The sequence below is a fragment of the Cucumis melo genome, chromosome 7, assembly GCF_025177605.1.
Source record: "Cucumis melo cultivar AY chromosome 7, USDA_Cmelo_AY_1.0, whole genome shotgun sequence".
Taxonomy (NCBI): domain Eukaryota; kingdom Viridiplantae; phylum Streptophyta; class Magnoliopsida; order Cucurbitales; family Cucurbitaceae; genus Cucumis; species Cucumis melo.
In genome coordinates, this window is record NC_066863.1 from 6297231 (window position 1) to 6369319 (window position 72089).

General features: G+C 34.7%; 4 protein-coding genes across 5 annotated transcripts in view; 1 reads left to right on the plus strand and 3 right to left on the minus strand.

Annotated features, from left to right (window-relative positions):
• LOC103503047 (serine/arginine-rich splicing factor SR45) overlaps positions 1-1604 on the minus strand; it is a 6486-nt gene extending 4882 nt beyond the window's left edge. The window contains exons 1-3 of one of the 2 annotated variants that reach the window (XM_008467213.2): positions 1204-1604; positions 947-1015; positions 43-131 (exon numbers count right to left, since the gene is read on the minus strand). In XM_008467213.2, the coding sequence (XP_008465435.2) occupies positions 43-131; positions 947-1015; positions 1204-1427 (382 nt within the window). In that variant the 5' untranslated portion in view covers positions 1428-1604. The remainder of the gene's footprint in view (positions 1-42; positions 132-946; positions 1016-1203) is intronic. The other variant, XM_051088167.1, reaches the window with a different exon arrangement.
• Positions 1605-4937: 3333 nt separating this feature from the next.
• On the minus strand, positions 4938-10612 carry LOC103503046 (protein NARROW LEAF 1). The gene is made up of 6 exons (XM_008467212.3): positions 10248-10612; positions 8704-9210; positions 8431-8574; positions 7542-7782; positions 6774-7274; positions 4938-5608 (listed from the first exon to the last, which is right to left on the minus strand). Exons 2-6 carry the CDS (start codon positions 9196-9198, stop codon positions 5181-5183), a joined length of 1809 nt encoding a protein of 602 aa, XP_008465434.1. The 5' UTR covers positions 9199-9210; positions 10248-10612; the 3' UTR covers positions 4938-5180.
• Positions 10613-17086: 6474 nt separating this feature from the next.
• Positions 17087-23738, minus strand: LOC127150310 (uncharacterized). Its single transcript, XM_051087725.1, has 5 exons — positions 23576-23738; positions 22802-22948; positions 22106-22251; positions 17536-17665; positions 17087-17394 (listed from the first exon to the last, which is right to left on the minus strand). The coding sequence occupies exons 1-5, from the start codon at positions 23736-23738 to the stop codon at positions 17087-17089; spliced, it is 894 nt and encodes a 297-aa protein (XP_050943682.1).
• Positions 23739-44237: 20499 nt separating this feature from the next.
• On the plus strand, positions 44238-44871 carry LOC127150311 (uncharacterized). Its single transcript, XM_051087726.1, has 2 exons — positions 44238-44573; positions 44653-44871. The coding sequence occupies exons 1-2, from the start codon at positions 44238-44240 to the stop codon at positions 44869-44871; spliced, it is 555 nt and encodes a 184-aa protein (XP_050943683.1).
• The last annotated feature ends 27218 nt before the right edge of the window (positions 44872-72089 follow it).

Genomic DNA, 72089 nt, shown 5'->3' on the forward strand with positions numbered 1-72089 from the left:
ATAATTGTTTGAAGGCTAAAGAGAGCAAGCGAAAAACCATACTGAAAATTTCTCTTAAATGACCCTCATGGACATTCCTACTCAGTGCGTCAATGTGAAGAACAAGTGATTCGCGTACAGGAGATGGTTTCCTGAAACCAAAAGAAACGGTGTGAAAAACAAATTATATAAATATGACTTACAGAAAAGGAAAATATCACAAAAAGAAAGCAGAGGATGTAAATCATTGATATACAAATGCACAACAAAAGGAAAAATTAATATAAACAAAATGCATATGTCGGTTTTTTAATAGTCAAGGACATAAAAATTGCAAGTGGTTATAGATTACAAAAGATCAAATTTACGTTTGCAAGAGCAATAAAGCTAATAGAACAATTGTTTATCACATTCAAGTTCAACCAGGGAAAACAACTTCTTTTTTTTTGGAACGGAGACAAACTTCTTTATTAATTTGAAATTTGAAATAATGCAATACTCACACCACAATTCTGAAGAATTACTAAATCCAAAGATTTTCTTCTGTTTCATAAATTTTAATAAATTGAACCCTGTTTTGACTGAATGTTAATAAGGGAGAATGAGCTCTCTTTAAAGAAAAAAACTAACAAATTACATACGAAACCATATTTAAGCTCAAGGCAAATGGTGTTAATCCATTGACCGCATGTCCAAAACGAAGCATCATAGTTGAACAAAGATAAACGAAATACTATAAATTGTTCCCTAGCCATCCCTAACTTGTAAATTATACGAAACAAACAGCTGAAATACAATCGTTGAAGAGGCTCGATAGTTTTTAACAAAAGACGGGCATCAAAAACCGCGGCAGAGCATAAATGTTAGACTTGTCGGAAAATGCATGCCATGAACAGATAATGAAGAGACTATAAATGCTAGTGAGAAGTTGGATTTGACTGAAGAATGTAGAAGGAGACGTTGTAACCTGGGTGGCGGAGAACTTCGTTTAGCTGGTGGAGGTGAAGCACGAGACCTCCGAGCAGTTTCAGTCGGACTGAAAAACAAATGGAAATGTAACTTCTATGTCTAATAAAGGGACATCCAATCAACAGCGACAAAAAAGGAAATGCTGAATCGACCAGATTCCCAGGCATAACAAACCTAATTCTGATACTTCCTCTCACACAAGCACGAAATGTAAAACTCCAAAACGAAAAATGCAAGCTAAAGTGAAAGGCAAACCTCTTTCTCTGAGGAGGGGGTGTCCTGCTACGAGAACTACCGCTGCGAGAGAGAGACGAAGACGAAGAAATGGACCTGGAACGAGAGCGTGAGCGGGACACAGATGCAGACCTGGAGCGCGAGCGGGAACTGGAACGGGAATCAGAGCCGGAGAATGAGCGGGAACGTGAGGAGGAACCTGACCCCGACGGCGGCGAGCGACGGCCTCTGCTTGGTTTCGCCATGGCCGGCAATGGGGGCAGAGTGAAGATTGAAACCCTAACTAAAACCCGTCAGGGACAACGAAAAGGAGAAGCGACACAGAAAAATGGTCGAGATGTAAATCGGTGGGGGTGAAATGACCAAAAAGTTAAAGAGAGGAAACAAAAGAAATATCTTTTTCGTAAGGATAAATTATTTTAAACCAGAAAACTATTTTTACATGCAAATATACACAATACAATAGATAGATAATAGGCAATTATCGTTCCAATTGTATATTTTTAAATATTTTTATTCATTTTATTATATTTTAAAATAATTTTTTTAAGTTTAATTTTGTAGATGATTCAAATCCAATATATTTTATGGTACGACCTAAATTTATATTTATTTTGATAATAAACAAATTGATGACAAGTGGATTCGAACTACGGTTCTCATATTTATTAAGGTTTTTTCTTTTATATATTTATCTCTTTGGTGAGGATATTTATAATTGATAACTTCCCACTTAAAAATTTATAACATATAAGGAAGCGTTTAGGACGAGTAGCGAGTTATGATAGTCATGGTATTTTGATCATTATAGTCCTAGTATTCTGATAGTTATAGTATGTTATTTTAATCTATTTTGATAGTCCACGTTTGGGGTGCAAATTATGATAGTATGTGTTATGATAGTTTGCGCTAGGGGTACAAACTATCATAATATGTGTTATTATAAATTATGTTTGGGGTGCAGACTATTACAATCGCTATTTTTCATAACTTTCTTTTCTAAAATATATATCGTAGATCCAATACATAATTTTCATAAATTAATTTTATTAAATAATATTGATTATGATATTCGTTCAATAAATTTAACATCAATTGTGATGTTTCATGATTTTTTTTCGGCATATATTGTACATTGAATGAAGTAAGCTTCTAACTATAACATTCCTAACAATAATTTAAGTTTCGATCTTGCGTTTCCATAATCTTTATTTTTTTTCCTATATATATTTGTCATGAAATGCAATATTTTTCTTAAAAGTATCTTCCTTAATCTTTTTAATTATGATGTTCATTTCATAAATTAAAATTGTTATTATTAAATCGTTAATTTTCACCATTTTTCTTTGCATGCATATATGGTACATGAAATGAAAAGGGTTTTTTAATTACGACATTCATAGTTTCGATCTTCCTTTTGCACTAATCTTTTTTTCAATGAAATACAAAATTTTGCTTCAAATTAATTTCTTTAGTATTCTTAATTACGACGTTCATTTCATGAATTTAGCTTGAATCGTTAGTTTTCATTATTTTATTTTTTGGGTACACATATAATGGAAAACTCTAATATAGTTTAGGAAAAAATTAATTATGAAAAAGTTTGCCAAAATATTTTTTTCCTTTTCTTTTTCCTTGTGCATTCTATTTAATCTTCTTCATTGTAACTTTGTAATTCATTAGAAAATAATAGCAACAAAATATCGTGTTTTTTCTCTCGGTACTCGAGTTTCTACGTAAATCGGTGTGTGCTCTTTATCTCTACTTTCACAATTACAAACTGATATTATTAAAATTTTTGTATTAAAACAAATAAAAAAAATGTAAATAAAAGAGTTATTGAATATATGAGAGAACAAAGGAGAGAACAATTATAATACATATATAGAAAGTGAAAAAATCTACGATAAACTTTAAACATATATTTTAGAAAGATAAAAATGGGGAAAAAGAAGAATGAAAGAGACAATGAAGGGAAAAAAAGTAGGAATGAAAGGGAAGAAAGGAAAAAAAAAGAATAAAAGAGAAAATGAAAGGAAAAAAAAGAATGAAATATAAAAATAAATGGCGTTATAAAGAAATAAATTAAATAAGATTGAGGAAAAGGAAAGTGGGAAAAGTGAAAGAAGAATGTGAGATCCAAGTTAAAATTTAAAAAGGATTGGGGAAGGAGTATAGAACTTGGGGCCAAACGCCCCTTAACTCTTTGCTTATAACGTCATAGCTCATTGTCCAACTTGAACATGTTTACTAATACTCTTAAATGTCAGTTGAGCTAAATTTTTGTTGGCTATCTCGTTTGAATATGTTTTTTAGGTTGTTTATATTATTACTATTATTTTGCGTGGCTATTATTATAGACTAACTTATTGTGATTAAATTTTAAATTAGTACACCTATTACGTTTATAGAAAGTCTTGAAAACGATAAATCATTTTGTTGTGAGATGAAACATGTTTATATTAACAAGGGACAGTTGCAAATATATCAATTAGTTTCAAAATAATTAAATAACAAAACTTGTCAAAATCTATCAATGAGAGAAGTAGACCATATATCAAATATTAGTTTATTATGATAAATCACACGAATATATCAATTCCTACTCGTTATAATTAATTATCCTATTAATAACTAATGTATCAATTGGTTTTAATAGAATTCTTGTTTGACCGAATAGAAAAATTAATTAAAACATTTCAAGATTCAATCAAAGAAGTGTCAATTTGAACATATTGTATTTCTTGCCTTGAAGAATAGAAAGACTTGGAGGTAGGGATGGTATGAGGTAGAAATTACTATTATAGACCACACTAATGGCTTAACAATAAAAGGCAATGGAAGTTCAAATCTTCGTGCACCATATTTAGTGGAGAAAAACCAGTTTATCAAAAACAACTCACTAAAAACTTATAGGTTTATCACATCACGCTCACCATGGACAATGATTGTACTTAATCAACGTCGTCAAATCAAATCACAAAACTAAATATACATTACATTTCTCCTAAAAAAAACTATTTGTTTGTTTTTATTCTTGCAAATAGTTGTTGGAAACTAGTCGTTTATAGCCGTTGGAAACACTGGCGAATTTAGTATAGGCTCAAGGGTGAGCCCCTCAACTTTATCATCTTTATACAATATATATAAAAAACACTATTTAATTTTCAATACTCATAGTTAGCTTAATTGGTTACTCTGACTGTCAGCCCTCTTCTTATCTCCTCCTGTCAATATATTTTCCAGACCTGTCGTTATTTTGTTATTTCTCTTATGATGGTTTATTTATGTAAAAAGAACAACTTCATTCCATACAACTTGAGTTTTCAAGATTTCCAAATTTCCATTTGTTCTCTCTATTCTATTTATGAGCAAAAGTTCTGTCGATTTCATTTCTTTCCACAACGAGTGCACGATTGAGTTTTGGAAGTTGTAAACCTAGGAGAAAAACCGGTATCTGAAGTTTAGCATTGAGATCATGCTGAGTTTTTTGCCTTTAGGACAGTGAATTTTCTATGACACAACAACAATCTACATTTGGTAACTTTTGAGCATATATTTCCAACAATATTATCTCAAACTTAGAGACTCAAAGCACATCATATGATCCCATATGTTTCAACGACTAAAGAGTATATAGTTTGAATGCTTCCACATCTTATTGTGCCAAAAGACCATAGACATTCTGTGACCATTTATCATTAAAGCAAAATTTAAACCAATGCCAAAGCCAAGAAGAAAGCAGTATGAACAACTTCCAAAGCAAAGACTAGCAAAGATTGCTTCCAACTTTAAGCTCACTGGGAAATGCATACAGCTCAAAATACAGTTCTTTCAGTTTGGGCACCAGTTAGATATACTTTCTTTCCAGCGTTCATGTGAATTTACAATGAAACATAGTGAGAAAAAAAGAGAAAGAGACCCGAAAAATCTGAACATACAGCCATAGTGATGCAGAAAAATGTGCATTTCTCAATAGTCGTACTTACATGGATGATCTATTTCAGTTCTTCCATGGAAACAGAAGCATCTGACCGTCGTCTCTTGGCTTCATGGTCACCCAATTGCAAGGAAACACAAGGGTCTTCGCAGTCGCTTCGAAGCGAAGATAGGTTTTGGGAAACGGCACGATCCAAAGTGCTGTTTTGATGAGGGGGAGAGCAGCTGAAAAGGCTTGGAATGAACTGATGTTCGACACTGGGAGCCCTGTTCATTCCTGGTTCAAGATGAAACTCGGTCTCCAGGAGCGGCCGATCTTTAGCTGTAGAAGGTTCTACTTCTGTAGGCATATGCTGGATCTGAAAACCCAACGGCTCAGACTTCTCTTCACTCTTCTCCTTTGGCAGGGTTGTATCGGGAGGAGAGGAGTCTCCAACAATTGACCCGATTACGGTTGCAGATACAGTTATTTGCTCTTGCACTGCCGCTGCATATAGTAATAAATAAACAGAACAGAAATATTTATCAGAACCCAACCATAGGAGTGTAAACTAACCCATATAAAACCTAAAAGGATAAATGAAAAAAAAAAGTAGTTGACATACCTCAAAGGCAAAGAGACACGTTATTTTGACCATAAAGAATGAAACAAAAACCATATACATTCATTAATTTCCAGGTTCTTCAGACTTTCAGTTAATTTTTATCATTTTATTTTCCCTCTTCTCTTCACACCTCTAAAGTGGTTGTCAGTCAATGTCGTTTATCTAACAATATACGATCCATAATGGGGTTCTATCAAACACATGTTTTACTCAAACCTCTCTAGATATTGCTTTTGCAATAAGCATAATAAGCCGATTCATCCGCTCGCAGGGACCAGTTCACTTCGAAGTTACATATAGAATCATGATATATTTGAAGGAATCTCAAGGAAAAGGTGTGCCGTTTAAAAAGCACAACCATCTGATTGAAAGTTTTTCAAAAGACCTACTTCTGTCCTAGGACAACAAGGTTGTCATCACTAAAGCTAATAACTGAATTTTTTAGTACAACGAGGATGATGAGGGGATTTGAACCAAAGAACTTGTGGTTAATAACACTTGTATGCCATTTGAGATATGCTCACTTTGGCATAGCCCATAACTCAATTCAACCTGATAGGACAAAGTATATCAAAGTTGATAAGTACTCTATTATAAAAATGAAATCGTATGATATGTATTCTTTACTTTCCAAGTAGAGATCAAACTGTTGATGTGTTTGACTAAAAAACTACCAAAAGCAATAGAAGATATATTTAAATCAGCTTAAGGAGGAGTGTGGATTGTAAATATGTTAATAAAATGAAATTATTAACGACATTTGTATTTTGGTTATGTATCTTTCTTTTTATGTAATAAGTCGTTCTCCAATATAAACAAAAACTATGTATCTTACAATTGACTTCTTCGATTGGAGTCCAATAATTTATTCCATTCAAATTAGAAGGTAGATATAGACATTATTGAAAGGCTAATTAAAAATTTTATGCGCTACCTCAGAAGAGTGAGACATTTGGGAGAAGCAAATTATAAATACAAATGCTAAATAGATCAATGCAAATTTTCAGTTATTGAGAGAATGGATATTAGATGCTTTTGAAACCTAACCTTTGAGCCCTTCATCACTTGTGATTAGATCAAGTTCAAGCAGATTGAGAAGACGCCCAAGATCAACGCCACTCGTCCAATTCTCAGGAGGTTGGCCAACTTTTAACTTAAGCCGACCTCGGTTAGCAGTTCCACCCCATATAATCCCAATTGGTTGCAAAGTCTCTCGATTCTCGCCCTTTAAAATAATGAGGCTTCCACTATCTCCTTCGAGATCGAAAGTCTGTTGATTCTCACCTACAACGAGAAAATCAGTTAAGAAGCATATCCCTTTCTCATCATTGTACTCGAGAGCATAGGCCAAAACAGTTCCTGTAGTCAAGCCAGAACTTCTTCCAACTTTCACCACCTGCTTCCCTATGAGGGTACTGATAGATGATTGCAAGTCGATAAACTTCACGTCACCGACCTGTCCCACACCTTTTACAGACGTAGTGACAGTTGACATGTCAAAATCATCAGCAAAAGGAATAAATGCTCCATCTGCCCTGACAAACGTCTCTGCAATTTAACAAAATTAGAAGAAGTGCACCGGGCTTGGGCTTCCTAATGTTTGGAGCGATGAAGTAGAACATTAGAGTAGATTGGAATAAATGAGCTACATGTCCTTTTTTCTGTTTTTGAGCACGTGATCTCTATATTCATCACAGTTATTTTCACATTTCATTTTGATCGTAAAAGGTGACCTAATATCTAAGTTAACTTGCTTTTTTAGTCTGCCTTTGAACTACTTGGAGTTTATGCTTCTTTTGGCATAAACTATATTACCTGGGTTTATTCCAGCAAAAATTCCATACCAAAGCTCGTCAGTGATAAATGAAGTAGCTCTCTCCACAGCCCCAAGATACACCCCGGGCCCAAGTGTCGGTGGGAGAGGGTGAAACATCTTCTGATTAGGATAATCTAAATCAACTGCAACATGACGGTTTGTGAGAAAACCAACTTGTCGACCACCCGTTTGACTTCTTACTATAGCACCCAAGGTTCCATAGGTCTCTTGGCTGGCCACCTGATGAGGTAGAATTAGATTCAAGTTTACTGATACAAGTAGAATTTTTTATAACATGCCTAGAATTTAAGCCATGTCTCAGGATAAACTTAGGCAGCTAGGCAGGAAAACTTTCCTTTGAAATCAATTTTTTCCCCTAAAACATCCAGTCTACCAAAATGGACGTGGAAAATGAGCAAGTGCTACCAACTTTCGAGCTTATGAAAAGCCATTTGTGCCAACCATTTAGAAACTACTACAGCACAGAGATTGCTAAAATCAGCCATGATGTTATTATGCATCAGTGCAGGTCCAATACTCCCCAAAGTTGTAATCGGTTCAAACTGGTGCTAGGCATGTTAAGATGCACACGTCGGGTTTAGGACATATCCCTCAATTTCGAGTATATAAAACAACTTTATGTAATAACATTAGCAAAGATTATAATAGGAAAGGGCCAACATGTGAGCAGAAAACCTAATAATCATTTATATTCTCGTTTATTAATTCTTGGGCCAAGATAAAGTATCTTGGAACGGATTCATGTTGAAACAAGATGCTGATCATTCTCTTAAATCTTCCCTCTTGTTTTCTTATGCCATTTAAGCACTTCTTGTTTCGTATAATTGTGAGTTTTTAGGTCACTAGTTGCAAAGAAAAGGAAAGTACCTGAGAACCAGAGCCAATGCAGGGATCAGAGCCACGCAGATCATCAACAATTTCAGTGTACAACTGTTCTTTAGGAGCAGGGTTGGGTGCACCAAAATATGAGAATTCTACAACATCCACATCGCACCAGACACCACCTGGCCCCTGAATAGAACAAAGAATCTAGCATAATTATTAAAGATCAAAGTAGAATTTAAAATACTGCTACTTTACAATCACGAGAAAGATAAGAAAGGGATTTGGATATAAAGTAAAAGGGCTTCTTCTTTAGACCTCCAGAGCAGTGGGCAGGCATTGGATAGGACTAAGCCATTGCTTGTGAACTTTCCTGGAAACAAAAACAAGAATAGCAGGAATATCAGTGAGCACACCCTTTCGAATACGGAATCCAATTGCCGTTCCAAGACTGTAACAACGCAGGATCTTGCTATGGAAGGCTCTTATTGTCATGAGTTCGAGTAATGTGTTTGCCCGCTGCCCTTTCGGTAACGGATGAAGGATGTCTGGTAGCACCCCTTTCTGTAGATTTGCAAAATAATTTGCCCTTTCCTCCGTACCAACGCTTAACCGGATAGGGGTAGGCCATGAAAAGTAAGCAGTATTGAACCCAAAATGCTGTCCAGCAGATGCAAATGGCTGAAGTGTAGGTGAGCTGAAAGAAGGTAAGTCGGAGTGACTGCAGCAATTCCTTTCAAGATCCAGGGCTGATTCCTCGGATGGGATCGAACCAGAGCAGTTGATCCTCCTATTGTGTCTTGTTTGCTCCATTATATGGCTCACCTAGTAATACAAATAGTGAAAGTAAAATAAAATAATTCTGAAATAAATCAACCAGTAGATAGAATGACAAGGAAAAGAGCCAGCAGCACTATCATTAACTGAAAAAAAAACTAATCAAAACACAACTACGTAACTGATAAAACAACCAATAGACACCCCCCCCCCCCCCCCCCCAAAATAAAAAAGACGTATATAATATAGGAATTGATGTATATAGTTTTTAACAATACAGCCTGTGAAGTCATACGTTAATTTGATTCATGATGTTCAACATGTCAACTATTAATATGAATTAAGGGGGAAAGCTCATGCAGTTAGGTATTAAGTTAAGTCCCGCAACCCCAGTGTCTCGTCGAACCATTGAGGTTCGAACCCGAGCAGACTGTTGGTGATATGCCAGAGGATAAGTTACAAAATCAAGGCCTCCTACTCTAATATGATGTTGAACTACCAACCACGATACCTAAAAGTTTAAGCTACTTAAGCTGATAGATTAAGTAATGTTAATATTCTATACAGTAGCTCACTTTATGGGATAAGCAGGAATAACATACACATGGGGAAAATTAAGTTATTATGTCCAATTTCAATACTCAGAATTGAAAGAAACAAAACAAAATATAAACAAATTGCAGTGGTTTGCAAAAGACAAGCTGATAATGGTTAGTTTATTTCAAAAGACAATAATAAAACTAATAAATTGGAGCATAGCAATCAATGATAAAGCCAGCCAATACATAAAAGGACAAGATGGTATTATGTATTCCTAGTTCACTCCCTTTAGAAAAGACCATAAACATGTGTGAGAGAATAAAGGAAACTATAAACAAAAATAGCAGCAAACAAATTTTTATTTCAAAGAAAAAAAAGTAAAAGCAGAAAACACAAAACACAACAGTATTAGATAATCAAAGACCCAGCAATCATAACATCAAAAACAATCAAATCATCCCATAAACAAGTAAATAACAAAGAAACAAATCAAAGGGCAACCAAGAGATGACAAATCAAAAGGGAAAACGAGAACTAAAACTCACTCCAAATAATGAGGATTTTGATGAAGATAGCTCTGAGAGCAGAATTTAGAGTGAAATCCTTAGAAAAAAAAGGCTAACCCATTGAAGGTTTGAACAAAATTAGAGCATGGGTTTCGGTCAGAGAGGAAAAAACATAGAAAAGTAGAGCTGAGCAGAGGCTTCTGCACATAAACATTGAAAAGAGAAGGTTTGAAAGAGAAGACATTGGAGATGGGAAAAAGATAAAAGGTAAAGGGAGTAAGTGAGTGGAGGCATTTTTTTAATTCGCTTAACAAACAAAGCTTAAGCGATGGTGGGAAGACGTGTCCACAGTGATTACATTCTTCCACTAATTCTATATGTTTTTCTCTGTTCAAATCACAATGCTCTGTTTGGTTTGGTCTCAGCCCAATCGTTTTTATTCATTGTTTTTAGAAAGATTTAGACGAAACGTCTAATTTGACTATTAAATTTTAAAAATATGTCAAGATTTTACTTGAATAGGAAATCAATTTTTTTAAAACCATTTTATTCTTATCGTTAATTATTAATATATATATAATTTTTATTTTAATAAATAGTTATTTTCTTAATTACATTATTGTTATAATAATTGTATACATATAATTTCCTTATTTATATTGACAATTAATGTGCAATAATGGAATAATCAAATAACTTTTCTCATTTTATATTCATTTAATTTCCTCAAGTATAATTTCAATATATTTATAATGTAAAATATATGTTTTAATATGGTAATATTATTAAATAAGTATATATTCATCTAATTTTCTCCTTTTTCTCCTCCGCCCTCATGTTTTTTTTTCCTTTTATGTTTCTCACGTTTAATCTTCTTTATTTGCATTCTTCATCTCCTAAGATTGAATAATAGTTGAATAATTCACAGTCGGTTATACTTCTTCTTCGATTTTGTACACAGTCGGTTATCTTTCTCCACCGTCTTTTCTTTAAGATTCAATCCGCCTTCACATATATCCGGTTAGTTAAGATTTTTTTTTATATATACACAATTTTAAGTAGTTAGATTTACAATATTAACGTTACAGTAGTTAGATTACATTTTGTGATATATACGTACATATTACAGTAGTTATATTTTGTGATATATACCCGATATACTGTATTTTATATTTAGATCTTACGTTGCTGTAATTTTTTATCGTAAATGTGTATTGAAATATATACCCGTTCATATTAACAGAGTACATACATTCGTCCGGATTGACATTCTGGAAGTATATTGAATTTGTTATATACCCCTTATTATTTTCATTCGTTTCACATACAATCGTCCGGATTGACATTCCCGCATTTTTTTATTTCATGATTCCATTTCGTTTCACATATATCCGGTTAGTTTATTTAACAATATTATCATATGTCAATATATACCCAATATACTGTATGTTAGATTTTCAATTTTCGTTATAGTAGCTACATGTGCTCTCTGTTTATATAAATATATACCCTATCATATTAACAATGTACGTACATTTATTCGGATGTACAGTTTTGCAAGATATTTCTTCCCTATTTAATTTCTTCACCACCGAAATTCCTCAATCATCATTATATTTTTTTGGAAATTTATTACACAACCGGATCTTTCTTCCATCGCCGGAAACTTTACTTTACATTACAAAGCTTTACTGCGGTTTTTTAAGATTTAGAATTTCCGTTACAGTAGTTATTTATCTTCTCTGTTTATGTAAATATATACCCAATCTACTGTATTTTAGATTTTGAGGTTCCGCTACAGTAGTTATTTATCTTCTCTATGTATGTAAATATATACCCAATCTACTGTACTTTAGATTTTTATATTGTAATGTTATTAAAATTTTAATTTCAATTATAAACGTATCCTAAATTTTCCTTACTTTTATGTTCCTATATACTTCATAATATTGAAAATATACTCTGTATTATTTTCTTATTTTTCAACCGCATGATATTTTTTCAACCATAATGTATATATTATTTGCCTCAGTATTTTAGGTCAAACTTCGCAGTTCAGAACGTTACATTATTGTATTTAATATTGTAAATTTTAGTTAACTTCAAATTATAATGTATAATATCCTGATATACACTATTTTATTTAATATATACCATCTCAATCAAAAAGTATATTATCAGATTGCTTTCAATTTTAATAACTGGAAAGATGCACTATTGTAATATACACTATTTTATTTAATATATACTTCTATTTTTCTCTCACCAACCGTTTCTTTAATTTCTTCCACAATATTCCTCTGAACTTCCTCATTCGCTATCAATTCCACCATTCCCCACTCTATCATTGTCTCCGTCGTGTCCGTTCCGCCGTTCAAAAACTCCAAACAAAGTGTCACCAATTCCCTGTCCGTCGTCGACGAATTCCCTCCGTCCCCACGTCCGTCGATTTTAAAATCGAAAGTGTGTCCAGGTACGAAAACAGCGTCGCATTGCTGTCAGAAGCTGGATTCTTCAATTCCCTCCGTCATCGATTAATTAACTCAACAACGAATTCAGATTCTCCAGTGGTCGCCACCGTCGAACAATATGGATTTCAAAATCTCATCCATTTTCACGACCGTTTGGTCTTCCATCTCGATTTCGCTGCGGTTTCGTCTTCCATTTTCAAAACCTTAAAGATTGGTTGAAGAAAAATTTCAACGTACAAATGAGAGTATAATGGATTCCGCAATTGCCTCTTTCCTTACGTGGTTCAAAAATTCCCTATTTTCGCGCCATTAACGTATCACTTACCAATTTTTTTTCAAGTCGTAAATCATTTAATATGGGTAGTGTAGTAATTTGGCCCATACTTTTCTGTAAAATATTAGCCCAATTAAGACCTTAGTATAATATATAGGCAAATTAGGCCAATTGTAAAATCATAGATCAAATTAGGCTATTTGAGTTAAACCCCCTTATTTTTACGATGACAAACATTGTTTTGGTCATCCATTTTCGGTTTCTATTTAGTCTTTTTTTTAAGTTTTGAATTAATTTAAAGTAATTTGATTTTCTATTAAATACTCCATTTCAAGCTGGATGTCAAAATTTTTATTAATCTATAGCATATAAAAGCTTCCATATGAGAATCTTTTATCATTCCATTTTATGTTCTAAATCACTCTTTAGTTTGGATGTTAAATTCATTTTTAATTTTATTTTTTTAATATATATAATTATAAAAGACACACCCTCTTCCACTACTTTTCGAATTAATTATCTTTTAATAAAATTAAAGTATATGGAATGTGAAGAGTTGGTGTACAAATGGTTTTTCATTTATATTTTAAAAATTAGTTACAAATTAAATATCTTATTAATTCTAATTAAGAATACAAATTTAAAAACTCGAAAGTTGAAAAGTTTTTGTAACATTTTTTTCTACTATATAAAAGGCTTCATTGATTTTTTTTCTACCAACGTTGTTATTGATAAATTTTGATCAATCAAATGGATTGTGTATTGGGTCAAGATTAGTATGCCGATCATTTAGCAAAAGTATTATACATGTTGAAATAGCAATCATGCAAGTAAACAAGTTTTTCTTCTACGAAAAGCCCACCAAATGACAATGAATATTCATTTAAGTTCAAGAGAAAACAATTATCCATTCATTTATGCTTTGCAATGACAATTAACAAAGCATAAGAATAAACAATTTTTAATGTTGGAATATATCTTCCTAAAAAATGTGTTTTCTTATGGACAACTTTTATGTTGCATTATCTAGAGGAATTTCAATAAAGACAACAAAAGTTTGGATCAAGTCCATAAGTGAGAATAAGTTACCTTCAAATTATACAAAAAAAAAAAAAAATTGTTTATAAAGATTTTTTTTATAATGCAAGTCTTACATTTAAATTCTTATATTTTAATCTAATTATTGTAACTTCTTCTCATGTACATCTAATTGTATTACATTTTGAATTTCGTACTTTTGAATTTAGTACAACTTAAATATATACATGTAATGTTTATTATAATCTAAAGATACGCATCATACGTGTCATGCACGCGTCTTTTACTAGTTAACTTAAATTATTATAAAGTAAAATATTAAATTTAATTTATAATTATGGACAATATTGCAATTTAATTAATTACAATTCATTTATATAATTTAAATTTATTAAAATGTACTAAAACAGATAATAAACATTTAGTGCAAATTTGAGCTTTAAAATGTAAACATGGAAATCTACCGAATTGAACAAAACTCAAATTTCAAAGTTAAATTGTAATATTTTGAATTTTGGAGACTACATTAAAATCAATCTTAAACTTAATGATCAAATGAGTAACATTTTGAAATTCAATGAATTATACAAAAACTAGATCCAAACCCAGAAACTAAAATGACATTTTTCCTTTTATTTATTTATTTATTTTTTTTATTAACACATACAAATGTTTTACTCATCTCATTCATTATTTGACATTTTTAAATAGGGTATTTAAAAAAATATAAAAAACGACAAAGTATTTACAATGTATACAACAATTTCGAAAATGGAAAAAGCTTAGAGGCCCACCGTATAAAATACCAAAAATGCCTCGTCAACAATACACGTAATATATTTGGTAACGCGATTTGGTACACGATCATTTAGATTTGACTATTATTTGGTACACGATCATTTAGATTTGTTTTTTCAATTCTATTATTTAATTTGGTTACACGATCTTTTAATTAATTGAGTTACACGGTTATTTAGATTTGGTATAGATCGTTTAGATTTGGCTACATGATCGTTTCCAAATCTAAACGATTTTTTTTTTCAAAATTTGGTATAAACGATTTTTTTCAATATTCTTTATATACAATCTTTTAGTTTTTGTTACCCTAATTTAAATGCCTAACCAATTTTTTCAAGATTCTTTAATTTGATTACCTAATCTAAACGTAAAAAAGAAAAGAGCAAAGTCGATATGATGCATGCAGTGAATGAAAAAAAAGGAAAAAGAAGAAAGAGGAAGAAAGACATGCATGAACCTAAAAAAATAGAGAAAAACAATAAATACGATAGAAAGAAATAAATTTGGATACCCAAATGAAAAAAAAAGAAAGATGGAAGAAATTGCATAAAGAGTACAGATGAAGACGATAAAAAAATCGCAGAGAGGAGAAAAAGATGGAAGGGCAAATTTGGAATATTTAAAAAATGGCTAAATTTATGACTTTGTTATACGGGCCATAAATATTTTAGTAGTTTGTTATATTTAAGAAAGTTTCCATTTTTAAATAGATAATACCATATATTTTTCCTAAATGTTATACGATAAAATGTAGGATAAATTTTATAAAAAAGAAAAATGTTCATCAACTTTGATGGTTGTGTCAAAAATATTCATCTAAAAAAAAATCTAAAAAACATGACTAAAATTAAAAATTTATTTAATATAAGATTTTTTTCTTCAAAAATAGAACAAAGCACAAAAATATTTACACAAGCTCACAAACCCACAACGTGAAATAACAAAAATATTCCGTGATTAATCAATCACAACACGAGTGAAAAAACGATTTTGTACCGAGTTTAAACGATCTCGTACCAAGTTCAAACGATCTTGTACCAAGTTTAAACGAAATTGTATCTTTGTACCTAGTCTAAACGATTTTGTACCAAATCTAAACAATCTTATATCATTGTATCATTGTATTTAGCTTAAATGATCTTGTACTCTTGTACCTTGTCTAAACGATCGTGTACATAGTCTAAATGATCTTGTATTAAATCTAAACGATCTGATACTCAGTCTAAATGATCTTGTACCAAATCTTACTAAATCTAAACGATCTATTAATGATACTGGTCTATCACTGTCTATCTAAGATAGACAACTGGTCGTTTAGATATTGGTATACGATCGTTTAGATCTTGTACCAAGAAGATGAGAGATGAAGAAGAAGGAAGAAATTCGAATAATGAGAAGTAATAATACGAAGAAATTAATAATATAAAAAGAGAAGAAAAAGTCAAAAAAAAGAAGAAAAATAATTAAAAAATCCTTATGCAATAATCAAAACCAATAAAGATAATTATGAAACTTATGAAAAAGTAATTGAGCTTTATAGGTTTTTCCTAAATTGTTATACGGACCATAAATATTTAGCAATTTTATTATACTAGTAAAAGACACGTGCATGACATGTATAATATGTAGCTTTAGATTATAGTAAATATTGCATGTATATGTTTATGTTGTGCTAAATTTAAAAGTACGAAATTTAAAATGCAATAGAATTAGATGTATACGGGAAGAAGTTACAACAATTAGACTAAAATATAAGATAATTTAAATGTAAGACTTACATATATTAAAAAAGGATTTCTTTATAGACAATATTTTTTGTACAACTTGAAAGTAACTTATTGTCACCCATGGGATTGATCCAAACTTTTGTTGTCTTCATTGAAATTTCTCTAGACAGGTAACATAAAGTTGTCCATGAGAAAACACATTTTGAGGAAGATATATTCCAACATTAGGAATTGTTTGTCCTTGTGCTTTGTTAATTGTGCTTTGTTAATTGTCATTGCAAAGCATAGGTGAATGAGAAATTATTTTCTCTTGAACTTGAATGGATATCCATTGTCATTTGATGGGCTTAATGGTATTCGTGGAATAAAAATTTGTTTTCTTGCATGATCACCCATTGCTATTTCAACATGTATAATGTTCTTGCTAAATGATCGACATACCAATCTTGTCCCATTACACAATCCATTAGATGGACCCAAATTTCTCAATAACATAATGGGACAATTCACCTTTAATATAAGTTTATATGGTGGTATTCCATTTGGTAGTAGAGAATTTAAGAAATCTTCCTAATAGTAAGAATTGGTATCATCTATTGCCTGATCAAAACTGATAAAGGTTGTACTTTCTCCTGGAAAAAGTTTTATCATTTCTTCATTTGAACTATCAACATGGGCATTTGTGGTTGCCAAAATAGCTCTGCTTGTTACGTAGTTTGATTCTCCTGCATGTAGTTTTAGATCAGGATAGATTTTCCTAATGAATATCCCTTTTGCATCATTTTCAGAATCATTCGCAACTACAATGTCCTCAGGCAATTCAATGATATCATTTTTGATGATGGGCTCGTTTCCATCTCCAACACGCAATATAAAATCTGCAAATCTTGTATCATCATATGCTCTCATATTTTTCTTGAGTTGTGCATTTTTCCCAGAGATATGATTTTCTCAAACTTATTGCTACTGTTTGTTGTCTTGTTCCTTTAGGAAGCACTGGAAGCACTTGACGAAATCACCTCCAAAGACAATTACTTTACCTCCAAATGGGTGTGGACAATCCATTATGTCTCTTAGTGTTCTATCAACTGATTCAATTGTATACTTTTTTGCCATTGGAGCTTCATCCCAAATTATCAAGTCCCCTTCCTAGCTCATAAAGAGTAATGAGGTTTATTTATATTGGTTGTAATTTGAAATGTTCAAATTTACTTTGGGAATTAATATAATGTATATTGATACATTATAATATAAAGTTTATTAGACTTTATTATATAAATTTAATTTTGGATATGATTCAAAATTAAATTATGAGAGAATAAAATATTTGAATAAGTTCAAATATTAGTTTAATTTGAATTAGATTCATATTAAAACTATAAGTTAAAATTTAATGTGTATATGATACATATTAAAACTATAAGTTATGAGAGAAATTTATATTTGAATATGATTCAAATTATGGATTAAATTAAATATAAGATATTTTATTTAGAAATTAATTAAATGGAGAATTAATTAATAGTTTAGTTTAATTTGATTTAATTAAATTTGATTTAATTAAATTAATTAAATTAAACTATAGGTTATGAGAGAGATATTCATTTAAATATGATTTAAATGAAAATATTAATTAAATGATTTAATTAATTATTAAATTAATTAATTAATTTAATATATATATTAATTTAATAATTATTATTAAGTTAATAGGGAACGTGGGTGGTTTTTCCACGTTCCCATTTATTATCTCCAACTTCCCACTTCTTTCGTCAGAAGAAGTGGGAATTTTTTGCGTAACAATCACAACAGTGAGTTCTGCGAAGAAGACTCTCCCATTCTCTCTGAAAAAAAAAAATTCTCTCCATTCCCTTATTCCAATTTTGGTTCCCACAAACCATCTCAATCAGAGAATAGGAAGGTTTCCAAGTGGTGGTGCCCCAAAATTTGGTGATTGGTAGATTCAGAGTCGTTAACGAGCGTAAGTTTTTCTTCTTTGTATTTTTTCAAAGCATGTTTAACCATAAAAATTGTTTTTCTATTTTTTGCCAATGTATTGGTATTTTTAAGATTCCAATTAAAATTGAGTTTCTGTAATTTTTTCGCTGTAAAGGGTTTTCATCCCTTCAGACATCACCAAAAATCCACATTACAAAACGTTCCAAAGCAACATCTACCGGCTTACCCAAATAAAGGAGAGTTGGCTCCAACTACACTTGCCGTAACACTCATGAACTCGAGCGTCACCTCTCTAACACCTTCAGGGGATCAACAGTTAACCCAATCAATCAGTTCAACATTTAATTCGACATTTAAACTCGCATTGACTATTGAAAACGTTAGAAATTCCTCACATTGTCCTTACCAAGACTCACCGGGACTCGGCACGAATGGATACGGCTTAAGTGGCTTGGTGGACCAGGAAATTGTCTTAGAAAAATGGCTCGGCTCGGCTTGGCTCAGTTCTCGGCTCAGCTTGGCTCGCGACTCGGCTCGACTCGACTTAATACTCGGCTCGGCTCGGCTCGCAGCTCGGTTCTCGGCTCGTAGCTCGCTACAGCTCGACTTGGATTCGTGGCTCGGGCATGGCTCAGCTTGATTGGCTTAGCTCGACTTGATGGACTACTCGAAGAAGAGCAACGTGCGGCTCGATCTTCGTCGGACAGTGCGCGGAAGGGAGGCGAGACAATGACGACGGAGGACTTGGGCTTTGCGGACGACGCACGAAGGAGAAGCGGCGGCTGACGGCTTCAAGGAGAGATGACGAGTGGTGGCAGATTTGGCTCCACGTCTCTGTGACTGTCGCGATTATGCTGGTTGGAGACGGGAAAGGAAAAGTTGGAGGCAGTCGGCGAGGGAAAGGAGGATGTGAGATGGGCTGCCGCGGTGACTGCACGTCGACGTTGCGAAGCCGACGACGACGGAGACAGAGAGACTACCACAAAGACGGAGACAGAGGCGTGTGGACGCGGTCGGGAAAGAAGGAAGAGATGATTGGGGCGGCAGTCGGGCGAAGGAAGAAGAAGGAGAAGGGAACCGGGGAGGGGGGCTATGCGCGGAATGAATGGTTTTTAGGGTTTTTTAAAAATATAATATATATATATATATTAAATAATAATAATAATAATATAATATAATATAATTTATATTATATTATATTATTATTATATTATTTTATATCATATTATATTATTAAAATTTTATACCCTTCATTTTCTTTTGTTTTTTTTTCTTTTTTTTTTTCTTCTAAACCAAAAAAAAAAAAAAAAATTTAACGCCCAAAATTCTTAAAATTCCCGAAAATTAACGTAAAAATGTTAAAACTTACCTCGAAATTTTGGGGCATTACATTCTTCCCTCCTTAAGGAACTTTCGTCCTCGAAAGTTCTATTCCTCGAACAATTTTGGATAGCAAGCTCTCATGTCATATTCTCTCTCCCATGTAGCCTCTTCAACCTTGTGATTCCGCCATAAGACTTTAACTAAAGGGATCTCTCTATTTCTCAACATCTTTACCTCCCTAGCCAACACCTCAACTAGTTGTTCTGTATAGCTCAAATTTTCATTGATCTCTAATTGCTCGTAATCCACTACATGGGATGGATCTGACACATACTTCCTCAACATAGAAACATGGAACACGTCATGAACTGTCGAGAGTGATGGTGGCAATGCCAAGCGATATGCCACAGGGCCAATTCGCTCTAGAATCTTAAACGGCCCAACAAAACAGGGACTCAGCTTTCCTCTCCTTTCAAATCGTAGGACACCTTTCATAGGTGCCACTTTCAAGAACACTTTGTCCCCCACATCAAACTCAAGATACTTTCATCTCACGTCAGCATAACTCTTCTGTCTACTCTGTGCGGTCTGCATATGTGATCTAATTTTCTGTATCGCTTCGTTAGTAGACTGAACTAACTCAGGACTCATCAATCTTTGCTCACCAACCTCATCTCAACAAACAGGGGATTTACAACATTTTCCGTACAAGACCTCAAACGGTGCCATGCCAATTGTAGCCTGAAAACTGTTATTATAAGGAAATTCCATCAAATGCAAGTGAGAATCCCAACTACCTGGGAATTCTAATGTGCAAGCTCGCAACATATCTTCTAAAACTTGGTTCAGACGCTCAGTCTGACCATCAGTCTGTGGGTGGAAAGTTGTTATAAAGTTTAACCTCGTGCCCATAGCAGCCTGTAAACCCTTCTAGAACTTGGAAGTGAAACGGGCATCTCTATTAGAAACAATCGACACTGGCACTCCATGTAGTCTCATTATCTCAGACATGTACAACTGTGCCCACTTAGTAGCAGTATAAGTGGATTTCCCCGGAATGAAGTGCCCTGATTTGGTAAGCCTGTCAACAACAACCCAAATCACTGTAAAACTCCTCAGAGTTCTAGGCAGTCCTGTAATGAAATCCATGGAAACGTTTTCCCACTTCCATTCTGGTACGCTCAAGGGTTGTAATAAACCTGCTGGTTTCTACCTTGGTGCTTTAACCTGCTGACACACCAAGCATTTACTGACAAATTTTGCCACCTCTCTCTTCATATTACGCCACCAGTAAACTCATTTCAGGTTCTGATACATCTTTGTACTACCTGGGTGCATGGAAAATGGAGAACTATGAGCCTCAGTCAATAGTTCTATTTTAACCGCACTGTTTGTTGGCACACAAAGACGCCTCTCAAACAAAAGCCCATCATCAGAGGATGTGGAGAACTCAACAGCTTGCCCTGCTTCTGCTAGGCAATGCTTTTGAACCAAGTAAGGATCGTTACTCTGAGCAACAATGATCTTCTGCCTTAAAGTCGGCTGCACCGCAACTGGGCTAACTACGAAGTGACTACCCCTACTGACACTACAATCTCAGCCCTATCAAAAGCTCGATGCAACGGAGCCTGTCGGGTAATAAGTGCTGCTGAATGTGATACCTTTCTACTAAGAGCATCAGCTACCACATTCGCCTTTCCTGGATGATACAATATCTCACAATCGTAATCCTTTACTAATTCAAGCCATCTTCGCTGTCTCATATTCAATTCTTTCTTAGTGAATAAGTATTTCAAGCTTTTATGATCCGTAAAGATCTGTATCTTCTCACCATACAAGTAATGTCTCCATATCTTTAGTGCAAAGACTACTGTAGCTAGTTCTAAATCATGGGTAGGGTAGTTCTACTCATGACTCTTCAACTGACGAGAAGCATAAGCGACTACCTTACCTTGCTGCATCAAAACACAACCCAACCCATTCTTAGAAGCATCACTGTAAATCACAAAACTCCCTGAACCATCAGGTACAGTAAGAACCAGTGCAGTAACTAGCTTCTGTTTAAGGTTCTGGAAATGTCCTCGCAGGCCTTGCTCCAAACAAAAGGAGCTCCCTTACTAGTCAACTGAGTAAGAGGAGTAGCTATACGGGAAAAGTTCTCTACAAACTGTCGGTAATAACCTGCTAAACCCACAAAGCTACGAACCTCACTGACTGTTGAAGGTCGGGGCCAACTGGTGACTGCCTCTATCTTAGCTGGATCCACAGAAACACCAGCTTAGAAACCATATGGCCCAGAAAGGATACCTGCTTCAACCAAAACTCACATTTTGAGAACTTGTCATACAATTTATTAGCTCGAAGGTTTTCTAGAACCATGCATAAATGCTCCTCATGCTCTGCCTCTGTCTCGGAATATATCAAAATATCGTCAATGAACACGACCATAAACACTGACGGAGCATTCGTCAAACCAAAAGACATCACAATAAACTCATAGTGTCCATATCTGGAACGAAAGGCTGTCTTTGGTACATCGCTATCCTTAATCCTCAACTAATAATATCCTGACCGAAGGTCGATCTTAGAAAACACTGTAGCTCCCTGTAATTGGTCAAACATATCATTGAACCTGGGCAAGGCTTAACAGTTACCTTATTCAACTCCCTGTAGTCAATACATAAGCGCATCGATCCATCCTTCTTTTTAACAAATAAGACTGGTGCATCCTAAGGTGACACACTCGGCCGAATGAAGCAATCAAGCAACTCTTGTAACTGCACTTTCAACTCTTTCAACTTTGTTGGGGCCATTCTGTATGGAGCTCTGGATATAGGAACCGTACGAGGCTCCAGCTTTATGGAAAACTCAATCTCTTGTGAGGAGGTAACCCTGAAAGTTCTTTAGGAAAGACATCCGGATAGTCCCTCACCACTGGTTCTGATGACAAGGACACGTCAACCTCTCTAGTATCCACCACACTCGTTAAGATACTCCAAGTACCCTGACTAAGCAGTTTGCTGGCCCTTATAGCTGAGATTACCTTAGGTAACGACCTTGATCCTTCTCCCTTAAACTTAAAACTGGCCATCAAGGGAGGGTTAAATGCTACCTCCTTACGAAAACAATCTATGCTAGCATAGTTAGTGACTAGCCAATCCATACCCAGAATCACATCAAAGTCGTGCATATCAAGGACCAACAATGTTACTTCAGTCACATGACCTGCTATCTCAATCTGGCATGCTTTCACCTTTTCTTTTGACAACATACTCTCCCCAGAAGGAGTAGATACTGATAAAACATGGTATAGGGGCTCTACCTCTAAGCGGGCATGCAACACAAATGCAGAAGAGATAAAGGAATGTGACGAATCAGAATAAAACAAAACTAAGGCATAATGCCTCAACACTGGAAGCGTACCTGTTACCACATTGCCTGCTCGCTCAACCTCAGTCTTATTCGTAGCAAAGACTTTACCCTGATGTGGAGCACCTACTCCCTGATTCTATGCACCTCCGGTAAGTCTCATCGGGCATCGGTCAGCTGTATGCCCCTCTTGCTTACACTTAAAGCAAGTCCTGGTCCCAAATAAACAACGGCCCAGATGATGCTTCCCACAAGTGGTACATAAAGGTTTCCCTCTGGCAGCTTCCTCTGCCTCAAAAGATTTCTGCTGGAAGCGGCAAAACTCACCACCTGATCTGAAGTTTCACTGTGGTACTGAAATAGGCTGTTGCTCAGCCTTTCTTTTTTGTCCTGAAGTCGAACCTTTACCTGCAACCTTGGACGAGTTAGCCCTCTCCTGTAAACTGAGATCCACGGTCAAGCGCAGTGTATCAGCATGGGTGGCGGGTCGAAAGGCTCGAACCAGACCCTGGATATCTAGCCTGAGACCTCTAACAAACTTATCAGCTCTGGCTGCCTCGGTTGCTATCATCTTGGGAGTGAAGCGAGACAACATATCAAACTCTGCATCATACTGCTCGACTGTCCTATTGTCTTGCTCCAAGTTTAGGAACTCTTGCCGCTTGGCATCTCGCAAACTGGCAGAGAAGAATTTCGCATAGAAACTCTCCTTGAACTGTTCCCAAGTGATCTGACCCACGTCACCCCCTAGCATCCTCTCTGTAATCTCCCACCAGGCAGTGCCTCTGTCTATCAACATGAAAACGATGCATTGAACTTTCTGATCCTCAGGGCACTTTATATACCGAAATATGGTCTTCAAAGAAGATAACCACATCTGAGCCTTGGTGGGGTCCTCCAAAGACCCATCGAATGTTGTGGGGTTGTACTTTCTGAAATCCCTCAAGTGTTTGGCTTCTGCTGCCAACTGGCCCAGCACGCCCTGGAGTACAACTAGGGCCGGAGCAGGAGCTGGCGGGCGCAGGCTGCTGCTGCTCCCGCATATGCATAATCAAATCCCTGAACCTTTGCTCTATTGCAGCGAGGTCTGCATGAGTAACTGGGTAGTAGGGTCGGTAGCTTGAGCTACATGCTGTGCTTCAGGTTGGACACGTCCTGCTCCCCTTCCTTGACCTTCTCGGCCACCCCTACGCGTACCTCTCCTTGGCGGCATTTTCCCAACAACCACCAATGATTCCTTTAGTCTCATACGATAATTAACTTCACATGTTAACTTAGGTAAGGTCGTGCATATAGAGTTATACATATAATTTCATGAAAACGTACCTGACGAGTGACAAAGGATCGTTTTAGCCATAGGGACACAAAAACACAGACTCATATCGTAAGTTAGTCTACAGAACCTAAAACTTAGGCTCTGATACCAATTGTAACGACCCAACTTTTCGGACTAAGTTGAGATCATCACTTACTGTTAGATTCATAGTAAAACGCACAAACTCATAAAAAGACCTGTTTACTATTAATTAAAAACGTTCACAATATCACAAAAACAATTTCGGGCCCTATTTTAAATCACGTTCCCGAAAGTTCCAAAACCAGTATCCCGACAACAGACTCCTACTTTAAATAATATTAAGATTTTTACAATCCATCGACATTACCCTTCCCATTAACAACACAACCTATCAACATAACCATAATACACAGAACATCAGGGCACCAGTGCCATCATCAGAACAACTCATTGCGTATATAGGTACATAGGCTATAACTAGCGATCACGTTACCTCTAATCAGTCAAAAGCATATAAGTGATATGTGCTAGTCAAACATGCGTCAATCAAGTCAGTACAGTTGCAATCGTATAATTCCCATGTAGGTTACTACGTTTCCAGTCTCGGTCTGAGGTCCAGTAGTAAGAAATCCCTTACCTGAATTGTAGCTAAAATCCTTGTTCAATTCGACGTCCAAATGAATCCACCTGAACACAAACATAAGGGTTTAATAATGACATCACCAAAAATCCACATTACAAAACGTTCCAAAGCAACATCTACCGGCTTACCCAAATAGAAGAGAGTTGGCTCCAACTACACTTGCCGTAACACTCCTGAACTCGAGCATCACCTCTCTAGCACCTTCAGAGGATCAATAGTTAACCCAACCAATCAGTTCAACATTTAATCCAACATTTAAACTCGCATTGACTATTGAAAACGTTAGAAATTCCTCACATTGTCCTTACCAAGACTCACCGGGACTCGACACGAATGGATAAGACTTAAGTGGCTCGGTGGACCGAGAGATTGGCTTGGAAAAACGACTCGGCTCGGCTTGGCTCAGTTCTCGGCTCGAGGCTCGGCTCGACTTGCGGCTTGACTCAGCTCGGCTTGACTCAATACTCGGCTCGACTCGGCTCATGGCTCGCTGCAGCTCGGCTTGGATTCATGGCTCAGGCACGGCTCAACTTGATTGGCTTGGCTCAACTTGATGGGCTACTCGAAGAAGAGCAACGTGCGGCTCGGTCTTCGTCAGACAGTGCGTGGAAAGGAGGCGCGACAACGACGACGGAGGACTTGGGCTTCGCGGATGACGACGAAGGAGGAGCGGCGGCTGACGGCTTCAAGGAGAGACGACGAGCGGCGACAGATTTGGCTCCGCGTCTCCGTGACTGTCGTGGCTATGCTGGCTGGAGACGGGGAAGGAAAAGTTGGAGGCGGTCGGCGATGGAAAGGAGGACGTGAGATGGACTGTCGCGGTGACTGCACGTCGACGTTGCGAAGCCGACGACGACGGAGACAGAGAGTCTACCACAGAGACAAAGACGGAGGCTGCAGACGCGGTCGGGAAAGAAGGAAGAGATGATTGGGCAGCGGTCGGGCGAAGGAAGAAGAAGGAGAAGGGAACCAGGTAAGCTGCGCGGGAAATGAATGGTTTTTAGGGTTTTTTAAAAATAAATAATATATATATATATATTAAATAATAATAATAATAATAATAATAATAATAATAATAATAATAATAATATAAAATAATATAATAATAATATAATTATATTATTATTATATTATTTTATATCATATTATATTATTAAAATTTTATACCCTTCATTTTCTTTTGTTTTTTTTCTTTTAAACCAAAAAAAAAAAAAAAAATTAACACCCAAAATTCTTAAAATTCCTGAAAATTAACGTAAAAATGTTAAAACTTACCTCCAAATTTTGGGGCATTACAATTGATTTGTGTAAATATTAGACTTGTATTTTTAGAGTATGATGTATTTAGATTTAAAAAATAAAAAACGAATAACATTTTTGTTTAAATTTTATTATATCTTATCGCTAAATCAAATTTAATAATAAAATAGCAAATTAAAATATAAGATAACATTCTAACCAAAATTTAGCAAGAGTAATCAATATATGGTATGTCACATCCCGTTCTAAGTTTTTCCCTCTAACCTAGATCGTGGTATGAATCTACTCCTTAAAACAATCCTCTTAAACGTAAGATTTATAAAATGTTTCCAAAAAATTCTAAAAAATTTGACAGTCTCTCTTGAAAAACGAATTAACTACACCTGAAAATAAAAGAAAATCACACATCTATGTTTTTTTTTTTTAAAAAAAACTCAAATATCATCGAGTGTGTCTCACCACACATTCATCGAAACAATTTAAGAATCTCATTCAGAATTTCAGGCAGAACTCATTATCAGACTAGATACTAGCCAAGAAATAATTACAGTCTGAAAGTGTCTCAAAACACATGACCTTGGCGTGACCCTCATTACTTCTAAGCACCCCATTATACAAATACAAACTTGAATTAAAAACATACGAAAAGAATGAAAATCTACGATTAATGACGGGAAGCTCAACCAATGCCTGGTCCTTGACCGCTACCTGGGGGAGGGGGAGAAAACATTGAAAACGTGAGCTAAATCTCAATGAGTAGCAAGTTTTAAAAGTAAAAACTTATAAAACATATCTTCAAATCGTTTAAATATAACCTCAATAACGAAATAATAATTACAGCATTAAAATCGTATATTACCATAAACCACAAGTAAGGCCAACAAACCTGTACCCAATCAACCATGGCAAGGCATCTAAATATGCAGCCAAAGATAGCTCGCACATGACTAAAAATCATACGGCCAAAACTAGCTCACACATATTTAGTACCTGCCACGATAACAACCTCCATCTAATCCGATCCAATCAATCCAATCCTAACGTGATCCAATCCACAAGGAAACACGCGGTCAAACGAAGCTCATGCATACTTAGCACCTACCACGGTAGCAACATACTGCTCCTATGTGCACATAGAGCCACCCAACCATGGGTTAGGCTAGGCCCGAAGCCATATCACAATCCTCCATCCACGTCCTCACCTAGACTCAGGTTCTCGGATCTCCGGTCACGGCCTCTTTCAGCCACGGAATCCCCTAACAACCGTAGGTGGCGCTACAGAAACACATTCTTGTAGGCTTAAGGGTAATCACCAACATCCATAATGTCACATAGTTCAAGTTTGAAAACAAATCAAACATGGTTAGAAACACATTTTCACATATTTGGATCCTTCGCCATCAATACATACTTTTAGAACTCCTTCAAATCTAATTACAAATCAATGAATGTTTAGAAACAAGTTGTCATCTAAACTTACTTAATAAGTTTGGGTTCAACCACAGTTTCGAAATACAAGAGTTCATGGAAAACCAAAAATCACATTTGAAAACCTTTATATAAATCATAAGGCAATCATATTCTAAATTTTCATACTAGAACAATTATACTAGATTTATAATGGAAATACTTGAATTTACTCCACTCACAATCAATTACTCGATCCCCCGGGATTTTACGCCTTCCCCACTTCGATTTAGCCTGAAACAAGATTAAGGTTTATCAAGTAACTTTACAAAGCAAGACGACACAACAATCTTCAACATACTCTAATAAGCCAACTCAAACTATTTTATGCTCCAAAGACTCCAATTTCTCTCTTCCAAGACTTAAATTTAATTATCCCTTCATGTTTTAATCTATTCTAAAAATTCCAACTTTGGACCCTTAGCATCACATTAATCTCTTAACGCCACAAGCACCCAAACATGAGAGAACCCACTAAAATTTATCTAAAACCATATCAAAATTACCTCGACAACACATTTCTCAAAATTTTTCAGATTCGCAACGTAAACTTCAAATGATCATATCACTTTCAATACTTAACTAAAATGAGTGTTCTTTATGTCAAAATTTTCATTTTGATGTCCTCTATAATTTATCTGAAGGAAGAAAAATACGATTCCCAACAGATTGCTACAGTATTGGCCCGAAAAAGAGAGTATTAAAAAATGGAGTCTTCTGCTATCCCCTGACTTGTTTATGAAATTAAGCTTACTTCTAACTATATTTAGCTCACAATTTCTTCATAAAAGTTGTAGTACATTGAATAAGCTTTCCAACCATACTAAATAGAGATCCTAACTCCACTGGTACACCCTAAAATACTAAAAATAACAGAAATCTTCTAATTTCGCGTGAAAAACACTTGCTCTATCTTTTGTGTGAAAATTCACCCAATAAACCTCAGAATTTTCTTAAGCTTCCTTCATAAAATTTGTTCAAAAATGAACTAGATTTCATAAAATTTAAACCTCACATCTTAATGCTTTTTTTATAACTCAAACCGATCAGAACATCAGAGGTGGTCTGTGTTTACCACACTACTGTTATAGCTGTCACTTTTCCAAAGTTCTCTTCTTCCTCTTCAGCCTCAATTTCACAGAACCTCCCATCTTTCATACATAACCTTATGGGTAATATCAAGTTTATGTTAAAACTAAATGGGTATTCACAAAACTTACCGAAATTACCCAAAATCTTACGAAACACTTATCAAAGTAGCCTTAATCTTAATGGACAACACCCTATCGACTTCCTAATTCGAAACAAGCATCCACCATCATGGGCTATTCAATTTTTAACACTTAAATTTAATGGGTATTCAAGACCCGCTCCATAAAGCATAGAATCTTATCCAACACTCCATTCACAAACATAATAATCTCACCTTTACTAATTACTTAAATCTTGACAAAATCCTTATCGAACCCGCTGGACAACAGCTAATCAACACGACAACTCTTCAAACTTACATCAAAACGTGATAAAAACTAGTCATTCGAAGCCAAAAGCTACTGGGTATTATATATCTTCAATTAAACCAAACCACAAAACTCGTCAAACAACTAAAACTGACCTCAACTTCTAAATTCAGTGAGGCTAGCGATGACAGAGGGTGGCCTAGCACGACGCAAAGTAGCAACCAATGTGGTGTTCGACAGTTGGGCGGCGGTTGGTCGGTGTGTGGCTCAACGAACCCGATGTCTGGAGCTAAAAAATCAGTAATGAGTAGCGCATAAATGAACATCGGGCGGCCGCTGGTTTTGATGGTCGAGAAGAGACGAAATGGTGGTGGCTCTTTGGTCAGCGGCGAAGAGATTTTCGAAAGAGAGGGAGGTGTCGTCGGTCTCTCTAGAAGAATGAAGAAGAAGAAGAAGAAGGAGGAGGAGAAGAAGAAAAAGAAAAATCTTCTCTGTTTTTCTTTTCTTTTTTTCTATAAAAGCTTAATAAAAATAAGGGAATGACAAAAATGCCCATCTCTTCAAACTTAAACTTCCTTTCTATCCTCCTTCATTATTTTCAACACCTATACAAAACAATTTAAGTTTTGAAACTCCATAACTGTAGTTCTAAAATTTTCTTATCACACGAATAAATCTTAAGGAGATATAAATAAATAGATAAAGTAGTAGAGAACGAAATGGGGCTTACATGGTATATTAATATTTTTTAAAACCGATGATTGGAAAATTACTATAATTTATTATTCATGATAATCAATTTGTAATAGGTAATAAATGTAATAATTAAGGAAACATTTTGTTTTAAGAAACCAAGAGATTGAAAAGTTGAAGAAAAAGAAGTTACGAATATAAACTTGTAACGACCCAACTCCTTATACTAAGTTGCGGACTTTACTTTAAAAGAAAAGAATTAAAATTTATTTAAAGTAAATAGAAAATAAAACAAAACTGGGAATTGTCGATAAAATCATAAATAGAATGTACGGAAATAAATTAAAATAGAATTCTATCTCGGGCCCTACTAGTTTTAAAGGGAAAAAAAAGGAAATAAATAAAATGAAAAGAATATCGACACTGAAATCTGACACATGACGTAAGCGGAAGCAAACGTCTCCCTATGGCTCGCCACGGTCACTTCTGGTCATTCGCTAGCTTGCCTTTGTTCTTACCTCTGCCTTTGCCTAAAAAATAGAAATAGAAAGAGTGAGGATAAAAATATACTCAGTAAGGGACTCACTACTAGTCTCGCTAGGTGTTTGTTAACTTCCTATTAGAGTTCTGAAGAGTGGTACCCATGAACTGGCACGTTCCCGAACACGTACAATCTGTGATCTCGTAGGAACAAGCTGGTCTTTGGTAAACCCAAAGGAACACCTAAGACGATCGGGCTGTGAGTGATCCCATCGAATCACTCAAATCATGTCTATGTCAATGTCAATGTCAGATGTGTGCTCCCGTCGGACTACGCAGTCATAAGTGTGAGCAATCCTGTCGGATCTCTCAAATCATGTCTATGTCAATGTCAATGTCAGACTGGTGATCCCGTCGGACTACATAATCATAAAAAAGAGTGATGATCCCGAAGGACACTCATGTGGGTACGACTCTAATAAGTAAAGCTAACATACACCCTATCCATAACATGCACATAACACATCATCAAATCATATCATAACATATCATGCCATAACATGTCATACCATACATATCCTATCATATCACATCATATCATGTCATATCATCCTCAATCACAATACTGTATCATTAAAACGTAGGTGATAACATCAATGCATTATCAGCTCTAACCATAAAGTCATCCAGCAGTCATATTTACAATATCAGTTCCTATCTGTAACCTCAAGTTTTGTAGCTAGCCATCATCAGTACATAACCATTCATACATGCGGTCTCTTTAAATTAAACTCGGGGGTTTAGTAGTAGAATCTTTTACTTGGAGATTGGTTCATAGCAAAAATATCCTAACAGTCTTGATCAAACTCCCCAACAGTCAAGCCCTAAGCACGAATGAACCCAATAACTAAAATTAATAAACTAATTACTAGTTGCCTAGGGTCCAATTCCAATTATCTCAACTTACCCAAAGTTGAAGATAATTCCAAATTTATCCTTGGTTTAGCCCCCAATTGACCTATCAAGAAAATAATTCAATTAAATCCATAATTAAATTATTTAAGGTCTAAAATTGATCTTTGTTGGTAAACAAGCAAAATCCAAACCAAACTTACCAAAATAGGTGGAAAAAGACCAAAAATAGGTTAGGTGGCTCAAACGGCTTGGAAACCAGAGGTGGCTCAGCTAAGGCTTTGAAAACGGCTCGGGTAGGGGCGGCTGGCACATGTGTGTGGCTCGAACGCAGGAGGGCGGCTCGGTTAAGGTGCGCGCGGCTCGGATTTCACCCGGCACGGCTCAGTGAAGGGTGGGAAAAAGCAGGTCCAGGCACGCACGACTTGACTAGGCCTGGCTCGGCTGAAGCGGCTAGGACGCGGGCTTGGCGAAGGCAACCCGGCTCGAACGCGCGTGCACGGCTTAGCTTGGCGTCTAGCTTCACGAACTTCGACAGACAACATCCGACTTGCGACGACGTGGCTGTGCGAGCGGCTGGAGTTCACGGACGACGCGGTTGGGACGACTGGCGAAAAACGGTGGTTTTCGCGGTCGACGGCGACGGCGACGGCGACGGCGACAAGGAAACTAGGGTTTCTCTCTTCATTTTTTTTCTCTTTCTTTGTGATGAAGAAGAAGATGGGGAAAATGAATGCACGGATGCCAAGGCCTATTTAACAAAATAAATATTATTTTCCCTTTCCTTTTCCTTATTTTAAACCAACCAAAACAAATCTTCTCTCTCTTCATTTAAACCCACCAAGTCTCCTTTTTATCTTCTTTTATCTTTTCCCAAATAAAATCAAATATTCTCTCTCCTCAACCAATCCAATCACCTTTATCTCCTCCAAATATTTTTTCCACAATTAATTATATTATTTTCATAATACAATTATTACGTCCTTAAATCCAATAATACACCTAAACATAAACAACCAAAACAAACATAAATTCCAACTTAACAACAATTAGATATTTTTCAAATATCCAATAGAATCAAATCTTCATAAAGTAAAATACTTCAACATTTAAATAACATCTAAAATTTCAAAATTACACTTAAGATAATAAAATTAAATTCCTCAAAATTTTGGGGCGTTACAAAACTACTTCGGAATAGTTTCTATAATATGCATAAAGTTGAAGGAAAAATTATGCGTATCAGAGAAAATCAAAGTTATGAATATTTTCTTAAAAAAAAACATAAATTGAAAAGTTGGTTAAAAATGTAACGATGTATATTTATCTAGAAAGAAAAGCATTGTTTCCTGTTACATTCATTCGAGTAATGCAATAAATTCAAAAAAATAAATAAGTCTTCCAATTTAGAAAAATAATAAATGTTTTGAAACTTACAATTATTTTTTTAAATAAACACATTTTTACGAAATTTGTAGTAGAATTTGTTGTGTCGTTTGTCTTCTTGATTTTCAATGAAAATGAATTGTTTTTATTGATTTTTACATTATTGTTTTATTAGAATAGTTATTAGGTCTTACCAATAAATCAAGTTAATAAAAAATTAACAAATAAAGGAAGAGTTAGAATACTACAACCTAAATTTAAAAAATTCAAATGTTTTATATTAATGGATGATATATATCATGCTACATTCTAAATCTTAGAAACTAAAATCTATTTTTGATAGAATAAAAATAAGTAAATGAAATACTAAAATCTTAAATTAAGATACACATTTTATTATGAAGTTGTTTGGCATTCATATTAAACAATATCTAAAAATACAACTCTCGGGTAACTTTACTTGAATAATTTTTCTTTAACTTTTATATATAATATATTTTTTACTTTTATTTTTTGCATCTTCAATTATGTAAATATTTTAGAATATATATAGTTTGAGAAAAGAAATTGAAAGACAGTAATTGTAATATGTGAAATGATAAACGACATTAATTAAAGATAATAAAAATGTCAATAATCATACATTACATGAGTTAAAATAGTTGCCACTAATAAAAATTACCATAACAAGCATGTTTTTCATAATAATTATAAAAACTACTTCTCCACTTTGATTTTCTTTCTAATATGCATAACTTCTTGTACATTGCAATCTTCTTTTTCTTCGATTTTATTGATCTCATGGGCAATAAAATATCCTCTTGTTCCGTCCATTTCATTTCTTTTGTCCAAGCGAATAAGAAATTTGTATTTTTTGCCTTCAGTTAGAGTCAATTTTCTATAGGTATTTGATTGCTCCTTCTTCATCTGTATTTTTTTTTAAAAAAGAGACAATATTAGGATTATCTAAATAATAAGTTCATAAAATTAAAAATATGATTGTAGTTTATATAGATATTTAATTACCTGAAGCATTTCTGTAGCATATTCAGAGACGTCACATCCTACTAATATTTCTGATGCCTCAAAAGTAGTTATGTGTGCATCCATTTCTCCATCAGAAACTAATATTTTGAGCATATATTTCCTAAGGAAGGTTCTTTCTTTATTGCAATTGCTACAAAAAATTGTTGCATCATTATCATTTGGATACAGTCTTTGAGAGCATGTTTTACATTTTTCAACCATGGTCTTTCTTTATTAGATATAGTGATGATTGATGCCATTAACGAACAATACATAGCCTCATAATGGTCATTCCTTCAATTATATTTTTGATTCTAACTACTTTAGCTTCTTGCATTCTTCTTGAAGGATTCATAATGGACAACTTTCTAGAATCAAGTAAATTTTCTCTCCTGCATAATATATTTGCATGTATTATTTGATTGTGGCATAAATAAGTTTAAATATAAACATAGTTATATAAATTAAGTTAAAATACCTAGCACCTAGCTCCTTCGTATCTGGAAGGTTCAGATAAATAAAGATAATACTTGACATAGTTGTTGACAAACTCACTTCCCCTTAAAAAATATTATGAATATACAATTAACTTATTGACATATTATATGATTCACATACATAGATATTATAATTTTATATTTAATCATGATATATACCTTCGTAGATCTCAACTTTAACATTGGTTGCCATAATTGTAGGATTATTGACAACATCTTCTTCAATTTCTGAACCTTCATTCACGGCCAAATCACCCCATAATGTTAACTTCATTGTAGAACAACTGCAAAATGGAAAATTGATTGAATATATATATATATGAAAAAAATAACTAATGTGAATGACAATAATTACTTAAATAAAAATAAATAAAATCTCTGTTTATATTACCTCTTATCTATAAGATAAATATCTCTTTTTGACAATTTTTTGTTGTTTGAGTTTTTTGTTTTGATTTCTGTTACGGATCGTACAGAAATAACAATTTCTACAAAATCTTTTCATGAAATAGAATAATTTAATTAAACAAATAAGTAAATGAGAAAAATACCATAAACTAACAAATTAAATAATCAATTTACATACCTATTAATGCTTTTTTGTCAACCAATGATGGAATTGCTTTAATTTTTTTTTTTAAATCAAATTTCAACATACTAAAATCGCTAGACTTTTCTAGTTCTTCAATCTCTAATGAAGGAGACGAACTAATTTCAATGTTAGGATTAACACATGGATATTTCGTATTAGGTGACTTCACATTTCCATTTTGTATGAAATATGATTTATTTTTCTTCAGATTCTTTCCTATTTTTTCAATTCCGTCATTAAACATAATGACTTGTACTTTTGTTCCCTGCAATGATGAAAACAATGATTGAATTAAAAAAAATTATAATTGAAGAAGAAAAACAACTTTAAAACCAACCTCTTCATCAACCAAAATGAGTTTCAAAATTGATAGATCTTTTTCTTGGCCGCAAGATTGGACGTTTGTTTTTTGAAGCACAGTCACTTTAAATCTCAATATTTTGTTGAAAGGCTTCAAATCTCTAATTAAACAATAGGATTCAAATGTTGACATTTTTTAAATCAATAGACTTTCAAATATAGAAGATTTGAAAAAGATATCCAATAATGTTATTAGAAAAAAAAACAAATGAGCCTTTTATGTAACAGTGAAAGTTAAAAAAGTGTTACAAATTTTTTTTGAGATTTCAACTCTTTAAATTTATATTGTTAATTATAATTAATGTAAGATATTTAATTTTAATTAATTTCGAAAATGTAAGTAAAAAACCTTCAAACTTTTCGCATTCTTCATAGTTTATTTATTTAATATTTAATTGTAATTAATTTTGAAAATGTAAATGAAAAACCTTCAAACATTTCACATTCTTCATAGTTTATTTTTCTAATTCAACTTTTCACATCCTAAAGAAAACAATATACATTATTACAAATAGAGTAGTAGGAGAGAGTCCATATGAATTTGTTTATATAAAAAAATAATAAATAAAAATGAATTTACCACAAAACCAAAAGGAGATTTAGAAAACAAAGCTTAAAGCAAGAGTATAAAGGAGAGGAAAAAATTTCTTGAACTTTCAAGCTTTTATATATAGTATAGATTTAAGAAAAATTTACCTTGGGTTTAATTATTTATTTTTAGCAAAGAATAAAATAATGGCAAGAATTTGAACAGTTACCTTGGACCCAATTCACACAACAAGTAATTAATTTTCGAATCAACTAAAAAAATAGCACAATAACAAATTGGTTTCACTTATATAGGACTCCGATTCGACCTTTTAACTCGAGCTAATTAAACTATTTGTGTGTGATATGTGATTATCACAATCTTCACATGCTATTGGAGCTATATGCGATCGAGAAAAAAAAAGTAAAAATTTGTAAAATTTTGAAAAATTTAAATTTACTTTGGATAAGAGTAGTTTGTATTGTAAAATTGTCGGGTGTATTTTGGTTAGTTCTATTAATGGAGTTGGCCCTAAGATTTAATTTAAGTTTGAGTTCGTGTTGTAGGTTTTAATTAAAAATGTTGGGAATATTATTGCGTCAGGAGGTTGTTCATGCACACTTTTATTCATTTGAGCATCCAATGTTTTCAGACTTATATTTATAGTCTCCATTAATTCCTATGTCTTACCTTTAATGGCATTGACTTATTTTTCCAATTTATCGTGTATTGTTGTGACAGTGATTTTCAAATCCAACTACGGAAAGTGGAATCTTTTTTTTAATAATGTATTTTTCGAAAATATTGTCAAAAACAGGGTAGAAGGCAAACTATTGACAAAAATAGAGCAATTTGGGCAAAGTTGTGTACCCGCTTGGAAGTCGTAGACTGGGTCCACGACTTTAATGCGTGGACCCCATTTTTTATTTCTTCACATTATTTAATTTTTATATATATATATATATATATATATATATATTTTTAATATTTAATATATCGTAGACCCCGCACTCTTTAAAGATATTTAGGGTGTGTTTGGGCCTCGGGTACAAGGGGAAAAGGAAAAGGAAATTGGGTCAAACCTTGTTTGGCCTAAATATTATGTTAAAAGGGGATTAGGAAAACCCTAATCCCCAAATCACCTATATTCTCCTACACATAACCCGCCGACCGCCTCTTTTAACCCTACGAAATTTCGGCCGAAATCCTTCGTTCTCCCCCTGTTTTCCATTCCATTTTCCTCGCATCATCTTCCTATTTTTGTGTGATTATCTCGATTTTACCTATCTCTTCTCCCTTCCTCTTCAAGTTGATTTACATTTCGTTCGTCCCTTTTTTGAACGATCTGTTCGTGTTGTTCGTGTTCCATTTTTTTGCCATAATCTCCCCGAAATGCCTCTCATCCTCTCTATTTTGCGTTTCGTTGATCGATTGTGACGAACGTGAGTCACCTCCGAAATGCTTCTCATCCTCTCTATTTTGCGTTTCGTTGATCGGTTGCCACGAACGTGCGTGACCTCCGAAACGCTTCTCATTCTCTCTCTATATTTCCATACCATTCGTCTACCGAACAACCTTTGCCGCTCCCCACTCTTACCGATCGTATAACCAGTTTACTGCACTTTTTTTTTGTACCGAACAGGTATGTTGTCATACATGCTACACTAAATCGGTGAAAGGAAGTTGAGTAGGGGCATGGGAGCATGGCAGGGGTTCTCGGTGTGCACCAAAGGTATGGTCAGCCTATGATGAGTATTGTGGTGGTCTGTTTGATTTTATTTTTTCATGTTTCTTTTTATTTTCGATCGATTATGTATTCCTGTTTCTATTGCCAGTGATGAGTTGAATTATATATTCATGATTCTGTCAATTTTTTTTTTTAATCTTTGTTTCTGAACTTCTTTAACCATCATCACTCTCTGTTCTTGACGTCCATATGTGATCAACTGTGGGTCAATTATGCATATCTTTTTTCATTGGCAGTGATGAGTTTAATGTTATGCATGATTCTATTCACATTTTTTTAATGCTTGCTTTCTGAACTTCTTTAACCATTATCACTCTCTGTTCTTGACATCCATATGTGATCAATTTTCTTTTTGCTTCCTCTATGATCATTTATGTTGCAACTCTGTCTTCTGAACATGGATTTCTTTTACAAGTTGTTCAATTTCAATTGTTGCCTACTGTGTACTTGTGTTGAAAAAAATGATCGACTACTGTTTTTAGGGTTTGACTGCATTTCTGAAATCCCCTATTTTATGGGATTCTTGTTGGACTTAATTAATGGTTGTTGCCCTATTTATTATCATACTCCTTTTACTATATATTTGGACCTTCCTCCCTGCATTCCATGCCCGACCCTCTTCCCCTTTTGGTATACTTCCAGTCCCCTTTGGTATGTTCATAAAATTTGTTTGGTCTACTTGCTTTCCATTATATTTGCCACTTTAGCTACTGTTTTCAGTACTTTACAATTCAATCATTTTTAATCTAACTTTTAAAACCACACTTCATATATGTCTTCTATGGTGAAAGATACAGTTATTTCAACCCTTTTCTTTTGCCTTCTTTGCCACTGTCTGTAATTATTTACAATACACTGAGAAAGTACATTTGTTTTCTTCCTGTTTTGAATGATCTATTGCTCTTCGTTTGATGAATCTTTGTTATGTTCTTCAAATTTCCCCTAATTATTTGTTTTTTACAAAACATATCTGGTTGTTGTACTTTGTTTTCTCTCTATGGCTTGTTTTTGTTATTGTACTCTGTTTTCTCCCTATGAATTTTTTTCCTCATGCATTGTCACAATAAATAAGTGTTGTTTTCAATGGTCTATGTTTCTTTGCGCACTGTGTTGTCACACTCGCGATGGTTTTGTGAACATGTTGATCTCTATTTTATGTCTCTCTTTGGTTGCTTCTGTAACGACCCAACTCCTTATACTGAATCGAAGTCATTACTAAATATAGAACAAGTGGTTTAAGTCATAAAATTTAGTAAAACGCATAAGGTTTGAGAAATTTTATTTATGAAAATCCAAACAAGGTAGTATGCAAAAATGAAATTCGTTCTAAAGTCCTACTCGGGCCCTATCTAAAAAAAAATGGTAAATAGTGAAGAATACTCAAACTTGGGTACTAAAGTCAAAAACAAGGATAAGCGGAAGCAGAAATCCCTATGGCTCGCCACGGTCACTTATGGTCGCTCGCCAGCTTGCCTTTGCCCTTGCCTCGTCCTCTACCTGAAAACATGACATGAAAAGAGTGAGTATAAAATACTCAGTAAGGGACCCACTACTAGTCCCACTAGGTGCCTATTAACTTCCTGTCAGAGTCCTGTAACTGGTACCCAATCTCTGGCACGTTCCTGAACACGTGCAACATGCGCTCCCGTAGGAACGTAACTCTGGTCTTCGGTGCCCCGGGGGACGCCTAGGACAATCGGGATGCGAGGACCCCGTCGAGTCACTCGAGTCATATCTATATCCATGCTAGACTGGGGTCCCGTCGGACCGCGCAGTCCTAAATAGGTGGTGATCCCGAAGGACACCCATGCAGGTACGACTCTAACAGGTTAAGCCTACAGGTACCCTAATCGCAGTATACATACACATGGCGTCATCATATAACATTACAGATAAATCATCATTACCCTCTCCATCTCGACACCCGTCGTACAGCCATAACAGTTCTCGTTATCACAACAACATGCTATAATATAACCCTATCATCATTTGCATCATACTATCATTTATTTCATGCATCGTGCAGTCTAGTCCTCAACATGCACAATTGAAGGTATACGTGATCTCATAATTCTAAACATGGAGCTAGTAGTAGAATCTCTTACCTGGAGATTTACTTGACGAGTCCTAACCGCGAGGCAGTATGCTTCCCAAGCGACGAGGTCCTAACTGTTTAATACGCCAAAATTCGTAATTAGGTCACCAACGACTAACGGTTCAAGACTCATTTGAAATGGCTTACCCTAGAAAGAGGTTGCAGTGCTCGAGCCCCTACTGAAGAAATCCCACGCTGCAGCAGTTACTTGGTCCAAGACGTCCCTTAAGGAAAATAATTTAATTTAGTTCCAAATTAAATTAATTAGTGTCCAAAACATTGAGTCTTACTGGGTAATGCCAAAATAATTAATTTAATTACCAAAAATTAGGTGGAAGGAGCCAAATTAGGCTTGGCGGCTCGGCTGGAAAGAGAACAGGGATCGGCTCGGCTCGGCTTGGCGCAGGGATCTTGCGCGTGCGGCTCGGCTTGCGACAGCCAAGAGGCGCGGCTCGGCTTGCAGTGCAGGCGGCGCGGCGCGGCTTGCACGCGGAGAGGGCTGGGCACGTGTGGGCACGAACGCGGGTTCGGTTTCGGGTTCGGGCGAGTAGACGTGGAGCGGTTCCGGGTTCGGGTTCGACGGCTGGAGGCGCACGAGGCGTTGGCTGCTGGATTTCAGTCGGCGCGATGGCGCGACGGCTGGCTGACGGACGTTCCGGCTGCGCTGCGTCGGATCTAAGCGGCGCGACGTGGTTGGGCATGTGAACGACGGCGTTGCGGACACAACTGGCTGACGGATCGGCTGCGGCTCCTCAGCGCTTGATCGGAGCGACGCGACACGGCTCGGCTGCTCTACCTCAGATCGAAGCGGCGCGACGAGTTCCGGCTGCTGACACGGCGCGACGTGCGTAACTATTCCTAGGCGTGCGGTGGCTTGACTCGGTTTGAAATCTTCGGCGCGGCTGGGCGTGTGGCGTGGGTCGGCGGCTAGGGTTTCAAGAAGGACTTTAATTGCTCCTCTCTCTTTTTTTTTTTTGTTTTTCTTATGCACGGGTCCCAAAGCTGCTTTATAAAAGAAAATTATCTTCTTTTTTTTTTCTATTTCCTTTAATAAATTTGAAAACCAACCACCTCCTATGTCTCCAAATCTCTTGAAATTTTCCTTATTAACCCCAACTAGGTCCCCACATTTCTCCCTTAACCAACCAACTTTAGTTTAATAAAAACTTCCCCGATTATTTCCAAATAAAAATACTTATTATCTTAAACAAAATAAAGATTCCAAACCTTATTTAATCGAAATTTCAAAATGATAAGGTTCTTCCAATAAATTTGAATTTTCCATAACCACACTTAAATATTAATGACAATGAACAAAAAATCGAATTTGTTGGGGCGTTACAGCTTCTTTTTTACATATGATGTTATCGAGTCCACCGCACAAAATTCTACCGCAAATGCGTTCTTCTTGAACGTCTTTGAGGGAATATATAAACTCTGAGGCAACTTCCTTTCCCATACATTATGTACTAACACATTCATTTTTTTGTACAGTTCGATGGATTTGTAAGATTTCGTTTCTGGTTTCATTTGCGTTTTTTCGTTTATTTTTTACAATACATAATCTTTAGGGCACGCATATGTAATTACAATGTCATTTCTTGTCTGAATCTTCAGGTTGTCGTGCTTAAAGCATTCATAAATGAGGTACAACGACTTTAAACCTTATTCATTTATGAAGTTGATGTATATGTGGTCTACTTAATTATTTTTGTAATGAATTCTTTTCTTTAGTAATTATTGATTTATGTTTCTTGTATCAAACGCTTCGCATTATAGCTTATAAATCGTAATTTTCTTACTATGTTAAGTCATATTATTATTTATTCATTTCTTTCCATAATATATTTGCCACTGCCCGTATGTATGAATAAAATATTCATTACTTAGCTACTGTTTTGAAAGTAACTAGTATCACATGTACCTATTAGGACTAAAAACGTAATAACGTAACAAATTTTATCATACATCAAACTTAATTAACATTCTTGTTTAAGAAAAGTTGATTGTATATACATAGGAATAATAATAACACAGTGAGCTATAGATAAGAAAATTGACATTATTGTTTAAACAATATTATTGACACATTGATGTATGTAACTTGGGTGGTATTAAGTAACCTACTGAGGACCAATGTTAAAATCAATTATTTTATTTTTTACAAATAATTTGGGTTGTATTAAGTAATGTTAAATGATAATAAAATTGAAATAAATTTTTTCAACTAACTTTATTTTATGTAATATGTAGGGGGTTAGAAAATTACTAACTCCCCTAATTAATTTACAAACATTTTACTTTACAAAAAATTACTTTAGAAACTCCTCAATTACTTTAGAACAAATTAATGACAAATATATTTTACAAACTCCTCCAAATGTTTTAGAAACAAATTCCATTTATAAACCAATTTTACAAACTCTCTCAATTAATTTATAAAATGTTTGTATTTATAAACATATTTTATAAATTCCCACACACATTTTATAAATTCCCACAATTAATGTACAAAAAAGTTGTATATTTATAAACATAATTTTACAAAGTTTCCCAATTAATTTGAAATTAAATAAATTTTGAAAACATATTTTACAAACTCCTCCAATTACCTTACAAACAAATTCCAATTACCTTACCCACATAATTTAGAAAACATTCGTATTTTTAAACATATTTTACAAACTCCCACAATTAATTTGTTAGAATGTATATTTATAAACATAATGGCACAAACTCCCCTAATTAATTTTCAAGCAAATAAGTTTTAAAAACATATTTTAGAAACTCCCCCATTTACTTTAAACACAAATTCCATTTACAAACATTTTACAAAGTACCCAAATTAATTTACAAACAAATTTATATTTATAAACATTTTTTACAAACTCCCCTCGTTACTTTAAACATATTTTACAACATGCACTAGTTAATTATAAACATATTTTACAACATGCACTGGTTAATTTATAAAGAAATGTTAAAATGCAACATATTGCCAACATTTTAAAATTTAATTTCAAGTATTTCATTAGGCTAATAGCATTTGAATGTAACGCGTTTTTAGGATTCTTTTTGAACAGGTTGTAAATCTAGTATTTGTAATGGACGAACACGAATTTGCGCTTCTAAATGCATTTATAACATCCCAACATCAGTTACTACTAATGTCAAACCTGTTAAATAACGACACGAAGAGGATAACACACATCCCTCACGACACTAGGCATAGGATTAGACAGTTAGCCTATTTCTGCATGATTCATGCCTCAGACCTAGTGTGTCGCCAGAGTACGAGAATGGATCGAAGATGTTCCGCCATTCTCTACCACCTACTAAGGACCATTGGTGGACTAACGTCGGCCAAAGTCATCGATGTTGAGGAGATGGTAGCAATGTTCCTCCACATTCTTGCGCACGACGTAAAAAACCGTATCATTCAACGGGAGTTCATGCGGTCGGGTGAGACAATTTTCCGTCATTTTCACATGGTTTTGTTGGCCATTATTCGACTTCATGACGAGCTTTTGAAAAAACCACAACCAGTGGCTAACGATTGCACAGATCAAAGATGGAGGTGGTTTGAGGAACAAATTTGTCTGGAACTTTGTGCTTCCACCCCAATGACGTTTGATCTTGTCAATAATCATCATATATGCGTTGCAGAATTGCCTAGGTGCATTAGATGAAACATACACAAAAGTCAACGTTCCAGAAAGTGACCGGGCTAGGTACAGAACACGCAAGGGGGAGGTCGCCACAAATGTACTTGGCGTGTGTGACACAAAAGGAGATTTTGTTTACGTACTTACCGATTGGGAAGGATTAGATGCGAACTCACGCATCCTCCGTGATGCCATTTCAAGACCTAATGGCCTGAAGGTGCCCAAGGGTAACTACCAATGACATTGTACCTATAAATGCAATTTTCCAATTAATAGCTGCGACATTTTAATCCCGCAATGTGACAACAGGCTATTACTACCTGGTTGATGCCGGGTACCCAAATGTAGAGGGTTTCCTCGCACCATACAGAGGCCAACACTACCACTTGCAAGAATGGCGTGGCGCTGAAAATACACCTTTAAATTCGAAAGAGTTCTTCAATATGAAGCATTCTTCTCCTCGTAATGTAATCGAAAGAGCATTCGGTGTCTTGAAGGGTCGATGGGCGATACTACGGGGAAAGTCATATTACCCTGTAGAAGTCCAATGTCGCACAATACTCGCATGTTGTCTCCTCCACAACCTTATCAATAGAGAGATACGACCTTTGATATAGTGAATGACATAGATGAGGTTGATTCCACCCACACGACTAGTGCCATACATTACATAGAGACGTCCAATGAGTGGAATCAGTGGAGGGACGACCTTGCTGAAGAAATGTTTAGTGAATAGATGTTGCATAACCAGTAGAACAATTAAATATTCACCATTCATTTTCATACTTAAGTAGTGGTTGCACTGGTCTAATTTTGTCATAGTTTTCGGAATATATTTGTCTTCAATGTATTGATTACCGAACTTTTTAATGGCAAACTGTTATTCAGTACGACTTGAATGTACTATGTATGTAATCGTAGGAAATTAATGAAACTAATATGTTTGCGTTTCATTTCTAGCATGGCAAGTTCATCGAGACTACCTAAGCACAATTGGACTAAAGAGGAAGAGGAAGGCCTCATCGAGAGCCTCATGGAGTTAGTCAATGCTGGTGGGTTGAGGTCCGACAACGAGACGTTTCGACTCGGGTACCTAAATCAGCTGGCGAGAATGATGGCCTTCAAGATCCCAGGTTCTAATGTCCATGCTTCAACGATCGATAGCCGAATAAAATTGTTGAAGAGAATGTTTCATTCAATCGCGGATATGCGTGGCCCAACTTGCAGTGGATTTAGGTGGAATGATGAACAAAAATGCATCGTCGCAGAGAAAGAAGTCTTTGACAATTGGGTCAAGGTGCGTTACTAATCATTTGTGTTATTACTGTAGTATATTTCAAAAACTGGATTAACAATTTATTATTACACTTATACAGAGTCATCCGGCAGCCAAAGGCCTCCTTAATAAGTCGTTTCCCCACTATGACGAACTGTCGTATGTGTTTGGCAAAGATCGTGCAACGGGAGGCCGGGTCGAGAGTTCTGCAGACGTTAGGTCAAATGATTCTGCTGGGTACGAGTCATTTGCTGCTGACTTTGCGCCGAATACAGACTTCCAGCCTATGTACAGGTCAAGGATTGAACATGTCGCCTGATGAATTGATGGGAACAAGAAATGCTCGGGTAAGTGAAGGTAAGTATGTTTCGAGCGGATCTAAGCGGAAACGTGGAGGACAGGCCGCAAACAGTGGGGATGTACTTCGCACTGCGATTGAGTATGGAAATGAACAACTGAACCACAAGAGGTTGTCCGATAGTTGGAGGCCATCCCTGAGCTGACATTGATGGATAGGTGTTGCTTAATGCGTATACTTATGCGTAACGTCAATGACATGAAAGCTTTCCTTGAGGTTCCCGACAATATGAAGTACCCGTACTGCAGTATCATTCTTCAAGAAAACTGATGATTAGTTTATTTGTTGTATTTGTATTGGTGGTTTTTTGTACTTGGACTATATGTTCATTAATTTACTTATTTGTCTTATTATCTAACGAAATTCTCTTTCTGGTCAAGCTTGGTTTGTATTTTCATTTCGCTTTCCAATGTAATGGTTTGATACTGTTGTATTATCATATTAATGTACTGTTTTCGTTCAAGTTCTTTTTTACAATATTTCTAAATAGCGTACACGTGGAAATAATTTGTTTAAATGCACTAATGAATTTACGGATTTACGAATTAATTTTGCACGACATAACATAAGAGAAGAAACAAAATTATTAAATGGGACTCAATATAACTATTTTAGAAAATAAATATTTTGTTACTCACAGGTACGTAAAAAAAATATTTCAAAAGTATATACAGAAATATGTTTGGGTTATTCTAATTACATAATTGAGAGCTCGAACCGTAGGAGGCGCATCCATCTCACTCTTTCGCGCAATTCTTGAGGATGACCGTAGTTCGAGAAGGAACCTCAATTTCACGTCCATCTCATCTCTCTTTTGTAGAAAGAACTCTGGGATTCCGCCTTCTCAAACCCGGATGCAAACCACCCCGTACAATATTCTATTCTTCACATTGAAAGAAGAAATCGGCAGACAAGTACGAAGCTCGACCGGACGGAGGAAGAGGAGAAGTACCATTATCTTCAGGCAGTAGCCTTTCTTCTTTAATTAAGCTAGGCAGGACCAGCTCTTTCTCTCGCTGGTCTTTGTTGCAAAGCGTAGATGATTAATATCCTTTATTCAAAATATTAGAAATGAGAATCCCAAAATGCTGAACTGCTGAACGAGCAGAACGAGGTCCGCGTCCCATTCGAAATAGAGTGAACTCGGAAAGATTTCTTTAGTTGATATGAAAAAGTATATCGGTCCTCTTTTCAATGAGGCCAAGTCGGACTGATTTATGGAACTTATCCTTGTTGGACTCCTCTTTCTATCATATATATTTGAGATTGCAAATTTTCTAAGGACGCTCCAAGCCACTGTCACTTCAAGAAGAAGAACTGGGACCTCAAATTCTTTGAGCCTTGAACCTCGCGCCTTTACTGGTAAGCTCATTCTTAGTTTATTGATCATTTAAAAAAATATATTAAATTATAAATTTTTTGTTCTTATATTAACATTCCTTATATAAAAAAATATCATAAATCCAATTAACGTAATCTTTGCCCCAAACAAGTTTTATAATAATATTACACTTATAACTCTTCCTCCAAACACAATTTATAATAATACTACAATAATAATCTTTCCCTCAAACACATATAATAATAATACTACAATAATAATTCTTTCCCCAAACACATATTATTATAACACTACTATAATAATCCATTTCCCAAACACATACTATCATAACACTATCTTTCATATTTCTTCCCCCAAACACATATTATAACAACACTACCAATAATAACACTTCCCTCAAACACATATTATCATAACACTAGGATTATCATAATCCTTTTCCCCCATAACTCTTTCCCTCCCTCAAACACACTCTTAATATATATATATATTTAATATTTAATATATTGTGGACCCCACATTTTATTTTTAAGATAATTAATATATATATATATATATATATATATATATATATATATATATATATATATATTAAATTTATTTTTAAAAATTGAAAATTGGAATTTGGAAAAATATTTAATATGAAAGATATTTTTTAAAATTGAAATTTGAAAATTTGAAAATTTAATATATATATTAATTATTAAATATATATTAATTATCTTACAAATAAGGTGTGGGGTCCACAATATATTAAATATTAAATTTTTATATATATTAACTATGTTAAAAAGGTGTGGGGTCCACAATATATTAAATATTAAAAAAAATATATATATTAAATAATGTGAGAAAACAAAACTGTGGGGTCCACGCATTGAAGTCGTGGACCCCATCTACGACTTGCAAGCAAAGTCGTGTACCGGGTACACTTTGCCCAAATTGCTCTATTTTTGTCAATAGTTTCCCTTCTACCCTATTTTTGACAATATTTTTTAAAAATACATTATTAAAAATAAATCTCCTAGAAAGTGAGAGGTTTTTGTAATGAAGTCAATGGAAAGTCTTCTATGCTCTCCTTTAATTATGTACAAAAGATGTAAAATAATTATCGTTATGTATATTGATGTAAACATTATTTTATTTTCCTCTTTACTTCCGTTTTCACAAATAGTACCGAAATTGAAGTTTATTTTTGATAAAATAAATATATTTACTTATTGTTTTCAAATTGCAATTCATGAGGCTAGCCAAGAATGTATATGATTAAGATTGATAGTTCAACACATCCAGGAATCGTATGGTTTGTCTTTTAATAAACTTCTTCCAACAACATTAAAGATAATACATGTATAACTCAAATGAAAAAAGGTTATATTAAAGGGGATAGAATAAAACACTTCTCATGGAAGCTTTTCTATACTCATGATCTTGAAGAAAATGACAACATCATGATACAACAAATGTAACAACCCAACTCCTTATACTGAGCCGAAGTTATTACTAAAGGTAAAACACATGATTTAAGCCATAAAGTTTAGTTAAAACGAATCAAACTTCAGAATTTTATTTATGAAAATCAAATCAGGATAATATGGAAAATGTAAATAATGTTAAAATCCTACTCGGGCCCTATCTACTTTTAAAGAAATGAAATAGTAAATAAGGAAGAAAATAAAACTCAAGTACAGAATGTCTAAAACGAGGTAAGCGGAAGCAGAAATCCCTATGGCTCGCCACGGTCACTTCTGGTCGCTCGCCAGCTTGCCTTTGCCCCTACCTCGGCCTCTACCTGAAAAACATGACATGGAGAGAGTGAGTATAAAATACTCAGTAAGGGACCCACTACTAGTCCCACTAGGTGCCTGTTAGCTTCCTATTAGAGTCCTGTAACTGGTACCCAATCTCTAGCACGTTCCCGAACACGTGCAACATGCGCTCCCGTAGGAACGAAAATCTGGTCTTCGGTGTCCTAGGGGAGCACCTAGGACATGCTGGTCTGTAGTGAACCCGGGGGTAACACTAAGACAATCAAGATGCGAGGATCCCGTCGGATCACTCGGATCATATCTATATCCATGCTAGACTGGCGTCCCGTCGGACCACACAGTCCTAAATAGGTGGTGATCCCGAAGGACACCCATGCAGGTACGACTCTAATAGGCTAAGCTAACAAGTACCCTAACCATAACATACATGCACACAACATCATCATGTAATCAAACCAGTCTAATTGCCAGTTCACGAACCATCACAATATCCAACATACAATTACCACAAGTCACATCATCACAATATCATACCATCATGTAACCACATCATCAATCACATCATGCTCTCGTTAATTACATGAGTTATACAGTCTAGTCCTTAACATGCGTAACTGGAGGTGTAAGTGGTCTCATGGTTCTATTCATAGAGCTAGTAGTAGAAATCTCTTACCTGGAGATTTGCTCGACGAGTCCTAACAGTGACAACACGCTTTCCCAAGCGGCGCGAGTCCTAAAGGGTCAAAAGTTCACAATTTAGTAATTTGCCCTCAAGGGAAAATTGGGTCCAAGACTTACTGGAGGCGACTTACCCACGATCGAGGTTGCAGTGCTTGCCCTTGCTGAAGAAATCCAACGCTCCAAGTAAATTGGTCCACGACGTTTCTTAAAGGAATACTTTAATTTAGTCCAAATAAAATTATTTAGATTAAAGTTTCAAATCTTGGCTGGGTGTGAGAAACACTTTTGACTCACCAAAGTAGGTGGAAAGGAACCGGAGCAGACTGGCGGCTCAAGGGCAGGCGGATCAGCTCGACTAGACGAGCAGGAACCGGCTCGGCTTGAATGCTGGAGATCGGCTCGGCTCATGGCGCAGACAGGCGCGGCTCACGGCGTGGGCTGGGCACGCGCGGGCTCGGCTTGTGACTCGAGGCGGGTGCGCGGGCGAGCGAGCGGACGCGGGTCGGCTTCAGGTTCGGGCAACGGCCGAAACGCAGGTTCGGGCTTTGACGGCTGGAGGCATGCGGCTGACGACCGACGACCGCTGCTGCTCGGCGACACGGCGGGACGAAGCTTCACGCGACGGCAGGCGGCTGCGAACGGTTCGGCTGCGGGTCGCGATGGGTGACGCGAGTGATTCGGCTTCGGGCGACGACTAGGCTTTGGCGGATCGGCGATGGCTTGCAGATGGGGTTTCGGCTTGAGATTGCGGCTGGCTCCCGAACGTTTTGGCTTGAAACCGGCGGCGAAGGCGGCGGCGCGGCGAGGCTGAGGTCGGCGGCTAGGGTTTCAAAAATAATCTTTAGTTGCTCTCTCTTTTCTTTTCCAAAAATAACTTTCTACCTTTTTGGTACACGGGTCCCAATACTTATTTAAATCCATTTACTCTATCTTCTCTCTCTTTCCCTAAATCTCACTAAAATTCCCTTTTCTTCTCCTTCTTCCTTTTTTTTTTTTTGAAAATTTCTTTCCTTCTTTTCCTCAATTAGGTCCTCACATCTCTCCCTTAACCAACCAACATTTAATTAACAACCAAAACTTCACCAAATTATTTCCAAATAAAACAATTAAAAACCAACCAAAATAAAATAAAAAAACTCCAACCCTTAATTAATCATAAATCAAAATGACAAAGTTTCTCAAAATTTGAATTTTCCATAACCACACTTAACATTAATAATAAATGAGAAATCAAATTTGTTGGGGCATTACAACAAATTTTTTTAAAGGATTGCAACCTTTAAAAATTTGGAGCACAACATTGGAATGCAGTGGCTTAGAGATCTCAAGTGATGTTTCCATGAGGGGAGTAAATTGTATTTTTGTAAGTGTATAAATTATATGAAATATGTACTTTTTTTCCTTCACTACGATTTTTTCCCATTGGGTTTTTTCTTAGAAATGTTTTAACGAGGCATATTTCATATAACTAATGAGCATCTAATTAGTGTGTTTAGTGTTTATAGTTACATGTCATCCCATTAATTATCCAACATTCATGTCTTGTGTCTATAAGATACTCACTCTTAGTGGTCATGTAATCCACCTCATGCTTACCAAATTACTTATAAATAGTTAGAGACGTCCACGGGACGGGCGTGGGGACGAGGATTTGTAAAAGACATCTCTATAAATAATGACATTTGGTGGATTTGTAATAGACACATACATTGGGGGGGGTGTTTAGTGCATAGATTCAGAATCAAATGCCTGAGAATTAAATGTACGTGGCATTATTGATTAGAGTTTTGATACTTAAGAATTACAGATGCCTGTGTTTGGGGTGTAGGAATTGAAAATCTGGATTTCTGATGCATGTGTTTGGGGTGCCGGTTTCAAATTGCTGGGTTTAGCTAATCTATTTATTTAATTGTTTTTTTTGTGTGGATTGTACGCCCTAATTTATCATGTATCAAGTTTATTATTATTCTTTTAATATTTTGTACCTATAGTTCAATTTATTGACTTTATTGATTTTCATGACAATAATGTAAAAACGAGAAATTTTAACATTCAACAACAATAATTTTGATTACAGTTGCATTAACATGAATGGTCTAATTAGGAATATTATAAATCATTCACAAAATATAACAAGATGGAGTTTATGAAAGTTTCAATTAAGCAACATTAAAAAGGGTCTAATAGGTTTCAAAATAAACATAACCAAAAGGGTCATGCAAAAGCGAAAGTCAAGTAAAGTTACATTTAATCATAGTTATGGTCATTTTTCTATGACACACATGCAATGTATATTTAAACCGTTTTTATCAAAATAGTTTAAATAAAAATAAGTTTTCTTTTCTTTAAAAACACCTTTTTCTTGAGTCGATTCAAATAACTTTTGAGCCTTTTAGTTAAAGTGAACTATGAAAAAAATGAAAAATGTATATTTATATCCTAAATTTTATAGGCTAGGTATAACATACTCTTAAAATTTTAAATTATGTATAATCATGTGTTTTAAAATTTAATTATGTGTCAAATATATTCAAATCTTTACGCTTTTGAAATTTATTTTCTTCAAGTTTTACTAGTTGATGGGGATCCATATTTTCCCCACACCAAAAATGATATAACAAAGATGAAAAAGAAAAGTTTTAATGTGTTCATTTATTTTTATTATTTGAACCAAAATGCATGTACCATTGTTTTTTTAATGGATTAAACAAAACTTTCTTCCTTTTTTCTTTTCTTTAACACACATATATAAAAGAAATTATGTATTTATTGACTTGAACCAATAAGAAATTCCACTAACTACTTTGATTAATTTTTTTTATTTAATACATAAATTATAAACAAATTTTTACAAGGTGGTTTTTTAGTCCAACGAATTGAAATTATTTCAATATTTAATTTATTTGACTTGTCATCCAAACATTATAATAATAATTTAAAAAAACATTTTAAAATGGAAGTGAAAGTAGTAGTTTAAGGGAAAAATTATATTAAGAATGCTATTAAGAAAACTATTTAGAAAAATACTGTGTCATTTGTAAACTAATTATAAAAATAACATTGTTTCCGCTCTCTTTTTCCTTGGGTTTTGTTTTTTTCTCTCTCTTTGTATAGTCTTTCCCGTTTCTTTTTTTTTCTACCTCTGTCTCCTTAGGCGAGACTCGCCCACTTCTTTACTTGTTTTTTTTTTTTTCATTTTTCATATAATTTTTTCTTTCCTTATTTTATTTGAATTTGAATTTTCTTTCTTAATAATTTCTTTCTTATGTTTTAATTTAATACTAATTATTTTTCTCTCTCATGACAAATGTATTTCTTTTATGGAAAAATTGGTTCAATTTTATTGTTATTGAGCTTATTAGAAAAGTGTGTGTGGTTTTTTTTGTATTTTTAGATTGATAATCTTTTTTTCATTTTTTAATTTTTCAATTTATGAAGATTTACCGTTGTAATCCATTTGTTTTGTATTAATTCAAGGTCATAAATTTTTAGTAATTGATTGAGATTGGAAAATATATAAAATAGAATGTCTAATACAATTGTTGAGCAAGAAATTTCGACAAATTAAATTCTGCCATGTCATCATAGCAAACATTGTGATAATTATAATTTGATTGGGTTTGGGTAATTAAGTTTTCTCATACCCAATCGAATTCAGGTCTTAAATATAAAAATTGGGCTAAAAAAAATAATAGGTCTGAGCCCACCAAGCAAGTGGGTCTGAGTCCAAGCCCACCAAGCAAATGGGCCTAAGGCCAAGCTTACAAAAAAAAGGGGCCCAAGCTCAAGCCGCTAGAAAAATGGACCCAAGCCCAAGTTTTTTATTCAACCTTGAGATCATCATCTTATGAAAGATTGAAGACTTGGAAGATCAAACTATTCCAGAATTTTAGAAGATTGAAGCTTAAATTGACTTGCAACTACAACTTCTTCAAGATTGAAGACCAAGAAGTTCTAAGTTTAATTTGTATACGAGAGAAAGAATCAAAGAAGTAAATACTAGAGATCGTATACACAATACATAAATCAATATACAAAGTTCAATTCCAAGAAATACATTTCTCCAAAAATCTTGTGAGAACAGTTTGGCACGCCCAATTGGACCGTCTCTACCTTTCATCTCTTTCTCTTTTTAAAGAACATCTAAAAAATTATGACATCTCAAGATAACACTTCCAAAGCTATAAGAGACATCAGCAAGCGGCCAAATACTCGTAGCCGCTTAAGGAAGACTCAACCATCTAAGGATATGCCACCCTTTGAGGTCGCATAATTTTTGGGAACAAATGTCCAAGCCACTAAAAGGTGGAATTGTAATCAAAGAAAATCGTGCGATTGACAAACACAAGTCGTCCTCTGAATGTTCAAACAAGGAGGTGCCTCATCCAAATATAGTGTTAGTTATGGTGACTGACATGGATACAGACGAAGACATAATGACAGAGCTCGAAAAAAAGGTTAACATGCTCATGAAGGCGATTGAAGAAAGCGATTTCGAGATTGTATCACAGAAGAATCACATTGAAATTCGTGACGCTACTGGATCAGAGTCACACACACATTGTCAAGAATGTTGACAAAGGGAAGGCAACTATGCAAGAAAACCAACCACGAAACTCGACCTCAATTGCATCATTGTCTGTTCAGCATTTACAAGAGATGATTACACAAACTCCATTAAAACTCAATATGGTGAAACTGCTTAAACTTTCTCTTTGTATTCCAAGCCATATACGAAGAGGATTGACAATCTGAGGATGCCACATAGATACTAGCCACTCAAGTTCTAACAATTTGATAGAAAGGGAAACCCAAAACATCATGTTGCTCATTTCATTGAAACATGTGAAACTGCTGGTACATGAGGAGATTTGTTAGTCAAACAGTTCATCAAAACCTTCAAAGGAAACATCTTCAACTGGTACACTGACCTGAAGCTTGAATCCTTTGATAGTTAGGAGCAGCTTGAGAGGGACTTTCTCAATTGTTTCTATAGCACTCGATGTATTGTTAACATGATAGAGCTAACTGCCACCAAGCAGCAAAAGGGTGAGCTAGTCATTGACTATATTAGTCGCTGGAGAGCATTAAGCCTTGACTGCAAATATAGATTAATTGAATTGTCAACAGTTGAAATGTGCACTCAAGGAATGCATTGAGGACTCTTGTACATCTTGTAGGCAATAAAACCTCGCACCTTTGAAGAGTTAGCAAGTAAAGCGCATAATATAGAGTTAAGTATTGCTAATAGAGGGAACAATGATTTCTACTAGTCCTGAAAATTAGAAAAGAAAAGAAAGAAATGAAGAGCACCCAGAAGGTATTGAAAGGTACTAGCAAGGAGGCTATGGTCGTAGGCACGACCTCTTTAAAGTTTGTCTCCAAGGAAAAGAAAGTGGAAAAATGCCAAGATGAAGGCTAAAAAAGGCGTCCGACATTGAAAGAAAGACAAGAAAAAATTTACCCTTACCTGACATGTTAGAGTAGCTACTAAAAAAGCAACTCATTCAATTTTTTGAATGTAAACGACCTGCAGAAATGAAGAGAGTAAATGATCCTAATTATTGCAAATATCAACGGGGTCGTCAGCCATCCTGTTGAAAAATGTTTTGTATTGAAGGAATTGATTCTAAATTTAGCTCTAGACAAAAAGATTGAGTTAAATCTCGATGATGTGGCACAAACAAATCATATCATAGTAATCATTCATCCAGATAGTCGATTGCTTGTTACAGAGAGTCTAATTTGATTTTAATCGTTGGAGCCTGTTGTTATATATTCTTGATGGAGGCCTTACAAAATAATGACCTCCAGACTGTTTGCTCCAAGGAAGAAGAAAAGCAGATAGAGGATGCTGATGAGGGATGGTCGCTGGTAACACATTGAAAGAAGCATAAATAAAATTTCCCCCCAAAAGAATCTTGCTCATATCGATAGTACAAAAGAAAGGGTAAGTCTCAAGGAAGAAAGATAAGAAAGAATACGAGAAAGCTTCTACCAATCATTAAAGGAAGTGAAGAGCTTCCTCGACCACAACTACCAATAACTCTAAAGCACTTCTTTTCTAAAAGCTTTCAAATGAAAATCGTCTCGTGCCATGCTATCCGTACGATTGAGGACGATGCTTTCCCCTTAAATTTGGTGGAGGCAGCACCCAAGCCAGAGAATTGCTTTCTTTAACCATAAATGATTTGTTGTCGCTATCGAGAGAAGTCAAGGATACAATTATCGAGATATTAAAAAATTGTTGATGTCTCGACTACTGCTGCATCTCCAACAAAGGCGTGTGATTCCTATTGTATATTGATATCATTTAGTGATGAGGATTTAGTACTTGGGTCAAAGCTTCATAACAGACCTTTATTTGTTTCAGGATATGTTTAGGAGCAAAAGCTCAATCGAATTCTCATTGATAATGGTTCTACCATCAACATTCTCCCAAACTCAACCATGTATCAATTGGATATCTCAATTGAAGAGTTATCAAACAATAAACTAGTGATTCAAGGCTTTAATCAAGGAGCACAATGGGTATTAGGCACTATTTGTTTGGAGATTGCTACAGGGGATTTATAGGCAAGCACAATATTTCATGTGATCGATTCAAGGACTACTTATAAGATGTTATTAGGACGTCCATAAATACATAAAAATGGAGTAATAACGGAATGCTACATCAATGTTTTAAATTTTATAAACAAGGAATTGAGAAGGTTGATGCTGACACTAAGCCATTTTCAGAAGTTGAGTCTCACTTTACTGATGTAAAATTTTACACAAAAGTGATGATGTGAGTTAAGTCATATCAACTGTAGTTCCCGTGGCTAAAGGCACTTATAAACTCGAGGAAGGAACGATCACAACAAAAAATTCAAATGATGGTCAAGAAAATGATGAACTAAAAACCCATGCTAAGTCAAAGGCGTCAGAGAATGAAAAGATAGCAGTCCCACAAGAAAAAGCCTCAAAGCCCCGTGTTTTATGCTATATTCCTTTGTCCAGACGTAAAAAAGGAGAATCACTGTTTGCAGAATGTTAAAAAGAAACTTGACGCTCAAAAGCATTGAGATATTAAAGGAAAGCTTCACCATGCCACTTACTAAGATGGACAAAGGAAATGCAAAAAGACTTGAGAAAAAGGGCGTAGAGGCATTCCTTCCAAAAATACGAACAGTGGAGGGATTCGACCCAAAGACATATAAGTTGATGGCAAAGGCAGGTTATGACTTTACAACTCGTACCGAGCTTTAAAGTGTGAAAATATTCGATGAAAGACCTAAGTTTTTTCCTACACAAAAGAAGCTTAAAAAACAAGGATATTCTTTACCTAATTCCAGAGCTAGAGTTGGGTATAAGTCTTCCGAATGAGTTTGAATAGCTAGTAAAGGAAAATTAATAGTCGCTGGTACATGCCACATTACAGTTGAAGAAAGTAAAGATTTTGAAGAAGGCGAAAAAGACAGAAGTCAAAAAAGTTCCATTTTTATCACATTACTTATTCTAGTGCACGCTCTTTAGTCTTCTAGAAGTTGAGTACATCGATAGCGGATGACAAAAATCAAGGTTCAACTTTTGGCTCCACTCGACTTTCTGCCTTTCAAAGGCTAAACACAACAGCAAAGAAAGTACAATCTACAAGCCCAACTCCGGTCACAAAAGAATTTGCCTTCAAAAGGTTAAACGTATTAGTAACAAGAGACCAAAAGAAACCTTCCATATCCGTCTCAAGAAAACTTGGCTTAGTGACAAGGAACAAGGAAATTCATAGTGCAGTTTCATCAAGAATGAAAAGAAAGATGTTTATCTCACTAAATACAGAAGGTTCATTGGAAGTAAAGCGACATGACGTTGTTTTTACTCGACCTAAAAATAATGAACCAGAAGATGAAGTAGATGTGGCAGGTTGTAGCCATGTTACAATAGAAAAGGCATTCGACCATGAGACATTTGTAGAAGATGCCAAAGTCGCTCTGTAATCACTTAAGGACGGGGATCAACCAATGATTCATGAGTTAAAAGAAGTCAACCTTGGTATGATAGAAGAGCCTCGTCTAACCTTCATAAGTGCCCAACTTTCTGATGATGATGAAAATGAGTATGTGAGCTTACTCGAAGCATATAAAGATGTCTTCGCATGGTCATATAAGAAAATGTCTGGACTCGATCCAAAGATGGTCGTTCATCGCTTAGCAATCAAACCAGAGCATCGACCAATCAAGTAAGCCCAACGACAATTTCGACTCGAACTCATTTATCAAATCGAGGAAGAGGTAATTAAGCTCATTAAGGTTGGATTTATTCGTGAAGTCAAGTACCCAACATGGATAGCTAATATTGTTTTAGTAAGGAAGAAGAATGACCAACTACGTGTTTGTGTCGCTTTTCGTAACCTAAATAACGCATGCCCAAAATATGACTTTCCTTTGCCTATCATGATAGATGCAACTATAGGGCATGAAGCTTTATCTTTCATGGATGGATCGTCAGGGTATAATCAGATTCAAATGGCTCTAGATGATGAAGAGAAAACAACATTCCAAACCCCAAAAGGTATATATTATTATAAGGTAATGCTTTTCAGATTTGAAAATGCAGGTGCCATATACTAGCGCGCTATGCAAAGGATCATTGATGATATGCTACATAAATACGTTGAATGTTATGTTGACGATCTTGTAGTGAAGTCCAAAGAGGAATGTGATCACTTGAAATACCTGAAGCTTGTCCTTGATTGTCTCAGGAAATATCAACTAAGAACGAACCTTCTTAAGTGTGCATTCGCGAGACTTCAGGAAGTTTCTGGGATTTATTGTGAAACATTGTGGAATCGAAGTTGATCACTCTAAAATTGATACTATCTAAAAGATGCCAAGCTCGAAGAACCTACACGAGTTGAGACGATTGCAAGATCGTTTGGCTTACATTAGAAAGTTTATATGTAATCTTACGAGTGGATGTCAACCATTCCAGAGATTGATGAGGAAGGATTCAGTCTTTTGATTGGGATTAGTCATGCCAAAATGCATTTGATAGCATAAAGAAGTATTTACTCAACCCTCAAGTCTTGAGTGTGCCTATAGTTGGAAAACCATTGATATTGTATATCGCGGCTCAAGAAGCTTCGCCCGGGGCATTACTTTCACATGAAAACGATAAGGGTAAGAAATGCACATTCTACTATCTAAGTAGAACTCTGTCAGGAGATGAATTGAATTATTCTCCAATTGAGAAAATGTCTCTCCCTCTTTTTTGCAATTGATAAACTGAGACATATGCAAGCCTTTACTATACATTTGGTGGCAAAAGCTAACCCTATCAAATATATCTTATCAAGGTCAGTCATCTCGGGATGCCTTACTAAATGGGCAATTATATATACTTCAACAATATGATATTGTATATTTCTCCCAAAAAGCAGTAAAGGGCAAGCATTGACAGATTTCTTGGCTGATCATCAAATTCCTTCAAATTTGAAATTATGTGATGACTTACTTGATGAAGAAGTATTGTTCGTTGAAAGCATGGAACCTTGGACCATGTGCTTTGATGGTGCAACACAAAGAAGAGAATCTGGTATCGATATTGTCTTCATCTTTTCTGAGAATATATGTTGCCATATAGTTTCACACTCGGTGAGTTGTGTTCAAATAATGTTGCTCTATACCAAGTCCTAATCATTGGCCTACAAATGACTTTAGAATTTAGGATAAAGTACATTGAAATATTCAGCGATTCAAAGTTAATCATAAATCAGCTCTCTTATTAGTACAAGGTGAAGCATCAAGACTTGAAACCCTACTTTGTTTATGCTAGAAGATTGATGGACAGATTCGACGACATAGTATTGGAGCATATACCAAGATCAGAAAATAAAAAAGCTGATGCGCGTGCAAACTTGGCCACTGCTTTAATTTAACAGTCTCAGAAGACGTACCAATAAATATTTCCCTTTGCCAAAAGTGGATTGTACCCTCGATTGAGATCCAATACGAAGAAACTAATGTGATATTTGTGTATGCAATTGATGAAGAAGACTGGCGTCAACCCATTATAGACTACCTGGAGCATGAAAATTTTTTCACCAATCTTCGACATCGAGTTGAGATACGAAGAAGAGTTGTACGATTTATTTATTACAATGATACACTTTATCAACGCTCATATGAAGGTCTTCTTCTGCGGTGCCTAGGAAAAGAGGAATCGACACACTACTATAAAATTTGCTTTACTTAACACTAGCTGTTTTTACATACTTGACGTTTTTGTTAAAAAAAATTTCAACTATTGGCCATTTTAATGGAAAAACGTCAAGTATAGTATAAAAAAAGTGGAGATTTTACGAAATGTTTTGAACTATTTTACATGAGCCTTTACTTGACATTTTTTTTGCATCAATTATAAGGGAGGTTTTACTTGACGTTTAATTCGCGTAAAGTATAATGAACATTTACTGAACTATTGACCATTTTCGCGTTATACTTGACGTGAAAAAAAAAAGTCAAGTATAGTTTGAAGAAGACAATATTTTCACCAAAATTTTCGAATTATTTTATGTTAACTTTTACTTGAAGTTTTGTTTCGCATCAAGTATAGTGGAGATTTTACTTGATGGTTTTTTAGCATCAAGTATAGTACATATTTTACTTGACGTTTATTTCGCGTCAAATATAGTTGAAATTTGCTTGACGTGGAAACAACGTCAAGTATAGCTAAAATTTTTAGTTGACACTTTGTAAAAGTTTTGAAAATGTCAAATATAAAAGTATAAAAGTAAAAAATATAAAAATATTTTTTCTTTACCGCCTTGCATTAAATAAACTTATTAAAATAAATTTATTATAAACTTATTAAAAATAAACTTACTAAAATAAATTTATTAAAATCAACTTATTAAAATAAATTATTTTATTAAAATGAATTTATTAAAAATTTCCCTCCAAACCCTTCATCTCGCCCTTTCTCTCCTAAAACCCTCACGCGTGTTCTCTCCTTCTCCATCTCCACGACTCTCCATCTCTGCCAGTCACCCATCACAGCCCACGTAATCTTTATCGGTTGTCGATCACAGCCCATGCGATCTCCACCGGCCGCGCCGAGCTCCATCTCCACACCACAAATGATGTTTAATATTTATCCAGTTGAGCCATAAATGATTTAAGACTTATGTTGTTTGTTTGATACAAAAGAAAAAAAAATCAATTTTCTTTATTTATACTTCTTTTGTTTCAACATCTTTTTTTTGTTTGTATTTAGGGAATAGTTATATATAGAAATATGTTCATTGTTTGTCTTTGTTTATTGAAACCATTTTTCTCATTATATCTCAGCAACTTTCAGTCTACATTTTTTGGAGAAAAAAATGGATTATGTGTTTCTGCAATGCCTGTATGTCACATTGGTCTGCTGAGGAAGATTATAGAATGCAAGAAATCGTGAATAAGGAAGCAACCAATTGAAGTGCCATCCAATGTTACCATCACATTGTAGGGTCAGGATTTGAAAGTTAAGGGTTTTTTAGGAGAATTTTCAATTCTTTATCCATAAGAAGTTAAAATTGAGAGGGAAGACTCTGGGATCATAAAATTTGTCTTGACCTATTAGCTTAATCTTTTGGATTATTTGGAGATAGTTTACATGGGTCACTGCCTTTTATGTCTCTTCAAATTCTGAAAATCCTAAGATGACTTCATGTTAAATGAAAACAACCAGCCCTTTGTTCCTTATGAAATTCAAATGAATTATGGCTGATGGAGAAAGGTTTTTCTTCTGAGATGACTCATTAAACGCAAAGGAAGATTTATCAATACTTGAGGCATGAGAGGAAAGTTTGTTTGCACTAAATGTTTTTTTTAGGCTGGGGGGGGGGGATTCTTGTAACTGTTGCAGGTTAAAAGGGCCAAATGCGATGTTGAGAGAGTGGGCTAAGCTTTATGAGAACATCCATTTCAAATTGGTTTATGGTGTCCTAACTAAGAAGTTATTACTTTTTTAAGTTCATTGGTTTTTTTTAGAATAAAGCGTTCGTCTTGTAATTGAATGCTAATGATTGCCAGAAGTTGCAACTTTTAGGTTGTTTATGCTGTGAAACACTTCTTGAAATTTGCATTCTTGAAATTTGTTTTATCTTTAGATTTTTCCCATTTTATGTTAAAGTTGAATGCAATGTTGGTGAGGTCGATACTTACAGACGTGTGGAAGAAAATTCTTTATGAAATCTAAGTTATGCTGGTCTTCATTAAAAGAAGATTGAAGTTTTCTTTGACAACTTTTTGATGTGGTAATAATGTAGGTTGAAGAAGAAATTGGCATTCAGTTAAAGCTTGAGAACATGGTTGATCTTATTGGCTTCTTGGACCAATCAACTAGATGGTCTTTCCTTCTCCATTAAGTTCACATTTTAACATATTTCAATGTTTGAAAATTTGGTAGTCGTGACTCGTGCGTAGGCTAGTTTTCTTTTCAGATTCTCAAAGATTCATGATCGGTTAATCTGCAAAAGGTTTATTAAGAATCCAATTATTTGAATCAAAGTGTGGAAGTTTACCACTGGGAATTAATGAATTAATATGGTGTTCTTCGTCATTTTTTTTCAATTCTTTAGTGGCATAAGGAATGCAACTATTTGATAACATGTTGTTATGTGAACCCATTTTAACTTGACATTGTTGTATTTTGGTTTAGGTTGTGGAATCCACGTTTCTATTTGAAGTCAAGTTCATCCAAGGTCATTGAGTTTCAAGCTTTTTTAGTTAAGTTTGTGCTTCTTGAACTAAAATTGTAGTCTTGTGATTTTTTGAATAGCATAGTTGGATTGGTTTAGTAATTTTGTAATTGTTGATTATATTGTTGGGAATAATGAAATTATTGTTGGTTTATTTATTATACTAAATTATTTGTCCTTTTTTTTTGTTGTGTAACTACTGGTTGAAGAGTTTATTTTGTTGATGGATACGTTTTTATTGAAACAAATGTACGTAATGTAGGAAATAGAAAATGAAAATTTTTGTATATTTAATATAGGGGTCTTTTCAAAAATATAAAAAAGCGGCAAATTATTTACAATCTATAGAACAATTTCAAAAACGAAAAAAGCCCAGAGGCCCACCATATAAAATACCAAAAATGCCCCGTCAATCACGCCGTCAATAACGCACACGTAATATATTTGCGATCGTTTAGATTTGGTTATTGTTTGATACACGATCGTTTAAATATGGTTATAATTTATCTTTTCAATTCCATCGTTTAATTTTGTTACACGATCGTTTAATTTGGTTATCGTTTAGATTTGGTCGTTTAGATTTGAGGACCCAAATCGAAATGATTTTTTTAAAAAAATTTGGTACACGATTTTTTAAATTCTTTTGGTACACGATCGTTTAGATTTCTCTAAACGATGATTTATTTTTTTTACACGATCGTTTACTTTTTTTACACGATCGTTTACTTTTTTTACACGATCGTTTACGTTTGGCTATTCCAATCCAAATGATTTTTTTCAAGATTCTTTATACACGCTCTTTTATTTTTTCACACGATCGTTTAATTTGGTTACGTTTAAATTTGGTTACACGATCGTTTAGATTTTGGACCCAAATCTATTTTGTTTCAAAACTTGGTACACGATTTTTTTAATTCTTTTGGTACACAATCGTTTAGATTTCTCTAAACGATGATTTATGTTTTTTACACAATTGTTTACTTTTTTTTACACGATCGTTTACATTTGGCTACTCCAATCCAAATGATTTTTTTCAAGATTCTTTAAACACGATATTTTATTTTATTTACATGACCGTTTACTTTTTTTTAAACCACCGTTTACTTTATTTAAACGATCGTTTACTTTTGGCTACTCGAATCTAAATGATTTTTTTTTCAAGATTCTTTATACACAATCTTTTATTTTTTTTACACGATCGATTACTTTTTTATACGATCATTTATATTTGGCTACTCCAATCTAAATGATTTTCTTTCAAGATTCTTTATACACGATCTTTTATTTTTTTTACACCATTGTTTACTTTTTTACACGATAGTTTACTTTTGGTTACTCCAATCTAAATGATTTTTTCAAGATTCTTTATACACGATCTTTTAGATTTTGTTATTTTTTTGTATACGGTCAAGTCTAAATGACATAAAAAAAGGAAAAGAAGAAAGATGATGGAAAGAAATTGTAGCAAAAAAAAAGAAGAGGAAAAATAGAAAGACGATGGAAAGAAATCGAAGAAAAGGAAAATAAGGAAGACAGATTAAACGATGTAAATAAAGAATTGAAAAATAAGAAAGATGATGGAAAGAAATCGCAAAAAAAAAAGTAGAGAAAAGAAGAAAGACGATGAAAGAAATCACAAGAGGAAGATGAAAACAATCGCAGGAGAAAGACGATTTCATCGCGAGGAAGAGAAGAAAGATGGAGGGCAAACTTGGAATATTTAAAAAATGGCTAACTTTATGGGCTTTATTACACGGGCCATAAATAGTTTGGTATTTTGTTACATTTACGAAAGTTTCCTTTTAATATATCAATAAATGATATATATGACGTTAAATACATGTCAAGTATATTATCTTACTTAACATATAAATAGTATCAAGTATACGATCTTACTTGACGTGCAAAAACCGTCAAACACAACATCTTACTTGACACGTAAAAGGCGTCAAGTATATGACCTTACTTAACACGTAAAAAGCGTCAAGTGCGTTAGATTACTTGACGTTAATATAGTGTCAAGTAAATATATTCTTGACGGTTTTTTAATGTCAAGTAATGTAACTATACTTGACAATCGATTACTTGACACTGTATCAATGTCAAGTAATCCAATTTCTGTAGTAGTGGCAAAGGCCTTAAAAGAAGCATATTCAGGTATTTATGGTGCTCACTAGTCTGGTCTAAAGCTCCAACATCAATTGAAAAGAATTGGTTACTATTGGCCCACTATGATCGATGACTCAATGCATTTTACGAAGTATTGTGAAGTTTGTCAATCCCATGCAAATTTTATACATCAGCCACCAAATCCTCTTCATCCAACAATAGGTTCAGGCCTTTTGAAGCTTGGGGACTCGACTTGCTTGGCCCTATCACATCTAAGTCATTGGCTGGCTATTCTTACATCCTTGTAGGAACTGATTATTTTTCTAAATAGGTTAAAGTCGTGCCATTAAGAGAAGCAAAGAAGGAAAACATCATAAATTTTGTTCGAACACACATCATTTACTGATATGGTATTTCTCATCGCATCGTGACTGATCATGGGAGACAATTTGCTAACACTCTGATGGAAAAGTTGTGTGAGAAGTTTAACTTCAAACAGTACAAGTCTTCTATGTATAATGCCACAACAAATGGTTTAGCAAAAGCATTCAATAAATCTTTGTGCAATCTTATGAAAAAGATGGTTTCCAAGACAAAAAGAGATTGGCAAGAAAAGATTGGGGAAGCATTGTGGGCCTACTGAACTACCCATCGTACTCCTACAGGTGTTACACCTTATTCTTTGGTTTATGGAGTAGAAGCAGTACTCTCATTAGAAAGAGAAGTTCAAGAAGGACTAACAACTGAAGACAATGCTAAATTACGCCTTCAAGAGTTAGAAGCACTTGATGTAAAGATACTAGAAGCTCAACAAGCACAAATGTCTAAGGCTTTTGACAAATATGTAAAGCCCCGATCATTTCAAGTTGATGATTTAATACTTGCAGTAAAAAGCCTATCATCACGACGAGACATACGGGGAATAAGTTCACACCTAAATGAGACACACCCTACATCATAAAAGAAGTTTTCATGAATGGAGAATACAAAATCATCGATCTAGATGGATTACAAATTGGCCTAATCAATGGTAAATTTCTCAAAAAGTTTTAAGCTTAATGTAGTTATGTAAAAAAAAAAATATTTTCATTGAACTACGTTATGACTTGATCCCTATGTTATAAAAAGGGTATGTAGGCAGCTTAAAGTTCACTTTAAGTTCAATCACACGTAAAAAAAATTATGTTTCATTGTCATCTTATATGTTAGTAATGAAAAATAAAATTCAAGACCAAGCACGCTAGAATAAAAAAAAATTGCATTATCATTCAACAATACTCATACATTTACAAGGATTGCACAAAAAAGAAAAAAAAAAGAAAAAAAAAGTGGGCAAAGGGGGCAAAATCAAAGCTTCCACTTGAAGCTCTTGAATTCTTCACATATAGCCTCTATGCTCTTGCAAACCATAGCTAGGGCCTCGATGGCTTCGTCGGTAATAGCAGGGGTGCTTTCAAGGTGTTGACTTCGTCTTAGATTTTGCAACTTCTAGTTCTTGCTTGTTTATGACCTTGGTTTTCTCACAAGATAAGATTGACAATTGTTCAAATTTAGCATTTATGCTATGAAGTCTGCTATCGAGTTCCTTCTTTTCCAAAGATAACTGTGCAGCTCTCTCCTGAATGACTTTGGCATCTCTTGTAGTTGGCCCATCAAAGTTAAGGCCTCCTTGATGACAGATGTCTTCTCATCTAATTAACAAGATTTATTTGTTGACAACAATTGTGCAGAATATAAAGATTGTACATCGTTGAAATTGTCTACCATCTTAGGGTAACTATTCAGCTACTCTTCAAGAGGAGTTAAGCCGCCTGCATGAATCTTTGAAATCCTCGAGAGAGTCGTTACTATTTCTAGCCTAAGTCTTTGGATATATTCAAAAGGAGTCCGCATGATCTCTTGAATATCCTCCCACATACATAAGACTGTTTTATGAAAGAAGTTTGAAAGCACCTTTTCACCAACCCACTGAAAAGGTGAAAATCTTAAGAGGAGCATGTGTCGATATGACTTTCTCTAAAGGTGCTTTAGGGCAGACAGACATCTCTTGTCGCTGGAGGATTCTCAATGTGTTTTTTGCCCACTTTCATTTTGCCTCGATGAATCTTCTCAAGAAGAGTAGACGGGGTTAAAGACTGATTAGCTGGTATAGCGACTAAGTCTTTGAGGTAGCAACCTCCTCAATGGCCGAATCAACTGCATGAGGCCTTGTTAAAGATTCATCACTGCCTAGCCTATAAATTATTCAAGATGATTGTGTTGGGTTTTATGTCCTAAAACTCGTAGATAGTAAATATAATCAATTGACTGCCATTAATAAAGTGTTTTATTATTATAATTTCAATCAGTGTTATTGATTATATAATTGGTTTTGTCTTAATAACCTAAATTCAATAAACTAACATTCTAAGTTGTTTGATGAGTCTTGAACAGTATGTAGAGACATACGGGGATCAATGTTCAAGATCAGCTTAAAGGGTCTATAGTATAGGGTTAAGGTTGGGTACCTTATCCTGTTAACACTATGGATACGGCTCACTTTGTATTTGATAAAAATACATTGATCCAATGTGTTCATGTATGCGACATGCGAGTGAGGGTATCCTATGCAATGAGTTTGCATAAGACTGGACCACGAAATAGTAATCACTAGATGTATCTCCGTTAACTAGTTGGATTTCTATTTCATTAGGATGACCTAGGTGACTTAGTCTTAATCCTGAGTGTATTATGAACTCCTGTTTACGAGGGATTGTCCTTTGATTTGTACGGGTGAGAGTGGCCAAATTGCCGACTCAATATGCTTATCATTTTGGGAGCAAGACCGAGTGAGGAGCTAGGAACATAATCACACAAGATGGAATTCACTCCTTCCCACCTTTAGGGTAAGTAGATAAGTGTTCTCTTAAATGGTGTCTCCGAGACTTGAACAAAGGACCCTACCCTGTCTATGGCACGAGAGAGTTTTCTATTTAGTGGTTGGACCATAAACAGGTTGTTCATTAGAGGATCACTGGTATTTAAGGACTAGAGGTAATCCAGGGGTAAAACGGTAATTTGACCCAGCTAGTGTTACGAGCAGTTGTGAAGGACTAACTTACTGGTATTGGTCTATATTCGTGGACACATAAATATATCTACAGTGAGAAGAATTCAGCTGTGAGTCTTTAGTGGAGTGTACACACAGTTAACGAATATTGATTAATGTAGTTAATGAGTTTAGCTAATTAATCTCATATCGTTGTAGCTTCTGATCTGTAGGTCCATTAGATCCCCTTCCTAGCTCATAAAGAGTAATGAGATTTATTTATATTGGTTGTAATTTGAAATGTTCAAATTTACATTGGAAATTAATATAATGTATATTGATACATTATAATATAAAGTTTATTAGACTTTATTATATAAATTTAATTTTGGATATGATTCAAAATTAAATTACCAGTGAATAAAATATTTGAATAAGTTCAAATATTAGTTTAATTTGAATTAGATTCATATTAAAACTATAAGTTAAAATTTAATGTGTATATGATACATATTAAAACTATAGGTTATGAGAGAAATTTATATTTGAATATGATTCAAATTATGGATTAAATTAAATATAAGATATTTAATTTAGAAATTAATTAATTGGAGAATTAATTAAAAGTTTAGTTTAATTTTTTTAATTAAATTAATTAAATTAAAACTATAGGTTATGCGAGAGATATTCATTTAAATATAATTTAAATGAAAATATTAATTAAATATGATTTAATTAATTATTAAATTAATTAATTAATTAATTTAATATATATATTAATTTAATAATTATTATTAAGTTAATAGGGAATGTGGGTGGTTTTTCCACGTTCCCATTTATTATCTCTAACTTCCCACTTCTTCTGTCTGAAGAAGTGGGAATTCTTTGCGCAACAATCACAACGGCTGAGTTCTGCGAAGAAGATTGCTCTCCCATTTCTCTCAGAAAAAAATTTTCTCCTATAGAAAAAAAATTCCCTTCTTCCATTTTTGGTTCCCACAAACCATCTCAATCAGAGAATATGAAGGTTTCCAAGTGGTGGTGCCCCAAAATTTGGTGATTGGTAGATTCAGAGTCGTCAACGAGCGTAAGTTTTTTCTTCTCTGTATTTTTTCAAACCATGTTTAACCATAAAAATTGTTTTTTTTTATTTTTTGCCAATGTATTGGTATTTTTAAGGTTCCAATTAAAATTGAGTTTCTGTAATTTTTCTGATGTAAAGGGTTTTCATCCCTTCAGATTGTTCAAAGGTGACTGTAGAAATAAGCAATGAATAAATCACTCACGAAGAAAATGAACAAAAAAAAAAGGAAATGCAAACCAGTGGTGGAACATAAGGGATTCCCATCGCACTTGAACCCCTTTCGTTGGAACTATCACCCGATACCTTCGCTTTCTTTAAAGGTCTCTTCCAATGACGATCGCTTTTATTGTTATCGCTTTCATCTTTATGCTCTTTCACCTCCCCCTCTAGGGTAGGAGTCGTTGCCTAAATCAAGCGAATTTGTTTACCATCTAGATTGCTCCCTGAATTCTTGGGTAGTTTGGGTTGTGATGGGGGAAGAATGACACTACTCACCAAATGATGTTTGTTATCCTCAAAATAGGTCCCGTGCTTCACGGTCCACCAATTTTTAAATTGTCGCATTATATGCATGCAAGGATTTAACGAACGGGCGGTCAAGTATAACTCAGATAAAGTGTTTCGCCCCGTACATATCCTTCACTGATATAATATATTATCTAGTGTTTTCGTAAGTGGCATGCCCCCTATATCATTAAGGATATTCTGGTAAAAGCCAAACCGATGCCTAAATCAATACAGACTGTATGATGTTACGATTCAAATATTTCCACAGCAGGATGACAAGTTGCAGAAGTGCATGCTTACGAAATAAGAAGTCTGCAGAAACGATGAATCATGGGTATTAGCCATACGTTCATGTTTATTCCAGTTCTAAAGGCTGACGTGCCACTAAATTCTTGCACCATTATGGATCAGTTCTCGCGCCTTATATTCTCCAAAGTAAATAGACCACCTTTGTCAGAAAAGTTAGCCATATTGGGACCTCGAACTTCTGTTAGAAGTGGATAGTGTGTACCAAAATAATGCGTTAACCAGCCATAGAGGTAATGCATGGGAAAGTGAAAGTCTATGCATCCTATCAGATTCGAGGCTTTGGTTATCAAACCTAGCCCATGATATATGTTGGCCAAAATTGAGATTGTAAAACTATGTATAGCTCTATTGGCCATTAAGCTTGTAATCTTAAATACTCTAGGGTGAAGAAATGACCCTTTTGTGGAAACACAAAGAGGAACAACCAACAAGATCAGAAGGAAACTAAATATGTTTCATCCTTCAGATCATCCTTGATTCCAAGTTTTGCAAATAACATGTTCTCCATGGAGGACCATTCTCAAGACTAAATCTTCGAACCATCAGGGTTTTGAGTAGATTTAGAGTGCGACACCTTCTTTTACTTTTGTGTGATTATCTTATCATAGCTTCTGGACCCAAGGTACCAGAATGAAATCCAAGAGCTAATAGTCACTTGGGAGTCATTCTTGGAAGATGTCATGCGATCATTTCTCTGCGTATAAACTATTGAATAATACGCTTGAAAAATATATTGACATGTCATCGAAAGACACATTGTCTTATCTTATGAAGAGGTTAATTCTTTAAAGTAAGGGATGCTTTCCTCATAGAAATCCCCCTTAATTGTAAGACCCCCAAAGGACCATAGGTCCCTTAAAGAAATGGATGACTTGCTCACCATAATATGAAGAGTATTAGTCAAAGGACACCAAGCTTCACAAAATGCTCAAACAACATCACTATTACAATTATAGGTGTACAAAGAAGCTATTACGGTGCCATATAAATGAGCATTGTAAAGAAGTCGCACATTTCGACCAACTACAAGCTCTAGCCACTTCCAATAGCAGTTAGTAAAGCAAAACTCTCTAGGGACCTTAGTCACAGCACCCCAATGCATTTGGCCTTCAATTAAACGATGTCCGAGAGTGAGAGCCCTTTCGGAATTAGGAGCCTCGTTGTGGATAGAGGACTGCAAGACCCATGCATTTTTTCTCTCAAACAAAGGTATCTCCATAGATAATCTAAAAAGAATCGAGTTGTTATCTAAGCTTGGCCAATGGTTTGCAAAAGGGCCAACCCATGGCTTTTTCATAAGAAGACTAAGTCCATCATCTCTTGGTTGATTTCTATCAGAAAGTATTATACGGTGTCGGATTCTAGACAAGAATCATTCTATGAAGTAAACCATCGTTCTGCAAAAGAAAGATTACCAGAAGCAAGTTAGTGCTGATGACATGATCTTGAAAAAGAGAATATGTGAAAACAAAGTAGCCGAAGAAGTGGACGTCATGATAAAGTTGTATCGTCTATCATGAACAAACCTTAGAGTCGAAGCAGTCGACGTCATGATAGAGTTGCATCGTCTATCATGAACAAACCCCAGGAGTCGAAGCAGTGGATGTCACGATAGAGTTGCATCATCTATCATGAACAAACCTAAGAAGTCGAAGCAGTGAGCGTCACGATAGAGTTGCATCGTCTATCATGAATAGACCCAAGAAGTCAAAGCAGTGGGTATCACGATAGAGTTGCATCGTCTATCATGAACAAACCCCAAAAGTCGAAGCAGTGGGCGTCATGATAGAGTTGCATCGTTTATCATGAACAAATCCAAGAAGCCGAAGTAGTGGCCGTCATGATAGAGTTGCATCGTCTATCATGAACAAACCCCAGAAGTCGAAGTAAAGGGCGTCATGATAGAGTTGCATCATCTATCATAAACAAATTCCAAAAGTCAAAGTAGGGGGCATCATGATATAGCTGCGTCGTCTATCATGAATAAACCCAAGAAGCCAATAATCAAAGAAGTAGGTTGTCGAAGAGATCGTAACTTCATATATGCTTGCATGGGATCTCCAAAGAAATAGCTAAAAAAACAGTCATTGATAATAATAAAAAAATAGGTCTTAACCTTTGGTAGAGCTTCAAGTTGGTGCAGTCTTAACAAATCAAGAGCTACTAAACATGAAAAAAATGTAAATTAAGGCTAATATATAACACTTTTTAAGAAAAAATCTAATTAATTTAGCCATCTAATATAAAATTTATTGTAAATGGTTGGTAGTTATTGAGTTCAATTTTTTTTAAAGGAAACTAGAGAAAGAAATAATAATAAAATAAATAAATGTAATAAAAAAAGAAGTAATAAAGATAAAAAATCCTTAAAAAAAAAGAAAAAAATGTAAAATAAACCAAATGAAAAAGAAAAAGAAAACAAAAAAAATGAAAAGAAGAAGTTAAAAAGAAAAAAAAAAAAAGAAAAGAAAAGAATTTAAAATTTTCTTAAAGAAAAAATGTCGAAAATAGTTATTGGAAAAAAATGTAAAAGAAAGCAAAAGGCAAAAAAAGAAAAGAAGAAAAACAAAACGAAAAAAAATAGAATTTGACCGATTTAAAAAAAAACAATCAATAATAAAAAAAAGAGAAAAAACCTTGATATTTAGACAGTCGGTTGTCTCTTTTTTTTCTCTCTCTTTCTTCTTTCTTTCTCTTTTCTCTACTTCTCCCACTGTCTTCTTTCTTTTCTCTTATTTTCTTCTTCTCTTCCCATTTTTTTGTTTTTCTCTCTTTCCCCCTTCTTTTCTTTTCTCCACCTCTTTATTTCCCTCTCCAAAAACTACTAAAAAAGAATTAGACAAAAGAATGGCATACGACAACGCAGAGAAGATTGACGAAAAAACAATTACGACAATGCAATGTCATATTTTTTCTTCTCTTGAGTAGTGGGTAAATATTTTCTCTTATTACTTTTGCCTCTCTGTCTCCTTTTAAAGATTGGATATTTTTTTTACCAATGAATTTAATGGGAGAATTGAGACTTAAAATTGATAAAATTGGTATATTGCCAACTCATTAAAATATGAATTTAAGCCAAGTTTTTTTTGGGCATAATCTCATTATTTGAATTTTTAGCCAAACTTGTGTTGATTGAATTGACCCCAAATTTTAAATTTGAAAAGTTTGCCAACTTTTTTTTCTTTACTTAATTTGAATTTGAAATGCATTTATAATTTAGGAAAAATTTAAAAAAAAATTATCGAAGAGGAAGCCTCTAAAAATACGTGAGTTGGGGAGAAATTTTGTCCAAACTTTAAATAAATTTTCTTAATAATGTTTTTAAAGTAAAATCCTAACTCATTTGTACCAATTTGGATTAGAATCTCCTATTTTGAAGAGGAAGTTTGAGATTTGATTTTTAGAACATTGCTATATTCCAAAAATGTAACATATTCCTATATTCCAAAAAAACGTTTCTCCTTTTTGTGTGTGTGTGTGTGTGTTTTTTTTTTTTTTTTTGTGATTTTGAAATTGACAGAGAAGAAGAAGTGGAACCATGGAAACGTTTCTCCTATATTCCAAAAAAAGTTTTCTTTTCTTCTTTCTTCCTTTAGACTATTTTGTTTCCGACCATTTTTTGTTGTAAT

Coding starts and splice junctions, on each gene's coding strand:
- LOC103503046 (XM_008467212.3), bottom strand. CDS start 9,198: ATGGAGCAAACAAGACACAATAGGAGGATCAACTGCTCTGGTTCGATC. Junction 7,783..8,430: donor GCATTGGCTCTGGTTCTCAG/GTACTTTCCTTT, acceptor CTACCTCATCAG/GTGGCCAGCCAAGAGACCTA. Junction 7,275..7,541: donor TTTTGCTGGAATAAACCCAG/GTAATATAGTTT, acceptor GTTAAATTGCAG/AGACGTTTGTCAGGGCAGAT.
- LOC127150311 (XM_051087726.1), top strand. CDS start 44,238: ATGGCAAGTTCATCGAGACTACCTAAGCACAATTGGACTAAAGAGGAA. Junction 44,574..44,652: donor TCTTTGACAATTGGGTCAAG/GTGCGTTACTAA, acceptor ACACTTATACAG/AGTCATCCGGCAGCCAAAGG.
- LOC127150310 (XM_051087725.1), bottom strand. CDS start 23,738: ATGATAGCAACCGAGGCAGCCAGAGCTGATAAGTTTGTTAGAGGTCTC. Junction 17,666..22,105: donor GTGAGTTTTGGTTGAAGCAG/GTATCCTTTCTG, acceptor TTTATGAGCTAG/GAAGGGGACTTGATAATTTG. Junction 17,395..17,535: donor TAAAGTAATTGTCTTTGGAG/GTGATTTCGTCA, acceptor CAAGATTTGCAG/ATTTTATATTGCGTGTTGGA.